Below are 72,089 nucleotides of genomic sequence, written 5' to 3'. Positions count from 1 at the left end.
AATTTGGCTAATCTGTTTTTTAACAAAGAATAAAACCAAATTACCAGCATCAAAAATGAAAAGGGTAAACTCACCACCTACAAGGAGAAAATTAAAGTAATAATTTGGGACTATTTTGCTCAATTGTAAGCAAGTAAATCTAACAATATAAGTGAAATGGACAAATATTTTTTAAAAATAAAAATTGTTCTGATTAACAGAAGAGGGAATTAAATTTCCATCTCAGAAAAAGAAACTGAACAAGCCATCAATGAACTGCCTAAGAAAAAACGTCCAGAGCCAGATAAATTTACAAGTGAACTCTATCAAACATTTAAAGAAATTATTTCCAATTTTATGTAAACTATTTGAAAAAATAGATGAAGAGTTCTGCCAAATTACTTTAGTGACACCAACATGGTGCTGATACTTAAACCATGAAGAGCCAAAACAAAGAAAATTATAGATTAATCTCCCTCATGAATATTGACACTAAAATTGTAGCATAGAGATTATTTCTAGGTTAATACACCATAATCAGGAATGGTTCAATATTAGGAAAACAATCAGCATAATTGACCATATCAAGAACAAAATTAAAAATAATCATTTAATTATCTCTACAGATACTGAAAAAGCCCTTGACAAAATATAGCACCCATTCCTACAAAAACCACACTGCAAGAACCACACTAGAGAACATAGTAATAATTGGAGTTTTCCCTAAAATGATAAGCAGTATGTATCTAAAACTATCAGCAAGTGTTATAATGTAATGGAGATAAACTAGCAAAATTTCCAATGAGATCAGGGATGAAACAACGATGCCCATTATCATCCCTACTATTCAATACTGTACTAGAAATGTTAACTTTAGCAAAAAGAAAAGTAAATTGAAGGAATTAGAATAGATAAAGAAGAAACAAAACTTTGACTCTTTGCAGATTATATGATGGCATCCTTAAAGAATCCTAGAAAATCAACTAAAAACTACTTGAAACAATTAGCAAATTTAGTAAAGTAGCAGGATGCAAAATAAACACATAAATCATCAGGATTACTGTATATATCCATCAAAGGCTAACAGCAATGGATAGATTTGGAAGAAATTCCACTTGACTCAACTGTAGGCAATATAAAATACTTACAAATCTATTTTTCATGACAAACCCACAAACAATATGAACACAATTACAAAACATTTTTCACATAAATAAAGTCAAATCTAAACAATTGGAAAAAATGTCAGTTGTTCATGGTTAGGCCAAGCTAATATAATAAAAATGACAATTCTATCCAAATTAAATTACTTATTCAGTTCCATATCAATCAAACTACCAAAAACTCTTTTACAGAGTTAAAAAATAGAAACAAAATTCATCTGGAGCAAGGTCAAGAATCTCAAGGGAAATAATGAAAAAGAAATACAAAAGAAGGTGGCCTAGCAGTATAAAATCTAAAACTGTATTGTAAAGCATGACTTCAAAATTAAAATACTGATATTGATGTATCATATGTACTATGTTTGGTGGGGGGGGGCTTAGGTTTTTGTGCAAGGCAAATGGAGTTAAGTGGGTTGCCCAAGGCCATACAGCTAAGTAATTATTAAGTGTCTGAGACTGGATTTGAACCCAAGTACTCCTGACTCCAGGGCCAGTGCTTTATCCACTGCACCACCTAGCCACCCCTATCATATGTACTATGAAAGATTGAATTGAGGTTATTGGAAATAGCCAATAAAGACCCTCTAGTAGGGTAGTTATAGAAAGAGAAGGAATAGCTCAGTTTGGCCCTTCTATTTATAAATTGATGTGAAAGTTTGGCCCACCATGTCCCTTGAATAACAAGTCTAGAAATTACCAAGTGCAGACTTACCCTTGGTGAGAGAATACAGTCTCCTAAATTAAGCTGAAATCCAGTCTCTCTCTGAATCAAAGAACTCACTGATGCTAGGCCATTGTTTGATATATTCTCATCTGCAGAACTCCTCTCAGTTCTGTTGGCTTTCATGATTTCCATTGGTCTTTGTATGTGCCAGAAGTGTCAGGATGGATCATCTTCTGTTCTCTTCAGATGTGAACTTGACTTCAAATTATATCTATCCATGCCACCTGAGAGCCATGTCTATCTATTTATATAACCCACAGATAGTTAGAGAGTATATACTGTACAAAGCATATCTGTATACATCTTTTCAATACTCCCAACTGCATGGTAAGCACTTTGAAAACAAATTGTTATGTTTTGTCTCTTTATCCCCAGAAACTAACAGAATTCCTGGTCCTTAGTAGATACTTCACAACATTCTTCCTGACTGATGAACTGTCATTTGACTAAAGACTAAAGTGAAGTGAAGACAAGGAAAGTAACTGGTCTATTGTCATCCACACATATTTTCTGGGATCAAGCATGCTCTCTTAACTATATTGTGATGCACATTTCCAGGAATATAGTGCTATGGATCCCAAATAATTGAGAATTAGTGATCTCATCTGTCTGTCACTGAGGATCCCTGTCAAAAGATAATGTTGTAAAGAAAGGAAAGAAGACCTGATACCCTAAAGAGATTTAGACTTCCAGTGTCAGTTTCTACTGCTGGTTATGATTGACCTGGCATCATTATCTCTGCATGTCTGCAGGAAAGATTATGACAGAGGCAAGTCCATAAGTATATAAAAAACATATTCAGTAATCCATATATATAATATATGTGTGTGTGCTTGTGTTTGTGTTTATATACCTATATTTTTATACCTGACATAAATATATATATATATATGCAAGTATGTAAGTAGGTATGAATATACATTATTCTGTATACAAATGTGTGTACAATCCTTATATGGTCATATGTTTATTACATTTTGTATTTTATATATTATAAATGAGTAAATGTACTTACATATTTATATGTTTATCCATGTTATATATATATATATATATATATGTCTTCATAAATGCATGTGTGTTTTTCCCTATTGAAACATTAAAATACAGGGCTCCTGCAATCCAAGCCTTCCTCCAATACTCTCCTGTAGTCTAGGGAAATCTGAGGGTTTCTGGACTTTCTTGGACAGTTAAACCAATAGGAGAATACACAATTTCAATTCCAGAAGTTTTGTGAGAATTAGAAAGAGAGTTAATGAACCATATGGCCCAAAGGGGATATTTCTTCCTTAAATTGTAGGAAACATGATAGATAAGTATGCAAAGATAATGGGAAAGACCAGCGGATTAGGGATAATGGGCCACAACAATCTAACAGTAATTACTCTAATGTACTTGAGGACAGACTGGTGTTTAGAAAGAATCAAAGTCTTTACTGGAGAATGACATTTATGAAGCTTTATCTGGATTTGAAAACTTTGTGGAGTTCACATCCTGAGGTCACTGTTCAGCAAATCCCCACCCTTGATGTCTGAAAGCAAATAGAAAATATTTTTTGCTAGACTTATGTGACTGGGAGAAAAGGGAGGGGACTATAAGGGTAAGAGAGGAACTGTCCTGATCCTGCTTCTATACCTCCCTGCTTACCGCAGTGTGACACCTGAAGAATTTTATTTAGATACCTGGACATTAATACTCTCTTTGCTTATTGCTTTGGTTGGGCTGGTGGGGAACAGCCTTGTCGTATGACTCCTGGGCTTCTGCATCAAGAGAAACCCCTTCTCTGTCTATATATTCAACCTGGCCAGAAAAAAGATTCATGAAGAGGACAGGTATAGGCATCCACAGCAGGACCAGGCACAGAAGTCCAGGAACCTCGAGAGTAAAAAGGGCACTTCTCAATCTGGGACCTTTTCTTATCATTCTTGGGTCATCCATGGATCTACTGAAGATTTCTCTGTGAGTTTAAATCTTTCTTTGTACATTTGCATTGAACCCCTCAGTCTGAATAACAGATAACTGGTCCGTCTGGGGAATGGGGGCCCCAGAATTTTCTGTTTCTGTGTCTCTTTTATTTTCCCTTGGAGGCAAAGAGTAGCCCCCAAACTTCAGATACTTAATATCATCCCAGAAGGAAGGGAGAGTTTTGGGATGAGTGCTTCAGAATCCCTTACAGGATAAGGGTGTGAAAGTTTTTGTTCCCAATCCTCTAGGCCCAGGCTCTGACTCAGGTGAGTGGACCCCATAGCTGCTTGACTTTTCTCATATTTTCAGCCTACATAATAATGCTGCCCCTTTCAGAGACATTTGTCTCTAAAGCACATCATGTGTCAACAAAAAGGAGCTGAAGTCACAGCAATCAACAATCCAGACACCTGCAGTTAATCCTGTTCTTGCTGGTCAGTTCCCTGGTTTGGCAGGTTTCCCAGGTTTTGGCCTGCTCTCTCTCTCTCTCTCTCTCTCTCTCTCTCTCTCTCTCTCTCTCTCTCAGTAAAGTATCAACTACTTTAGGGCAGGAACAATTTCATTGTCTTTGGAGGACCAGCACCAAACCCAGTGCTGAAACCCGGAATCTCAAAACAAAAAGTATTTAGCAATGTTCGTTGCAATTTGTCACGAAAAGCAATGAAGAGATAATGGCAGTTCCTTCCCTTTGCTCCACATGTAGGTGACTATAGATGTGGAACACTGTGTAGTAGATTGTTGGAATAAGGTCATAGGATGGTTAGTTGCACTAAAATTGTTCTTCTCTTTTTGTTTCAAAAAAAATTGACTTGTAAGTATGTAAGTGGTGGGAGAATGGTATATAGAACCAAAAATATGGAGAAGGAAAAGCTACTGGTAAAGATTTTAAATTATAAATATATGGAAAGATGAATTTATGAATTAATAAAAGGGTAAATAAACAAATAAACGCATGTATAGAGACATTAGATGAATACACAAATGTCTTATGCATGGGATTAAATGTTTCAATCTATCCTTAGCTCTTTCCACAAAGGTTGCTGAAGGAAGCCAATTGCCTATATACTTAAGGAAGAGCAGAAGAGAGAGGACACTAAAGGATGAGTTGAGGTGTGGTCAGAGAGAAGAGATGTGTGTAACCCCGATCTTCTCCAAAAGCTTCATTTCTTTCTCACTGTCATATCATGAAAAGAAAAAGGGGGAAAGGGAAAATTGAAACAAAGACATATTTATTACAGAGATAAACATACATATGTAATCCTAGAAGGTTGGCCTCATCTTAAAATTGGGGAACCTAAGGGAGACTATGTTAAGAGACTTGTCCAGGGTCACATAGTTAATGTGACTAATGAAAAGTCCAAGAAGCATAATCTCTGGGTGATTAATAACCAATTCATTACCAATGGCTAGTCCATAATAGATTGAAGTCTATGGCCCTCCTGGAAGCCAAAGATGCTCCTTGGTGAGTATGGAATGTTTAAAAAGTCTTTGGCTAATGGAATGGGTCTGGGGGGCTGGAAATCTACTATGGTTGGTTAGAAATCAATAAGGGGTGGCAAAGGAGGTGGTCTGAAAGTCTGAAACTCCACTGCCTGAAGGGGTAATGAGGTTCAGCTACTTCCATCTATCTGGACAAAGGTGTACAACTCTACACAGTCCATGAATAAGGAACAATAGTGGGGTAAAAATTTCACTGGAATAAGATCCTCTTTTTAAAGTTTTGTTGTTGCAATGAGTCCCACCCATGATTAAAAATATATTCCAGGAAGATTTGGGGAATCTCATCTATCGGGAATGTTCTTCAGAGATTGACATAATAACCTCAGGGAACTGGTTTCTGAATGAGGAAATGAGGGAAATCTGCCATCTAAATTGAATAATTGGTTCTTATATGGGTGAAATAATCATATCTCTTGCTAATAACTGTTGAAACTAGATTTAAGCCATTTCTTACTAAAGGTCCATATCTCTGCAGACTGTGACTTCCCCTAGCTGCACCTTAGAGAGAGGGAGGGGGGAAAAGAGATAGTTCTAACTCTTGGAAGTAGAAATGGGAATTAATCTCTGGGAAAATTCCCTGATACCCTTCTATATCTTCATATCTCCAGGGCATCTGAGAGGAGCAGGGCTTCCTGAGGCTGAGATCACCACCATGACTATGTGCCCCACACCAAAGCAGCAGGACTATGGTCATGACAATGCAAGAGAGAAAAGTGCAAATGAGAGTGTAGTCCTTGTAACACCTGAAGAATTTTATTTAGATACCTGGACATTAATCCTCTCTCTGCTCATTACTTTGGTTGGGCTGGTGGGGAACAGCCTCATCCTGTGGCTCTTGGGCTTCCACATCAAGAGAAACCCCTTCTCTGTCTATGTCTTCAACCTGGCCGGGGCTGATGCCCTCCTCTTCTGTTGTTCCTTTCTGATCATCATAAATAATTTCATTAGCCTTTCTTTAATGTGTATGGTTGTTATCTGCCTCAGATACTTGTTCTATATAGTGGGCTTGAGCCTCCTGGCCGCAATTAGCACCGAGTGCTGTCTATCTGTGCTCTTCCCCATCTGGTACTGATGTAACCGGCCCAAGCATCTGTCTACAGCTCTGTGCATTGTCCTCTGGGCTCTGGCTGGCCTGTTCAAGGTAACATATTTTGTCTTTTGTTTTCATGTGAATAGTCCCCATTTCTGTACTGACTTCTCCATCATTGAATTAGTGTGGTTCATCCTCCTCACTTGTGTCTTATGCATGTCCAGCCTGATCCTCCTGCTGAGGGTCCAATGCAGCTCTCAATGCCAGAAACCCCCCAGGCTCTACCTTCTGGTCCTGCTCAATGTCCTCATCTTCCTGCTCTGTGGTGTGCCCATGGGGATCATGGATTTTATAATGCTCTATCACAAAGTTCCCATACCTTTTTGGCTTCTTTCACTCCTGTCCTGTATCAATAGCAGCATGAACCCCCTCATTTACTTCTTCCTGGGAAGACAAAAGCATAAAAGAGGGAAGGAGACCATCAGCGTGGTGCTCCAGAGGGCCCTGGGAGATGACCAGGAGTTGGGAGATGGGATGATGCACACTCCCTACACCTTCAGCTGGAGATTTCACTCTGAGTTAAGAACAAGATGCTTAGATTTGGAAATCCTTAAAATGAGTCCATATCCCAGGTCCAGCTGCAGTCCCCTTTCTAACTCCCTGGGAGAAATTTCTCATTCCATCCCTTCTGGTGGTGCCTAGGATTTAAACTCTAAGTGGCAAAAAGATTTTTAATAGGCATCTCCTATATCCAGTCCCATGAGTGATACAAAGGAAAGAGTTCCAGGGCCAGGAATGGAAATAATTGAGGCCTGAGATACTTATCTGCTGTGTGACCAATGCCTCAATTTCCTTATTTGTAAAATGAGTTAGCAAAAGAAATGGCAAGCTACACCCCTATCTTTGTCAAGAAAAGTCCAGAAGAGAGTCACAAAGTCATGTGTCTGGACAAGATCACACCAGGCACTGTAAATAAAAGTACTTTAAGTCCATTACACATATCTCATTTAATCTTCACAATATACCTAGAAATAAATGTTGTCATTTTACATTTGAAGAAACTAAGGCAGGAAGAGATTCACTGATTTGCCCACAGTTCCAAAGAAAATGCTTATTTAAGAATGGATTAGAACTCACCCCATGTTCCTGATTCCAAGCCCAGTCCACTGTTTACTTTGAAGCCCCCTCCCTTCTGGGGGCTTCTTTACCTGTGGAGTGAGGTTCAGAGTCTCATGTGTTACCAGTCCAGAAGACGTCTACTCCAACAAATAGCCACTGTCCCTGTTCTGAAGCATCTAGAATGAGGAAATGCATCCTCTAAGACCTCATGTCTCCCTGACCTCTCCTTGCCAAGCTCTTTCAAAGTCAGAGGTCCTCAGAATTCCATGGATCATGCTCCCCACCTTGTCCTTTCTCAAGCTGGATCCACAAAGTTCCCTCAGGTCTCATGTCCCCTCCCCATGCCCTGAAGAGAGGAGATTTCAGTTCAGCTATGCCCCCCATTCAGCTAGTGTTCCCCATTCCCTTTCTCCCTCCCACTCCCATCTTAAGATTAAGCCAAATTATTCTCTCCCTCAAAAGGTCAAGGCTAAGGTCAGCATTCTCTCTTGCTTTTAGTCCATTTGTCCAGATTTCAATCTCTCCGAGTTTCTGTGATTCTATGTGTTTCTCACTCTCTCCATTCCATTCTCTCATTCTGCGTGACCTGGTTCCTGATGAGGGTAGGGATTGTTGGGCACACCCGATGAGATCAAAGCTGGTAAAAGGAACTTGTTATCTTACACACACATGCATATAAAACACAGATGTCAAACAAAATTAATACGCCACACGTATATCAGGTACATACATACACACACACACCCATTCCTTCACAATCTTCTGTAGAATATCCCAGTCATTCAGTCTCCATTTGATTCCTCTAGTGACAATGACCTCACACTTTCCTCAATGGTTTGAGATCCTATATTTTACTTGACACTTTCACAGAATGCTGCAATCATCCAATTTTCTTTTTACTCTTATTATTCATATAATTGATTATATTAATAGTTTTCCTTATGTGAAACCATCTCTGCAGGCCTAGTGTATAATTCCTATTGGTTATAATGTATAATGTTTGAAACTTATCATTGTAATGTGTTAGCTAATATTTGGGATTTTTGTATCCATATTCACTAATGAAATTGGCCTATAATATTCTTTTTCTATTTTAATCTTCCTGGTTTAGGGATCAGCATCTTATTTGTTCATCAAAGGAGTCTGGTAGAAACCCATCTTTGCCTATTATTCAAAACAATTTATTTAATATTGGAATTAGTTGATCTTTAAATATTTCTTAGAATTTGTTACTTCATCTACTTCTTGGGGGGGGGTTGTGGGGTTTTTTAGGTATGGCCAGTTTAATTCTTTTTTCTAAAACAAGTCAATACTGTATTTACTCTTCTGCTAATCTGGACAATTTATAGTTCTGTAAATATTCTTCCATTTCATTTCAATTATTAAATTTATATCTTATAATTAGACAAAAATCCATATAATTGATTTAATTTCAGCTTCTTTACTGGTAGAATCACACTTCATTTTTAATAATAGTGATATGGTCTTCTTTATTTTTCTAAATGAAAGTAATCAATTTTTATCTATTTTATTGGATTTTTCCTTAAAAACCAATTCCAAGTTTTATTTATTAATTCTATAGACTTTTTAAAAAAATTATTTTAATATCATCCTTAATTATTAGAATTTCCAATTTAATATCCAACAGAGAATATTTAGTTTGTTCCTTTTCTAGTTTTTTAATTGCATACCAATTCAATGGACTGCACTATCTCTATTTTAATGATGTATGTATTTAGAGAGATAAATTTTCCTATGATTCTTGCTTTTTCTGTATCCCATACATTTTGGTATGTTGTCTCATTATTGTCATTTTCTTTAATGAAATGTTTCTATGATATGTTCTTTGAACCATTCATTCTTTAAGATTAGTTTTTATGTTGTTATGATTCCTTGCTAAATATATTTCTTATTGCATTGTGATCTTAAAAGGATACTTTTAATGTGTCTTTGTTTAACTATAAAAGTTTTATATTCTAATATATAGTCAGTCTTTGTAAAGACTGTGTTCAAAACTGCTGAGAAAAAAGATGTATTTCTTTCTATTTCCACTCAGTTCTCTGGAAATATCATTCATTTCTGGCTGATATAAAATTCTTTATTTTATTCTATTTTTTAATTTTCCCCTCATCTCCATATAAAAACAAGTTTCAACATTTACTTCCAAAACCTTGAGTTCCAAATTTCCTTCCTTCCTCTCACCCACTCCTCCTCATTGAGAAAGCAAGTTATTTGGTGTAGGTTAAAATATATACATACATATATATATATATATATATATATATATGTATATATATATATACATATATATATATGTATATATATATATAACTGCGAAAAACATTATCATAGTCATATTGTAAAAATTAATATACCACCTCGTACACAAAAAAGAGGAACCTCAAGAAAGTAAAGACAAAGAAAAAAAAAAGAAGTATGCTTTAGTCTGTATTCAGACATCACCAAGTTTCTCTTTGGGATGGATAGTGTCCTTTATTTTTTTATTTTTTTTTTAGGTTTTTGCAAGGCAAATGGGGTTAAGTGGCTTGCCCAAGGCCACACAGCTAGGTCATTATTAATTGTCTGAGACCGGATTTGAACCCAGGTACTCCTGACTCCAGGGCCGGTGCTTTATCCACTATGCCACCTAGCCACCCCTGGATAGTTCTCTTCAGTCACAGCAGTATTGAGAAAAGGTAGGTAATTCAAAACTGATCATCCTGCAATATTGCTGTTACTTTGTATAATGTACATTTCCTATTGCATCTACTCAAGAATGTTTTTTTTACTGAGAGTATCCTGTTCATCATTTTTCATTATGGAACAGTATTTCATCTCAATCACATACCATAATTTGTTCAGCCATTCCCCAACTGCTGAGCATCACCTCAATCTCCATTTCCCCACCACCTGAAGAGAACTGCTACAAATATCCCTACACATATAGATTCCTTTCTTCCCATATTTCATCTTTTCTGGAATGCAGACCTAACAGTGGCACCACTAGACCAAAGGATAGGCATGGTTTTATAGCCCTTTGGGCTTAGTTTCAAATTGCTTAACAGAATTGTTGAATCATTTCACAACTTCTCCAACAATGCATCAGTGTTTCAACTTCCCTACATCCCTTCCACCATTTGCTATTTTCTCTTTCTGTCCTAGTAGGTATTAGGTAGTACCTGAGAATTGCTCCAACCTGAATTTCTCCTGTCAAGAGTGACGTAGGCAGGCACGTAACCTCAAATAGTGTACTCTGGACTAGGAGGTAATATTAAGTTCCCTATCGTCTCTAAACAAAACCAATTCCATCACATCTCTTAACATAACCATTAGACAACAAATTTTTTGTGCTGGTCACAAATGCAAAGGCCAGGGAATCCTTTTTTATCAAGGCATTTCCCATGGACCCAGGAAAGTCAGTACTATTACAGATTACCAGTATAGGACAAAATAAAGACCAAAGGATGTAGTTTAAAAGGGGAGGAGAGACCAACAGCTGGAAAAATTAGGAAAGATCTCTTGAAGATGGGGGCTTGTGAGATGAGCTTTAAAGAAAAGTTAGGAGTTCTAAGAAAATGAGTTGAAGGCAAAAGAGCTTTTGAGAAACAGAGAATCCTAAGGAAAAGACCACACCATGGATTGGAGTATGTCACATGGGGAAATCGTCCAAGGGCAAGTTTGACTAAAGGTTCAATTGGGTGAGGTTTATGTGAAATAAGTCTGTAGAGCACAATAGGTGTCATATTCAAAAGAACTCAGAAGGTTCAGAAAGAATGGTTTGTGCTTCATCCTAGAGGAAGTGAGGAATCACTGACATTCTTTGTTGAGTGAGTAATCCAGTTTCACTGAGACTTTATGAATATCAACTTGAGAGTTGTGTGGAAAATGTAATGGAGTGAGAGAGACTAGACACATGAGGAGGTTATGGGAAGAGTAGGAGAGAGTTGTGCAGGAGTCAGATGTCTGAGACAGCAAGGAAGCAAATCAGTAAGACTGGACAACTGGTGGGAAAGGTAAATAGAAGAGAGTGAATATTGAAGGATGAGCCCATCCTGTAAACCTGGATGGTAAGGACTCTGGTAGGGTCTCTAACAGAAAAAAAGGGAGAGAAGGATGATGGAATTAGGTTAAATGATGATGATGATGATGATGACATAATCACAATAATAACAACAACCACATCAATGATGATGGTTGTGATGAATGATGATAAAAGCAATAATAATAATAGCTACCTTTAGATAATGATTACGATGTGCCACACTATGCTGAGAACTTCGTAAATATAATCTTATACAATCCTCAAAAGAGCCCTTGGAGCTTGGTTCTACTGGGTTGATCAGTCATTTCATTCATGGTCAGCATTTCATGACCCCACAGTAGCTTTTCTTGGCTAAGATACTAGAGTGTTTGACCATCTCCTTCTCCAATTCATTTATAGAGTGAAGTGACTTACCCAGAATCACACAGCTAGTAAGTGTCAGGTCCTCCTGACTCCAGGCCCAGCAAACTGCACACTATGACGCCACCTGCCTATGTTGAATTCCTAGAAGTCCTGTTTCACCTAGGTTCAGTCTGAAATGTTTAAAGGAAATTCAAGTGATGCTGTACAAAAAGAGCAAAAAAGAGAGATCAGGGCCCTAAATAGAGACCATATTTTTCCTAGTAGTTTGACTCAGAAAAAGAGTTTACTTTCCAATCTCTTTCTGGAGGATGAATGGCATTTCCATATTAGAGGGATATATAATTTGCTTTATTCTCACCCAGGATCTCCTCTATAATTCCAAAAAGAAGCATGATAAAGCATCAAAAGGACTATTTTTTTTAATTCTACTATTCTACTACTAAAACTACTATTTTTCCTTTCCCTATGGATTGAAGTCTAATCTTTGGGAGAAGTATTGGGTAAGACAGTTCTCTCCCAGGAATTTGTCAATATTTTCTGAGGGTACATTAACTTCTCTGAGCCTTAAAAACCTTACTAGAAGGGGGCAGCTAGGTGGCAGAGTGGATAGAGTACCAAACCTGCAGTGAGGAGGACCTGAGTTCAAATCCAGCCTCAGACACATAATAATTGCCTAGCTGCATGACCTTGGGCAAGTCACTTAACCCTACTGCCTTAAATTTTAAAAAAAAGTTTAAAATTTGTTTTTAAATTTAAAATAAACCTTACTAGAAATACCCAGTCCTTCATTCTCCTATACTACTGGTACCCTCACTCTATATTACTTCTCTCTTTCATGGGAAAACTTACCCTAAGAACACAAAGTCACAGGATCAAGTTAGGCAGGCTCTTTCTTTTTCCTGAATTTTTGATGAATCATGTCTGCAAACTCCTTCCCCCCGCCCAAATGAAAGTGGGCATTGCAGCAACCAAGTAATCTTGTACACAGTTCAAGGCAAGAAAATAGGACTATTAAGTATTATCTTCATGTTTGGGATTCATCCTGGGGTTCAGAAGCTGAGTGTGAGTGTGTGAATGTGACATACTTAAGCATGGGCCAAGTTAGAATCTGGATCTATGGTTCTACTGATGCCACAAGTAGCATAGCCAAAGATGAATGAAGTGTAAGGATGTCTCTGACAAAACAGCAAAATGGGGAATAGAGATTCAAAGAAGCTAGGAAAGCCAGGGGAGGAGTAGGAAACCCCTAGAGATATTTATGTATCTCTGTATAGTCCATTGGGGAAGATGTCTAATAGTTCTAGCTACACTAGAAAGAAGGATAAAAAAAATTCAGAAGATAGATGTAAGGAGTAGAAAAAAGATGTGAATTACAGAGAGAATCACAAAAAAAGTATTTGATTGGAAATTGGAAGAAAAGAATAAGGAACAAAAAGCTGAGTGGTCTGAATATGTTAGATAAAAAAAGTTGAAAACAAAATGAAACTGGTGACAGAGAGAGAGAGAGAGAGAGAGAGAATGGAAAAGAAGTTTGAGAGGAGAGATGCAGAAACAGAAACAGGGAAGAGGCAAGATCCAGTGTTACCAATGTGAAAAATATGATCACTTAAAGCAGGAATGTCCTAAGATAAGGGAAGAAGAAAAGGAGATCCAAGAGGATTTTGGGGTGGATACTGAAGACATCAGGTATTCTTTGAATTTTAACCAAAGAGGATAATGAGCAAACCCTGTGGTGAAATCTCCTCTGGACAGTCCCTGAGGGAAGATTTTGAGGGTACAATACAGGAAGTAATGTGAATAGGATTTTTGTAAAGAAATACTATGGGGGGTGGAGCCAAGATGGCGACAAGAAGAGATCGAGTCTTAGGCGCTCTCTGATAAAATGTGAAACTAAGGACTCTAACTAAACTTTCAAGAGACAGAATCCACAGAGGGATCCAGTGAGGCAGTTCTCCTACTCAAGGTAACCTGGAAAAGAGCAGAAAGGCTCTGCTCCCCAGGGTTGGAGGGGCGGCCCACCAGAGGGGTGGCCCGCCAGAGGGAAAGAACTTCAGCCTCCAGGAGGGAGCCCCAGGGCACTGGGGGTCTCAACTCACAGCAGCAGGGGAGTCTCCTGAGTTGCACCCTGAGGAGCACCAGGCACAAAGTGGGGGAACAGCAGGGAACTTCTGCCAGAGCGAGCATGTGGAGCCCAGCCCTCAGGGCACACAGCTAGCAGCTTGGTAATTCCCCAGCCCAGATCCAGGAAACAGAAGCAGGCGGAGCCAGTAAGCAGGAGCCCCCAGGGCATGAGCCCATTGAGCTGAGGGAGGGGAGTGAAGAGAGACTGCAGAGCTCTGTCCTCTGCCCCTGGAACAGGACTCTGGGGATCTGACCACATTCAGATCCTGATCGCAGTCTAGGCCCCCCCAATAGAACAGCAGGGCCCCCCCACCTCAGCCCCATGGCAGAGGGGGGCGCTTATGGTCATTCACAGACCAGGAGGGAGGACAGAGCCTCACACACTGAGACCCTTGTAGGAGTGTCTAAAAAGCTCATGAAGTACCCCAAAACCAGGCTCAGGCTGGGAAAATGAGCAAGCAGAGAAATAAGAGGAAGACCATTGAGAAATATTTTGCTCATGAGCCCAAGAAGGATCAAAATACTCAGTCTGAAGATGAGGAAGCACAAGCTCCTGCATCTAAAGACTCCAAGCAAAACAGAAATTGGGTTCAGGCTATGACAGAGCTCAAAAAAGACTTTGAAAATCAAATGAAGGAGTTGGAAGAAAAACTGGGAAAAGAAAGGAGAGAGATGCAAGGAAAAACATGAAAATGAAGTCAGCAGCTTAGTCAAGGAAATCCAAAAAAAGGCTGAAGAAAATAGCATGCTAAAAACCAGCTTAGGTCAAATGGATAAAATAGTTCAAAAAGTTATTGAGGAGAAGAATGCCTTAAAAAGCAAAATTGGCCAGATGGGAAAAGAGATAAGAAAACTCTGAGGAGAATAAATCCTTCAGACAAAGAATAGAATTCAGGGAGATTGATGAATTTACCAGAAATCAGGAATCAATACTTCAAAACCAAAAAAATGAAAAATTAGAAGAAAATGTGAAATATCTCATTGAAAAAACAACTGATATGGAAAACAGACTTAGGAAAGATAATTTGAAAATTATTGGAATACCTGAAAGTCATGATCAGGAAAAGAGCCTTGACATCATTTTCAAAGAATTACTACAGGAAAATTGCCCTGATATTCTAGAAGCAGAGGGCAAAATAGAAACGGAGAGAATCCACCAATCCCCCCGAGAAAGAGATCCAAAAAAACCAACCCCCAGCAATATTATAGCCAAGTTCCAGAACTCCCAAGTCAAAGAGAAAATATTACAAGCAGCCAGAAGGACACAGTTCAAATATCATGGAGCTGCAGTCAGGATCACACAGGACTTAGCAGCAGCTACATTGGAAACTTGTAGGGCTTGGAATATAATATACCAGAAGGCAAAAGAGCTTAGAATGCAGCCAAGAGTGAACTACCCAGCAAGGCTGAATGCCCTCTTTCAGGGAAAAAGATGGTCTTTCAATGAACCAGGGGAATTTCAAATGTTCCTTTTGGAATGGCCAGAGCTGAACAGAAGGTTTGATCTTCAGATACAGAACTCAGGTGAAGCATGGAGATTGGAGGAGAGGGGGGGAAATATGAGGGACTTAATGATGATGAACTACATGTATTCCTGCATAGAAAAATGACACTGATAATACTAATATGAACCTCCTCAGTTAATAGAGCAGGTAGAGGGAGTTTTTATAGTTGAAGTACAGGAGAAAGCTGAATTCGAAGATAAAATATGGTGTAAAAATGGAGTCAATAGAAAAAAAGGGAAATGTAATGGGAGAAAGAAAAAGGAGAGGGGGAATAGGCCAAGATATTTCATATAATAAGATTTTTTTTATTATTACAATGAGCTATTGCAATGATATGGAAGGGGAGAGGCAAGGGGGGAATGAGGGAACCTTTGCTCTCATCAGAGATGGCTAGGAGAGGAAACAGCATATATACTCAATGGGGTATAGGCATCTGGAGTAAGAAGGAGGGGGAGCAGGGGGAAGGGGTGGGGATGTGAATAAAGGAGGAGAGGATGGACCATGGGGGCAGAGTGGTCAGATATAACACATTTTCTTTTTTACTTCTTGCAAGGGGCTGGGATTGGATGGCTTGTCCAGGACTATGGGGCCAGGTGGATTCTGGGCCTAAGGGGTGGTATGGGGGCTCAGGGCCTCTTGATCCCAGGACCAGGGATCTATCTGCTGAGCCACTCAGCTACCTTACAGCAGAGTCAGAGTGAAAGGAGAGAGAAAATATAGTACATGGTAGTGGAGAAATAAGAAAGGAGGGAGTTGCGATCAGCAATGGCAACATTGGAAAAATATGGAAGTAACTTTTGTGATGGACTTACCATAAAGAATGCGATCCAGCCATGACAGAGTTGTCGGAACAAAGACTGAAGCACATTTTTTTATTATTATTATTTGGGGGAGGGTGCAGGGCAAATGGGGCTGTGTGTCCTGCCTGGGGCCACATAGCAGGGTGATCTTTGGGTGTCTGAGGCCAGATTTGGACCCGAGTGCTCCTGACTCAAGGGCCAATGCTCTGTCTGCCACCCAGCCACCCCTACTATTATTACTATTTTATTTTATTTTGGGTCTTTTTTTTTCTTCTTTTAGGTTTTTTGCAGGGCAGTGGGGATCGGTTGGCTTGCATGTCACATGGCTGGGTGATTGTTGGGTCTATGGGGCTGGATGTGGGCTCGGATACTCGTGGCTCCAGGGCTGGTGCTTCGTCCATTGTGCCACCTGACCATACCTACAATTATTACTATTATTTTTTTTAATTTTAATTTTTTTCTCTCCCCTTTACTTTATCGCCCAAGCAAGTCTATATTCATGGGGGGAGGGGTATTTTGTTTACTCTTAAACAAGAATATTTTATTAGTGTAAAAAAAAAACATTTGTACAAAATGAGAATTAAAAAATAAAATTAAAAAAATTAGAGAGCTGAACTTAAAAAAAAAGAAATACTATCAGAATTTGACTAAAAGTGTGAATAGATTTATATGTGTATGTGTGTTGGGAGCTGCCACTGCCGCTGCTGTAGCTTCCATTGCCCATTCCTTTCCCCCCTTATTGCTATGGCAGATAGCTGCCTGGGGAGATATCTCTGTAGAGTCAGAGAGGAAGGGGAGAAGAGGAACAGTTCTCAAGTTTGCCTTTCTTGCCCAATGCAGGCTCCCACCCACAAACATACCTCTGGGACTGGAACTTCCTGTGCTTCTTTCTGTAGAGCAAATTAGGTTTAAATCCTTCTTTGCAAATTTGCAGATTATGCAGTCTGACTCCTGTCTGTCCCATGAAGAGATTTAATAGCACAATTTAATTTTGAAATTAAAATTTCAGGACGACTAAGTTATCTCTAGCCATCCTCATTGAGGAGGGTGATAAGCAAATCAATTTGGTTAGCTGGGTTAAGGAAGAACATGATGACAGACACTAATGCCCTAGGGAACTTTTTAGGAGAACAAGGATTAAGAGTATACAAAAGTAAACTACAGTATCCTGAAAAAGAAGTAAAGTACCCATGCCATCTAATGAATGAAGGGAAGAGGAGAGTCACTCCTGAAAGCCAAAGGAATTGTTGACCTTCCTCTTCTACAGAATAAGAGAGCTCAAGAAGTTTCAGACCTGATGGAATATTAGAGGTGACTGTGGATTGATTCATATGTCCAGAGGACTAAGAAATTGCAACTCCAATTATTGGGAAAGGCATCAGCTACTCTCCAATGGAGCCCAGAGGAGAGGACATCTATTAAAGAATTGAAACAGGTACTGATTCAAGCTCCACTAGCAGTTCTTCCCTCATAGACAACCCATTTCATCTGTTTGTAAAAATAGATAAGGGATTGCATTGAGTGTCCTAGCTTAGATGGGATGGAGTGGGCAATGAAAGTCAGTGACCTCATTATCCAAATTACTAGACCCAGTCTTGGGAAGCTGGCCAAGGTGGATTAAGCTAATGAAAGAGAGTAGGAAACTAACTTTGGAGTCACATGGGTAGTAAGTATTCCATATCAAATGAGAACTATTTTTAAACCAAAGACCTGGAAGGTGGCAATGAAAAAAAATTCTAATGGGAAAAGGTGATTTAATACTCATAACAGATTCTTGTTCAAATCCTATCACCTTCCAGTGAAAAAGGAGGAACTGAGAATGAGTACTAAGAACATAAATGTCTGGATATTATTTAATAGCAAACAAAGATGTATCCCAATATGATATCCTCCTTCTTGAGGGTCACTTCATTTTCATTTTTTTTAATTTTAGAAAAGTTTTATTTATTTTGAGTTTTACAATTTTCCCCCCAATTTTGCTTCCCTCCCCAACCTCCCACAGAAGGCAGTTTGTTAGTCTTTATGTTATTCCTATAGTATGCATTGCTCTAAGTTGAATGTGATGAGAGAGAAATCATATCCTTAAGGAAGAAACATATAGTATAAGATATAGCAGAATTACCTAATAAGACAACATTTTAAAAAAATTAAAGGTGATAGTCTTTGTTCTTTGTTCAAACTCCACAATTCTTTCTCAGGATACAGATGGCATTCTCCATTGCAGATATCTCAAAATTGTGCCTGATTGTGGGGCACTTCATTTTCACTGATGGATCTTCAAGGGTAATGGAAGGCAAAGACATAACTAGTATGTGATCACTGATGGGAATAATAATAAATTGAAGGGAGTCTGACAGATTGCCAAACATCTTGCCAGCTCAGACTTGTGAGCTATTTGCTCTGAATCAGACTTTGAAGTTGCTTAATGGATAGGAGGAAATCATTTATGTTGATTCTAAATATGCCTGGGGGGGTTGAGTAGTCTGTTTGGAAAACTTTGGTATGAAGGAAAACTAATTAAAAGAAGAGGAAAGGAACTGACTCATGGTAAAAGAAGAGTTGACAAATTTATTATTACCAAATGACATTGCAATGGTCCATGTGAATGGACACCAAAAGGGAATTCATTTGGAGCTAATGGAAATAGATTAGCTCATGAACTGGCTAAAGACACTGCTTTAGCTCCTCAGAGAATCAAAATGCATACGTCCCTAAAATTGAAGTAATTCCAACATTCACTGAACAAGAGAAGTGAAATCCAATAACATTAGGAGCTATAAAAGCAGAAAAGGGACAATGGATATTACTAGATGGGGGGGCAGTGGAATTTTTAATTAGGGAAATAAAGAACTATATACTGAAGTTGATGACTTCTTTATTTAATCTTAGAAAAAAGAGTTATTGGCTTAGATGCCACCCTTGGAATTTGCATTACACCATCTCAACCCAGGATACTTCAACCTGATCAAGCCATGGAAAGAATTTCAACTGCAACCTCAATGGGAAGGATCTTATCAAGTGCTCCTGATTCCAGAAACTACATTTTGGATAGTGGAAAATTGTTGGACTCACAAATTAGATTAGAGCAAACAATTCCAGCAGGAGACTGGAAAGTGACCCCTACCACTAACCCCCCCTGAAACTAACTTTGAAAGACAATAATTGGATGTAACTAAAAGGTTAGAATTGAAAACTTCTGAATTTGAAATGATTGTGTTAACTGTGATTTTCCTCTACAGACTGTATGAAAGAACATGATTGAAACCTCATTTTTAATTCTCTTACCGCTTATATTGATTATAATAAATTGTCTTTTTATGGAATGGTGCTGTGGAAGGCCAAAATCAATATTTACCAGTAAAATGAAAAATCCAATAAGTTTGTGGGGAGGGAGGCTATTAAAGCGGTATTTAGCTCTACCAGGAAAAGATGATAGAGAAGAAGGTGATAGAGGACTTAATGACATGGAATTATGGATAAATGTCACCAAAACAAATAGTTCACAATGGTCAAATGTGATATCTATCAAGTTGCAGAATATGGAGACTTGTATGATAAAAGACAATTGTGCACAGTTAGTGGGAGAGCTGGTTATAGAGGTTGCCCCTGCCCAGAGTGGAGTAATGTATGATAGACCACCCAATTTGATAGATGGACATATAAGCCTACTAAAAGTCATGAATAAAGAGTAAATAAAAAGATCAAAATTATTAAGGGAAATGTTGGAGAAATGTTAATGGGAAAAGTTATCATGTAACACCTTATTTTTGACAGTCATAGAGGTTGATTGGGACATCCACCTGACATCTGAAATGGGAGTAACTATAGCAGGCAAGGCCCCCTTGGAAAGTTTAGAATTATTGTCTGAGATTATAAGGTAAGAAAAGAACCTGATCCTAATAAGGGTCCTGATGCTACTATACTACCTTTAATGGAAGAAAAAGAAGAAGGAAAATCCACCAATGATCACAAATTAGTGAAAGTAGTAGGAACTAAAGATTTGAAACAAACCGTGGAAATGGTAATAGGATATGGAGATACAAATGCCTGGGATAAATGGCTAAAATTGAATTAAAAGCAATTAATTGTTATGCTTTTTGCTAAACACAGACATATATGTAACATAATATAGACATTCATACTTTTTATGTACTTACATATATTTTTCTTTATGCCAGACTACCTACCTTAGGGTCCATAAATTGTTTTTGGATGTTCTGTCAATGAGGGAGGGCAATTAACTTTGTTTTTCTGAACCTCTAATAGAAGTTTTGTATTTTCTCTTAAGAATAATTTCTTAGAAATTGAAGGAAATACAAAAATTCTATATAGACATATATGCTTTTGTATGTTTTATAAGAGTATGTGATTCTCTTGTATATATGCATATGAGTGTATATGCTACACACACACACACACACACACACACACACACACACACACATATATATATACATATATATATATATATGTCTCTATAAGTGTATATATGTTTTCCCCCATTAAAACCTTAAAATCCAGAGCTCCCACTATTTCAAGTCTTACCTCTATCCCCACCCTGGAAATCTGAAGCTCTCAGATCTCCATGGACAGCTGAGCCAATAAGAGAATACCTAATTTCATATTCAGAAAAAGTCAGTGAGAGCTAGAAAGGAAGCTAATGAACCAGGTGGCCCAAAGGGATATTTCTTCCTTAATTTGAAGGAAATATGATGGATAAGTATTCAAAGGTAATGAGAAAGACCAGCAGATTGGGGATAATGTACCACACCAATCTAACAGTAATTCTTTTAATGCACTTGTGTACAGGCTAGTGTTCAGAAAGAATGTAAGTCTTTACTAGAGAAATATGATTTGTGAAACTTTATCTAGACTTCAAAAGCTTTGGAGGAGTTCATCCCCACCCTTTGGTGCCAAAAAGCAAATAGAAAATTTTTTTTCTAGGTCTTCATGATTGGAAGAAGAGAGAGGGAAGGAAATATAAGGGTAAGAGAGGAAGTATACTGATTCTGCTCCTATCCCAATCTCAGGCCCCAGTGTATGGCAAGGAGATTACTGTGGAGAAAAGGTGCAAGGCACCCACAGCAGGATCAGGAACCTGGAGAGGAAAAAAGGGAAATTCTCAATCTAGGGCCTTTCCTAGTAATTATCAGACATCCTTGGATCTACTGAAGATTTCTCTGTGAGTTAATTCTTTCTTTTTACATTTACTTTGATCTCATTCTGAACAGCTGGATATCTGGGTAGTCTGGGAAATGCAGAGCTGCGGAAGGCTTTGCTGCTCTGTTCAAATGTTATCTTTTTCCCTTAGAGCCAGAAGCAGCCCCCAGTCTTCAGACACTTTTTACTATGGCCCCAGCAGGGAGGGAGAGTGTTAGTTGGAGAGCTTCAGAAGCCCCTACTGAAACAGTGAAAGGTCTTGTTCCCAATCCTCCAGATCCATGCTCTGACTCAGGGTAGGTGGATCCAATAGCTTCTTAATTTTCTCATATTCTCATCCTACATTAATGGTCCCACCTCATTTAGAGACAATTGTCCCTAAAGCACATCATTTGTTAATAAAGAGGAGCTGAAGCCTCAGCAATTATCAGTCCAGAAGCCTGGGGTTAGTCCTGTTCTGTGCTAGTCAGCTGCTTAGTTGGCAGGAAGTGAGCTCCTGGTGTGCTGCTTCCTCCTGCTCTCTCTCTCTCTCTCTCTCTCTCTCTCTCTCTCTCTCTCTCTCTCTCTCTCTCTCTGTAGAATATCAGCTACCTCAGGACGAACAATGTCACTGATTTTGTATTACCAGCACCAGGTCTGGCACCAAAAATGATTCTGAGTCCCAAATCTCAAAGCAGTAAGTGTGGAGCAAATGTTGATTACAGTTCAGCAGAGAAAAACAATGAAGAGAAATTGCCTTTCCCTCCCTCATTTCCAGAGATGAATTACAATGGACATGAAATATGTCTAATAGGCTGTTGGGTTTAGTTCATATAAAGGGTTAGTGGTGCTAAAATGGTTTTCTCTTTTCTTTGATTTAAAGCATTAAATCTTTGTGGGATACAGTAAGTGGAACAACATTTACATAAAAGGAAAAGTTTTGGGAGAAACTTTAAAACATAAATAAATGGATGGATAAATTCATGAATTAATAAAAGGGCAAAGGGACAAATAAATTCATATATACAGATATGTAGGAAATGAATGGACAAGTATCAGAGACATTGAATTAAGTGGTTCAGCCCATGCTAAGCCTATTCAGATAAGCTGGAGAAACCAAACCTCCAAAAATTCAAGGAAGATACAGAAGAGGGAGGAAAATGAAGGGTGAGTTGGGGTGTGGTCAGAGAAGAAAGGAAAGATATGTGTATCCCCAATCTTCTCAAGAAGCCTCATTTCTATACCTTACTGTCACATAATAACAAAAGAAAGGGGGAAAGTAGAAAATGAAAACAGCTTTTTAAAGGACTTATTATGTGACAGGAACAAGGGTAAACATTTTGCAGATATCTCATTTGATGCTCTGTAAAACCCTGTGGGATTGATGATACTCTTAATATCTCATAGTTGAGGAAGCTGAGGGAGATGGATGTTAAGTGACTTGTCTAAGGTCACACAGCTAATGTAACATATAAAGTCCAAAAGACATAATTTCTGGGTGATTAATAATCACCCAAAATTAGTAATGGCTAGCAAATAATAGAAGTCATTGAATGTTTAACAGTCTTTGGGAAAGGGAGTGTGTCTGAGAGTGTAAATATATTCATTGATTAACAGTCAGTGAAGGGGTAGACATGGAGGTGAACTGAAAGTCTTCAGCCCCACCTCCTGAGAGTGTGATGAGGTTCAGTTGCTTCTACCTATCTGGAAAAAGGCATCCATCTCTACCCAATCAATGAATAGGGAACAATGGTGGGGCAAGAATCTCATCAAAATAAAATCCTTCTTGTTAAATCTCCTAGTTGTGTTAGGTCCTATCCATGATGGGAAAAAATATGTATCAGGAGGATTTGAGCAATTTCTTCTATTAACATCAAACTGACTAAATAATCTCCAGAGGACTGGTTTCTGAATGAGGAAATAGGAAGAGGAAACCCTTAATCCAAATACAATAAGTGGTTATTAATATGAGGGAAACAATCCTTTTTCTCACTAGTAAGTAACTGAGATTAGATTTAAACTCATTTCTTGGGCTAAGTCCATCCTTCTGTGCACTGTGGCACCCCTAGCAGCACCTTAGAGAGAGTGGGAAGAGGAGACTATCTCTTGGAGGTGGAGAAGGGAGTAAATTTCTGGGAAAATCCCTGGTGTACTTGTATGCTTCATGTCTCCAGGATTTCTGAGAGGAGCAGGGCTTCCTGGGTCTCGGACCACCCATCATGGCTGTGTCCCGAACAGTTGAAGAGCAAGAATGTACTCCTGTTAATGAACTGAAGATAAGTGAAAATGAGAAATTAAGTTCTGGGAATGGAACACCTGGAAATTTTGACTTAAATGGCTGGATACAGATCCCCTCTCTGGTCATCTCCGTGGTTGGACTGGTGGGGAATGGCCTGGTACTGTGGCTCCTAATCCGCATCAAGAGGAATCCCTTCTCCGTCTACATCCTCAACTTGGCCGCAGCCGACGCCCTCTTCCTTTGTAGCACCTTTGCAATCATTATAAATAAGTTCGTTAAATATTTTTCTTTTCCTCCAGTGGACGACGCAGTGGAGTGTTTCAGATACACGGTCTACATTATGGGCATGAGCCTCCTAGCTGCGATCAGCACCGAGCGCTGTCTATCTGTGCTTTTCCCCATTTGGTACCGATGTAACCGGCCTAAGCACCTGTCTACCGCGGTCTGCGCGGTCCTCTGGATTGTGGTTGTCGTGCTCGAGGTACTATATTTTGTCTTTTGTCCTGAATGGGATAATGTCTATGCCTGTGTTGAATTCTTCACCATTGAGTTCGTATGGTTCAGTCTCTTCACCCCCATGCTCGGTGTGTCCAGCCTGGCCCTCCTGCTGAAGGTCCAGTGCAGCTCCAGGCGTAGGCAGCCACCCAGGCTCTACCTGCTGGTGCTGCTCAACGTCCTTGTCTTCCTGCTCTGTGGCCTGCCTCTAGGAATCATGGATTTTCTACTTATCTACTACAGCATTGACATACCCGATTGGCTCCCTTGGCTCCTGGCCTGCGTGAACAGCAGCGTGAACCCCTTCATTTACTTCTTCCTGGGTAGACAAAGGCATAGAAGAAGGAGGGAATCCCTCAGGAAGGTGCTCCAGAGGGCCCTGGGGGTTCGCCGAGAGTTGGAAGCTGGGACAAGAGTCACCTCCCAAACCATAACTCCAGACACTTCATTCTGTGACTAACAAGATGTTCAGCAGGGGAGCCCATGAAATGTGCTCCTCTCCTGGTCCAGCTGTCACCCGATTCCCACCTTCTGAGGAGGTAAACAAGGATTCTCCTTTCCTTCCATTATGTTAAGTCCCTCTAGACTTAGAGTTTGAGCACTAAGTGATGAACAAACATTTTTCACTTGCCTCCTGTATTCAGGCAGCTGGGCAGGGCAGAGGATAGAAGACTTTAGTTCAAATCTAACCTGAGAATCTTACAAGCTATGTGAACTTGTGCAAGACACTTAAACTCTAAAGAAATGGAAAATCACTCCCTTATCTTTGCCAAGAAGCCCCAGAGGGTCACAGAGTCTCATGATTGAACAAAAAGACAATATAGACACTTAACTTTAAGTACTTTCCTGTAATTGAGAAAACTTGAGAAAACTGAGGCAGGCAAAGGTTCAATAAGAGACTGGATTGAAAGTCACATTGTTCCCAACTCCAGACTCAATGATCTGTGCACTTCGGAGTCCCCTTACTTTACATGGGGAGTGAGGTCCAGGGCCTCATGTGTCACCAGTCTAGAGGAGGTCTACTGCAACAAATGACCACTGTCCCTGTCATGAAAAGTTCAGAAAGAGAAAATACATCCTCTGAGATCACATGTCTCCCTGTCCTCTCCTTGTCAATCTCTGTAAATGTAGGCAGAGTCAAGATTCAGAATTCTCAAGGTTCCTTGGGTCATGCTCCCCCACCTCATCTCATTATTTTAGGCTGGATCCACAAGGTTATCTCAGGCTATCTACTGCCCTGAGCAGGGGAGATTCTAAATCAGCCATGTCCTCCTTATTCATGCCAGTACTCCCTTACTTTCCACCCTCCCACTCACATCATAGAGTTGATTCAAATATTTTTCTCCCTCTAAAGGTCAAGGTTGGCCTAGCATCCTCTCATTTCCTGTCTGTCCAGGTCTCAGTGTCTCTGAGTCTCTGGATTCTTATGTTTCTGTGCCTCTCTCTATTCCAGTCTTTTTTACACTTCATGAGCCAGTTCCAGATGAAGGCAGGAATTGTAGATGGTGTCATATAGTGATGTAGAGAATTATGAATGTAGTTTTAATCATGTTAAAATCTTGTTAATTTTGGAAGGCTATTTGCCCCTGAGATGTAAACTGACATTGATTGTTGATTGTATCCTGTCACCCCTTGACCCTGTTGTTTTGTGTCTTGTCCCCCCATTTTCCCCTTCACCTAACCATGGTGATGGGATGGAAGGGGCCAGCATGACTCTAGTATGATCACAAATGGCATGCTGAACTTGGAGGTCATGATCCTTGGTGTGACCTGTCATTGGAAGATACCTAGCCCAAGGTGTAAGGCCACTCCTCTTGCCCAACCTACCACAGAAAGGTATTTAACAGGAAGCACAGAGTCTTCAGCTCTCTTTTTTTCCTCTTCTTCTTTGACTCTAGCAGGATGGGTTTTTCTCAAGTTCTTTCTTAGGTCACATGGAGCACCATGGGCCTCCCCAGCCTACATGGTCAGACTAAACCAAGCCTCATGGATGCCTGCCCTTTTCTCTCTCCCTTTGTCTCTCTCCTTCTCTCTCCCTCCCTCTCTCTCTCTCCCCCCCCTTTCTCCCTCTCTCTCTCCCCCTCTCTCTCCCTTTCTCTCTCTCTCTCTCTCTCTCTCTCTCTCTCTCTCTCTCACACACACACACACACACACACACACACAAACATCACAACATAAACACACACTCAACTCTCACAACCTCTTACAGAATATCCCTTCAGCCTACATTTGATTCTCCCAGTGACAATGACCTTACTCTTTTCTCAGCAATTTCAAGTCCCATATTTTACCTGGTCCCTGCACAGAATGTTGTAATCATATGATTTTTTTCATACTTATTATTGCATCATGGTTTGAAAAGCATGCATTTATTATTTCTGCTTTTTGGCATTTGATTATTCAAGTTTTTATGCCCTTAGTGCATTGTCTATTTTGGTATAGGTACCATGTACTGTAGAGAAAAATTTATAATCTTTTCTATCACCATTCAGTATTCTCCAGAGTTCTATCATATTTAAGGTTTCTAAGAGTTTTTTTTTATCTTCTTAACTTCCTTCTTTATTTTGTGGCTATATTCATCTAATTCTGAGAGGAGGCTGAGGTCCCCCACTATTATAGTTTGCTGTGTATGTCTCCTTATAATTCATTCAGTTACTCCTCTAAGAATTTTAATACCTTACCTCTTATTTGGTATGTATGTATATATATGCATATATATGTTTAATAATGATATAAATTCATTTGCCTATAGATGTAGCTTCCTTTCTTATCCCTTTTAATAACATCTATTTTTATTTTTACTTATTCTGAGATTGCTACCCCTGATTTTTTTTTACTCCTGCTAAAACATAATATCCATTGCTCCAGCCTTTTACCTTGTGTGTATCTCTGCTTCAAATGTGTTTCTTGTAAACAACATATTGAAGGATTCTGGTTTTTAATCCATTCTACTACCTACTTCCATTTTATGGGAGAGTTCATTCCATTCACATTTCAGTTAAGACGAGTCTTTCTGTATTCCCCTCCATGCTATCTCTTTCCATTTAATTTTTTCCATTTTCTCTTATTCCTTTTCATCAATGTTTTGTTCCCTTTCTCCTTTAATTTTTCTTTCAAATTTCAAATGTAACCTTCTTCTTCCCTTTTATAAATCCATTCTTCCCCCTTTTCCGCGTCTCCCTATCCCCTGAAGGGATGGACAGATTTTTAAACCCACTTAGAAAGGCATGTTATTCCCGCTCTGGGTAAAGTTATTAGGAGCAGGTTCGGCCCCGGCGCGCGGGGCGGCGGCGGCGGCCCCGGCTGGTCCGACGGTCGGTTCGGGCCGCTCGAGGCAGCGGCGGCGACAGCGTCGGGCCCGGCGGAGCTCGGGCGATGGCAGCGCCCAGGTCAGAGGCGGCGGCGGCGGCGGCGGGAGGGCCGGCCCCCCGGGGCCGCGGCCGGGCCAGGCCGGGCCGGGGCCAGGCCGGGCCGAGGCCAGGCTGGGCCGGGACCGCTGGCGGTGGGGCCTGGCGGGCGCGAACTGCGCGCCCCTGCTGCCGCCGCCGCCGCTGCTGTGCGCTCCCCCGAGCGCGGCCCAGAAGAAGAAGGAGAACCTTCTGGCCGAAAAGGTGGAGCCGCTGATGGACTGGAGCGAGAGGCGCTGGGTGACGCGGGTGAATGGGGCCACGCTCCGGAGGTTTGTGAAGGCGCCGCCTCGGAACCGCTCCGTCGTGGTGATGTTCGCAGCGCTACAGCCGCAGAGGCGCCAACGAAGGGCACCAGGTGCTGGCCAGCGCCTGGCGCTACGCCTCTGTCTTCTCCAACCAGCTCCTCTTCGGCCTGGTGGACCAGGATGAGGGGGCCGATGCTTTCCAGCGGCTCCACGTGGACTCAGCACCGACCTTCATGCATTTCCCCCCAAAGGGCAAAGCCAAGCGTGCTGACACTTCTGACCTGCAGAGAAGTGGGTTTGCTGCAGAACAACTTGCCAAGTGGATCGCCGGCCGGCCCGATGTGCCTACCCGTGTTTTCCGGCCCCCCAACTGCTCGGGCACCATTGCCCTGGCCCTGCTCAGCTCTCTTGTCGGAGGCCCACTCTGCCTGAGGAGAAACAAGACAGGCTGGGCCATGGCTTCTCTGTGTGTGGTCTTTGCTATGACATCGGGACGAATGTGGAATCACACCCGTGGACCTCCATATGCACATAAGAACCCTCAGGATGGACACGTGAGTTACATCCGTGGGAGCAGCCAGGCTCAGTTTGTAGCTGAATCGCACATCATTCTCCTGCTGAATGCCGCCATCACCATGGGGATGGTGCTCCTCAATGAAGCTGCCACCTCCAAAGGGGATGTGGGCAAGAGAAGAATCATCTGCCTGGTGGGCCTGGGCCTGGTGGTGTTCTTCTTCAGTTTCCTGCGGTCCATCTTCCGCTCTAAGTACCACGGATACCCCAACAGCTTTTTAATTAAATGAAATCCTGCAGGATTTGCCCAAGATGAATGTTTACCATGAAGAAAAACTGAACCTGATCCCGATACCAACATTTTGTTCTTTAGAATTTTGGGTGGCTCTGCCAGTAACTGTGCAATGTTAGACTCATCTTGTGTGTGATTAATTGTGCATCTTGCTAGTGATAATACTCCTCCATTTCATTTTTGGAAAGATGTGAAGGAGGTATACTCCACCTCTACAAAGGACACATCAGACAGTTGTTTGAGGCTCTTATTTATTTTCTGTACGTGGTACAGGAGTGGAATGAAATGAACAGTGTTATGGAATTGTTCAGGAATTAGTTAAAGAAACCCAAGTGTATTTGGTGTAAATGTTCTTGCCATTGTCACAGACACAAATTATATGCATGAAATCTATGTCTTACATGTATGAATTAGCTCTCTGATTGTGATAAAGGAAATGAGCCTCAAAAAAAAGGAGTAGGATTCAATCAGTGTTCATACCACCCCTAATTTTCCTCACCTATAATAGATCTTGGCAGCTCTTCACCTGGTGTTATTAAACCACTGATACCTAGCCTTCTCTGAGTATAGTCCTTTTTATGTCTTTATTGTTTTAACCATCTCTTGTACCTACAACCCCTTTGTCAAAATATATTCCTATTTTCTGTTCTGATGGAAGTACCTTTCTCAAGGGTTGATTGATTGATTGAAAGAAACCTATTGCCTTATAGTCAATAAATGCACTCCCCTCTTCTGTCTCACTACAAATGCACTTCTCAAAATTCATAAATCACATCAAATTATAATTGATTTATACCTTCCCCTCCAAGGAAGAACAATCCTCATGAGTCAATAGCAACTGGGGGGAAAAATGTTGAAGCAACTTTTCTGATGAAATTATGATAAAGAATGTGATTCATCCCAGAGACAGAACTTATTGTATCTGAACACAAACTGAAGTACACTTTTTTCCCTTTTTCTCTCACTTTAATTTTCTTGAGGTTCCTCTATCTTTGTGGGGGGGAGGGTGATTATGTTGACTTTTACAATAAGATTATTGTAGTAATGTGAATATAAATAATTTTTTTAAAATTCTCTCTCCTCGATCTATTTTCCACATTGTTTGCTTTTCCTAAAAGGAACTTTATGTTTTCTTCAATTTTTTCAGCCATTTGGTTTTGTTATATGAAATCTTCAAGTCTCATTGATACATTAGTTTCTATTTGTCCAATTCTAATTTTTATTTTCCTTAGTTAGCTTTTGTGTTTCCTTTTAGAGTAGGTTAATTGTACTTTTCAATGTGCTGTTTTTCTTTTCCAGTTGGTTATATTTCCTTTTTTGTCAAGTTACATCCCCTTTCCAATTGTCAATTTTATTTCTGGATGTTACATTCTTTTTCCAGTTGGTTATTTTTACTTTTAAAGGAGTTGATTTCTTTGGTCAATTTTTCATAATTTCCCTTCACGGCTCTCATTTCTTTTTTTCCATTTTTTCTTCTTCCTCTCTTCTTTGATTTGTAAAATCTTTTTAAGTTCAACCACAAGATTTTGGATTTAAGTCCAATTCATATACTCCTTTGAACATTTTTGTCATCTCTATCTGCATAGTAGCTTTGTATAGTTAGTACTCTTTTGTTTTTCTGTTTATTTTGATTATTGAATTCTAGTCCTGGGATATAGGGCTTTTTGTCCTAGGGCTAGGGTCTAATCCCTGGCTCAGTGCTTGCCAAAATATTGCCTATGCAGCCCAGGTGTTACCTATGCAAAGGTTTGTTTCCTCCTTTATGTCCAGGTACTGTCTATGCAGTGGTCTGTTCCCAATCCAGTCTGTTGCCCTATTGCTCCCAAGGGAACTTTGTCTGGGATTGGGACCCTGCCTACTGGTCTGCTATCTAGCTGCCAGTATTTTATTACTTTCCTGCTCTCCCATCTAAATAGTCTTTACATTTCCTTTTGCTCCAAGAGATAGATCTTCACTAAATATCCTGCATGATGTCTACAATTTAAAATTTGCTTCAATGTTCATTTTTATGAGATCTGTAACTTTAATGTCTGTGTAGAGGCTTCATTTAACATTGTGAAGGGGAAAGTGCCAGAGAATGCTAGCTTCATGCTGTCCCAGAAGTCCCCTGAATTTTTCTTAAAATCAATTCTAAATTTTTTAATGGATTTTTTCCAATCTATTTTGATCTCATTTCTAATTTTTAGGATTTCCAATTTAGGGTCTAATTGAGAATTTTTAGTTTATTTATTTGAGGTTTTTTATTAGTCTGCAATTTTTCTATTTATTGATATAAATATTAGAGATATAAATTTCTCTGTGATTCTTACTTTTCTGCATCCCATATATTTTGGTATGTTGTCTCATTGGCATTTCATTTAATGAAATTATTGTTAATGATTTGTGCTTTTAGTCACTCATTCTTTAATATTAGGTTAATTTCCACTTAGCTTTTAATCTGTGTTGCTGTGGATCATTATTAAATATAATTTTCATTGCAATGTGTTCTGAAAAGAATACTTTTAATATTTATGCTTCTCTACTTTTAACTATAGACATTTTGTATCCTAATATGTGGTCAGTCTTTATAAAAACTGTGACAAAAATTACTGAGGAAAAAAAAAAGGTACAATTCTATTTCCATTCAATTCTCTTGAAATATCATCATATGTAGTTTAAATAAAATTTTATTCAGTTCCTAGACTTCTTTCTTATTTATTTTCACTTAGATTTACCAAGTTCTGAGAGGGGAATATTAAATTCTATCACTATTACAATATTACTATTATCTCTACCTGCAATACATTCAGCTTTTTTTTAAAATTCAGATGCTTTTGTCTTTAGTGCATCTAAATTCAGTATTGCTATTGCTTCATTGTTTCTTTTATCAAAGCTTGGTGACCCTGTTTATCTTCTTGAATTAAAGCTATTTTAGCTTAGCTTTGTCTGTGATTATGATTGCTACAGCTGACATTTTTGCATCAGATGAAGCATAACAAATTCTACACCAAGCCTCCATTTTAATTCTGTGTATCTCCCTTTTGAAATGTGTCTCTTAGCAACAGCATTTTTTTAGATTCTTATTTTTAATTCCTTCTGGTCTCTGTATTCCACCTTAACTTATCCAGCAAAGTTAAATATAATCTTAATTTTTAAAATGGATATTTAATGAAGTAAAAGACTTTCAGGTATTTGTAAGAAAAAGATGAGAACCAAATGGAAAACTAAATATAGAAGAACCAGAATAAATATCGGGAAAATGTTACAGACTAATTATAATGGACTTATTAAGTTTAAACAGTTTAATTCTTAGCTATGGAAATGTCATCAATATTCTTAGGATGGTCATCATTGTTAGGGTAGTTTAAATAAAGGTTGTGGTTGAGCTGAGTGTGATAGTGTGATTCTAAAACACAAAATGGAAGAGGAAAAATTAAAAAGGAGTAACTATTTAATCCAAATGGGGCATGAAAGGAAGAACTGATACAGAGGAAACAGGTCAATGAGAGGTCTGGTAGTGCTGGAACCCTACTCTAATTGTATTTGGCTAAAAGAAAGGAAAAAATATAATATGTATATATGTATATATGTATATATGTATATATGTGTGTGTTTAAAATATATATTTAGTAAAAAAGTATTTTCAATGTCTTCTAAACTTACAAAGAAATAAAAGGATGGGAGGATAAGGAAGGGGCATTTAGAAGGCTGAGAAGTTTAAGATTTAGGACAGTGGGTGAGATGCTAATAGGTAGGCAGAAAAAGGAATAGGAGAATAAAAGGAGAGTATAAGTTAATGGAAAGGATAAAAGAAAGGCAGAGAAGAAGAAGGATGGATAAAATTGAATGGGGAAGGTTCATAAATAGTAATTATAGTTCTGAATATGAAATAATCTATTTTCATTTCAATGATGTGTAAACTGGAGAAGAGTTGGCTGTAAGTGGTTACATATGGGACAAGTTCATTCAGCATGACTTTGGCTATACTGAGAGTTAAACAACAAAGTTCTCAAGTCATCTGCATTTCCTGTGTGTACTTTTATAGTTCCAATGGCCCCTTATAGAAAGGGGAGAACAGGAGCATCAAATATATTTAGTCATCTGGACTAAAAATGGGAATGTTTGACCTAGGGAGAGGATCCCAAGGAGCAACCTGTAGGGGGATACTCACTCATTAAAGAGGGATTAGGTCATTGATAAGGTCATTTTTGTATAAACAAGGTTTCTGAAGAGCAATTTGGTATAAACTGATATTCATTTTTAGCATAAATAGTAACTAAAAAGAAGGTTTGGAAAGAACTGCATAGTTTGAAAAATGGACCAGTTCCTTAGATCATGGAAACATTCTCCCAATGTAGAATCCTGACATCAACAAAAAAGGCAATTTCATCATCATGCCAGAAGTCACTATACTCACTCATATGATCCCTGTCCATTCTCAGAAGGGGATAGATGAAGGTCTTCAGTTTACTAAGCACATCTAGAAGCAGGTGCTCCAAGCCTCTAAATGAGATGTCATGAGAATGGATAGATCTCCTTTTATGGCTAGAATATTTTCTCCATTATAACCATGAGAAACTCAGAGACAGCTGCATTAACTACTCAGGGGCACACATTTAGTAAAAGGCAGAATTTGAATCTAGATTTTCCTGACTCCAAGTGCAGGAATCTATTCATTGTCCCAGAATCCCTCTCATAATACAAGTGAACTAATGAATTGGGATTGAGAAATGTGTAGACAGAACAGATTTGCACTCAAAGGAAGGAATTGTTCCTGAATATAAGAAAAGACTGAGTGAGGTTTCTACTCAAGGTCAAAGGGAGTTTGTATAATTTGGATTTAGGTATTTTAATTGTCACTCAGTCTCCACATTGTCCACACAAACTTTACTATATGCCTCCTAAATGAGTCAAAGTTTATACTCCTTTTCTGACTGATAGTTACCTTTCCTGATGAAGAATTCCTTGCTCCCAACCAAGTCCATGCCTTGGATTTTGGATGTCAGGAAATATGGAAATTGCTGCATACACTGGTTACGTTTCCTAGAAGGTTGTTGTTTGACCACCTAATCAGGACAAGAAAGGATAAGTCGAAAAGGTGACCAGGACGACTGATACAAAGCTGTCTGACTGAGTGTACTTACCATATAGGAATAACAAAAATGAAGCACATCCCCCTTATGGGAAATCTGAAGAAAGAGTGCACTCAGTGTCACAAAACAGAATGGAATCCAGAATCTAAGATAAAAATTGTTTTGTCTTTTTTACATATCTATGAAGTATCATGGACTCCCTATACAGCCAATGAGAGAATGACTACATCATTTCATAGTGTCTTTGTCCTTCAGCATTGAAATCACTCCGTGAAAGGAAGGAGCCAAATAGTTCATCATCTTTGAATTAACAAAAGGGTTTTTTATTTAATTTATTTATTTTGAATTTTACAATTCCATCCCCCCCCACCCCCCAGTGAAGGCAATCTGTTAGTCTTGACATTGTTTCCATGTATGTATTGATCTAGGTTGAATGTGATGACAGAGAAATCATATCCTTAAGGAAAAATTAAAATAAAAGAGATAGCAAAATTACATAATAAGATACCTTTTTTAAAAAATAAAGGTAGCCGTCTTTGGTATTTGTTTAACCTCCACAATTCTTTTCCTGGGTACAGATGGTATTCTCCATCACAGACAGCCCAAAATTGTCCCAGATTGTTGCACTGATGGAATGAGCGAGTCCATTAAAGCTGATCATCACCCCCATGTTGCTGTTAGTGTGTACAGTGTTCTTCTGGTTCTGCTCATCTCGCTCAGCATCAGTTCATGCAAATCCCTCCAGGCTTCCCTGAATTCCCATCCCTCCTGCTTTCTAATAGAACAATAGTGTTCCATCACATACATATACCACAGTTTGTTCAGCCATTCCCCAATTGATAGACATTACTCAATTTCCAATTCTCTGCCACCACAAACAGGACTGCTGGGAATATTTTTGTACAAGTGATGTTTTTACTCTTTTTTTCATGATCTCTTCAGGGTATAGACCTAGTAATGGTATTGCTTTCAAAGGGTATGCACATTTTTATTGCCTTTGGAGCATAATTCCAAATTTCTTTCCAGAAAGGTTGGATGAGTTCACAGCTTCACCAATAATGAATTAGTGTCCTAGATTTCCCACATCCCTTCCAACACTGATCATCGTTCTTTCTGGTCATATTGGCCAGTCTGAAAGGTGTGAAGTGGTACCTCAGAAATGCTTTAATTTGCATTTCTCTAAGAAGTAGTGAATTAGAGCAATTTTTCATATGACTATGGATCACTTTGATCTCCTCATCTGTAAATTGCCTTTGCATATCCTTTGACCATTTGTCAATTAGGGAATGGCTTGTTTTTTTTATAAATTTGACTCAGTTCTCTGTATATTTTAGAAATGAGTCCTTTGTTAGAAATACTAGTTGCAGGGTGGCTAGGTGGCGCAGTGGATAGAGCACTGACCTTGGAGTCAGGAGTATCTGAGTTCAAATCTGGCCTCAGACACTTAATAATTGCCTAACTGTGTGGCCTTGGGCAAGCCACTTAACCCCATTGCCTTGCAAAAACTAAGAAAAAAAATAAATAATACTAGTTAAAAAATTGTTTCCAAATTTACATTTCTTTTGATCTTGTTACAGTGGTTTTGTCTGTGCAAAAGCTTTTTAATTTAATGTAATTGAAATTGTCTAGTTTGTTTTTAATGATGTTCTGCATCTCTTCCTTGGTCATAAACTGCTCCCCTTTCCATATATCTGACAGGTAAACTATTCTTTGATCTTCTAATTTGTTTATAATATTGTTTTTTATGTCTAAACCCTGTATCCATTTGGATCTTATCTTGGTATAGGGTGTGAGGTGTTGGTCTAATCTAAGTCTCTGCCATACTGACTTCCAATTTTCCCATTGGTTGATCTTGTTTTAATCTCTCCTCCATTCAGTTGCCATTGGGAGCTTCCTAAAGTGCAGGTAACTTCATGTCTCATCCTCCTCTTAGCCCTCACTCAGTAAACTCCGATGACTCCCTATTACATGTAAAAATCTGCCACTTGCCTTCTAAAGTTCTTCCCAAGTTGACCTCCTCCTACCCACTGCTGTGGCCACCTTATTCTTCTTGAGATAAAAGATTCCATCTCCCACAGACTTAGTCACTATGTCCCCCCTTGTCAGGAATTCTCTCTACTACCCTCTGCCTCCTGGCTTCCTCTGCTTCCTTAAATCCTTCTTTCCTCAAGATGACTCTTCTGGATGCCCTCACTGCCAGGGCTTTCCCTTTGACATTGCTTCCTTTTGACACTAAGTATGTTTATATGTGTTTTTCTTTAGGAGTTGCTAAAGAGGGGGAATGAGATCTGATGAATTTTAAAACGACTTTTATAAAAACTTTAAATCATTTTTTATTAAATATTCTGTTTAGAAAAAAAATAAAGAAAAAGAGAAACCCTGCTTTTTTTCCTTCTATGATATAAATCAGTAGGTAAAACAGTGCAAAAAAAGAGAAAGAAAAGAGGTACAGTCTAAGTCTGGAATCAGGAATTGTGAGTTCAGATCTGGACACTGATGCTTGCTTACTTGCTAAATGACCCTGGGCAACTCACATGACTTCTGTTTGCCTCTGTTTCCTCATCTGTTAAATGGGAATGATAAAACCTTTTGGAGTTATCATAACTTGTAAGTATACAAAATCTACAAATATGTAAAGAAGCTTAAGATAGTGTCTGACACATAGTAGGTACTACATAAATATTAGTAATTGTTATCATTAATTGCCTATTCTAATGATTATCACTATAGTAACAATATGACAAAGATGAAAATATTTTCTTAGTTGTTTCACTTCTTGGGCAAGTGGCCAATCAACCTAGAAAAGATTACCATATAGTACTATAGAAATACTGATAGAGGCAAAACTTCAAATTCACTATTACTGAAACTACAATGACACGTCACAAAAATTTTACTCCATGATCACATTGGATTTATACCAAGAATTCAAGTTTGTTTCAATATTAGAAAATGTATCAGCATAATGGATCATGTTAATAACAGGAACATAAAAATCATATGATTATACAAAAGATAGAGAAAAGGGCTTTGAACAAGACATAACACTGATTACTCAAAAGTCCTCACATATACTAGAAAATTTTGAGAGAAAACAACCTTTTCTTGATTTGATAGCTATGTCTATTTAAGCCCTAAGTCACATTTCCAAATCGTAGAAATAAGATTAAAGGTAAAAGAAGGATGGCTTTTATCAACATTACTGCTACTTTAGCTGAAGCTGCTGCTGCTGCTACTACTACTACTACCACTGCTATACAATATAATATAAAGATATTACAAATCTTCAAAATAACCTTGAAAAGTGGGTTAGTTAGTTATATTAGTTGAGGAAACAGGGTCAGACAGAGACTAAATTCAGGACCACACAGCTAGCAAGAATCACACAGCATTGACCTTAGGTCTTCTAGATATAAGGTCCAGGGCTTGATCCTAACCAAAATTTAGGTTTATCAGTGCTTTATCAATTCAGTGAGAAAAAGAAATTGAGCAAATAAGTGAAGTGGATACAAAATAATTGTATTTTTCTGTTGCTGTTTTCACAGATAACACTAGAGATTCAAGGAAAAATTAATTGAAAATAAAATACAAAAAGTTTAAAGGATAAAAAAATTCACATAAATCATAAGCATCTCTATATACTGTCACTTATTCTTAAAACAGTTGAAATTCATAGAAAAAGAATTCCAATATAAATTTAGTATCAAATTGTGAAATATTGAGATTTTACTTCCCAGGATATAAAGAGGAACTATATGAATATAACTAATATGCATTCTTTACATGAATAAAATCAAATGACACTCAGAAGTATGAACTGATCATGTACAGACTGAACCAATAAATATATATATATATATTTATATTTATATGTATATAAAATATATGTATTTATATGTATAAATATATATAGAAACTCCCTAAGTTAAGTTACTTATTAGGTGATACATCAGTGACATAATGAATGATTACTTTATAGGACTGTTAAAATATTTTGGAGGCAACCACATGGCTAAAACACTGTTTATCTAGTGTCTAGCTGGTGAATAGAACACTGGTCTAGGACTCAGGAAGCCAACAGTTCAGATCTAGCCTCAAACTGTGTGAACTTGGGCAAGTCACTTACCCTCTATTGGCCACTGGAAAAGGAAATGGCAAACCTCTCCATTATCTTTTCCAAGAAAACCCCATAGACAGAGATCCTCAGGCTCATGAAGAGTCAGCTGTGATTGAAATGGCTGAACGACAATAGCAAAACAATGAAATATTAGCTAAATTCATGTGCAGGTACAAAATATTAATAATCCCAAAAGGAGAATGACCAGAAAAATTCAATACCTAGCCTGTAAGAGCTAAAACTATATTCTGAAGCAACAAATATACAACTACTTTTATATAGATTAAGAATGCTTAAGAAATAAGGGAGATCAGTAACACGATCAGGAGAAGGAAACAAGTACAGTAGCCTCTGTTCAATAATACTCAAAGAAAACTCATGCTCAACCTGCCATGGAGTCTGACAGAAATCAGCTAGAGACCAGCATACCAGAGTATTACACCAGAGAACAAATGGATACAAAGATGAAGCAATCTACGGATATCTAATGGAATTCTGAGCAAAGAGTTATTTAGATGTGCTCCCCTTTTAACTTGTGAAAATAGTAGTAACATCATTCTTCACAGAAATCAAAGAAGGAAATGGCAATTTTTGTGGTGGCAAAAATCTGGAATCTAAAGTGTACCTATTAATTGAGGAATGCTTAAAAGTTATTTTAGCTTAGTGGCACAGTGGATACAATAATGGGACCTTTCTGTAGTCAGGAATGCTCATCTTACTGAATTCAAAACTGACTTCAAACTCTTCCTATGTGACTCTGAGAAAGTCAATTCACCCTATTTACCTCAGTTTCCTCAGTGACAAAATGAACATAACAAGGAAAGTGGCAAGTCACTCTTGTGTTTTTGCCAATAAAACACCAAGTTGAGACATGAACTGTCAGACACAAGTAAAACAAATAAACAATAGCTAAAATGTTAAACCCATTCTATTTCTATCTTATGGGGCAGCTAGGTAGCACAATGGATAGAGAACCAGTCCTGGAGTCAGGAAGACTTCACTTCAAATCCAGTTACCATAGGCAAGTGACCTTAATCCATTTGCCTTCATTTCCTCATTGTAAAATGAGCTGGAAAAGGAACTGACATAGCAAAAAAGTCTTTGTCAAGAAAATCCTAAATGGAGTCATTAAGGGTTGGGCATAACTGACAAATGACTAAATGACAACATAAAAATTATGCTATACAAACATAATATAATTATACTGGGATGTAAGAAATGACAGAGACTGTTGAAAGGAAAAAGTGAAGACTTAGATGAGCTGATATAGAATGAAGGGAGTAAAAACAAGAAAAAGGAGAGGGGGAAGCATCAATGATATTCCAAAGAGAAGAATTTGAAAAGTCCTAAGTCTCATCAAAATGATGATTGATAACAGTGATTCCACAGAACTCTAGATAAAATATGAAAGAGAACCCCAATCTCACTGGGAGATATTATCCAAGAGGAAGTTGTTCCAAACCTCCAGGGTGGTCATCTGAATATAGGAACATAGTCTATGTTTTAGTCCTTCTCAAAGACTTTTCTCCCTCTAATCCTGGAAATCTTGGAGCCACATGTGTCCTCTGGAAATTCAAAGGAAAAAGTCGATTCCCTAAACTCCTGCCACTTCCAACCTTCCTGTGGTCACAGGGTATCAAGTAATCATACTCTTCCTCAATAAGCAAATTTTTATGCAAATTTCAAAGACTGAACCATGGATAACATGGAGAGAGAACTCTGAGGAGAGAAAAAGCAAATTTAAAAGGCAATTCAGCAAATGTAATTCACAGTCAGCCATCAATTGAGTTGCATTGTCTGAACAATGATCTATGCCCATACTCTGCCAACTATGTAAGGACTAGAGTTACCTTCATTTTCTCCAGGCATTTCTGCAGCCTAACTCAGTCTCTACAATGACATAGAATGCAATTGTTTTTTTCTTTCCAAGGATATTGCTCTAGTGAAGGTATAGACTTTTTCTTCCTTCTGCATACTTTGATCTTCATCCATTTATCTATTTTCTCCTGCTCATTAAAACCCATTTTCTTGATTTTTAATGAGCTTCTTAGGAGAGCTATGTATTACCTAAGAGACAGAAGTGATGACAAAATATTACATGGAGACTTTGATTACATGGAATATAAAGGAAACACCTGGAACCTAGTAGGCACTTCATAAAATGCTTATAGACTGAATGCAGAGAAACATGAGAAAACTTAGACTGATAAAACTATAATCTGGTCTCTTATGAAAATATGTGATTAAAGCCAAAAAATGAAAAAAGTGGGGAGGAAAATAAGAAAGAAAATAAATGTTATAATTTTTAATTGGGCAAGGACTTCATGGCTTCTCAGGTCCCATTCAGCTCTAAATCTATGTACCTACAATGTACTAAGGAAAGAATTTTTTATGTCTTCCCTAGCTCATTTTCTAAGCTGGAATTCAGGAAAACTTATGGGTGCCTTGGTGATGCCAATACTATGGAAGAGTTGTTTGGCAAAATGTTGTTTAGAAATAGAGAAAATTAGCCTGCGTTGGGCATAGGGTAGATCACAAGGCTTCAGAGGAAGATGAGATGAGCAAAATCAGCAGAGATGGTGAGATAAAGAGCCTGAGGGGACATTGTTTAACAATCTCAATTGGCTGATTATGATGTACAGGAAATCACAGGATTGTCTAGGATTTTGATAGAATTTGTTCTGTTTCCAATATTATTAGAGTGTCCTAAAGGCAAACTCACAGTTAGAGGACAGAAGACCACCTCCAGATCTAACACCCCAGGGAGGTCAACTCTGGTGAGTTAAGCTCCAGTCTAAGTCTTTATATATTGCTTTTAGGAATACAGTATTCAAAGCTATCCACTCCATCTTGGTAGTAACTACTAAATCATCTTTGATCCTCACTGTGGTTCTATAGACATTTCAATTCTTTCTGACTGCTTGGAGCATTTTTTTCTCTTTTATCTGGTAATGTTGCTGCAAGACTTAATTAGATTGTTTATTTCAAGAGCTGATCAGTGAATTTTTATTATTTATACATTACCTTCTTGTTCTAAGAAATAGGAGCAGTTTTTCTTTAATAATATTTGAGATATTGTGTCTAGGCAGTTTGTATTTGGTTAGGGATTTTACTTAGTCCAGTGGCTTTAAAAATTTTTTTCTCTCCAATATGGTACCTGGGTCAGCTGCTTTTCTTATAATATACAATATAATTTCTTTGATTCTGTCTTATTTGTTTACTTTTTATTTTTCATGTTATCTCAAAGAATCATTGACATTAATTTGATCCAGCAGAATATTTGTTATTTGGTCAAACTTCTGTACCTCTCATGCCAGGCTAATCATTCTTTTCCAACTGTTCTTTCATAGATTTACTTTTTCATTTTTTCCCATTGCTTTTGTCTTTAGTGTTTAACAGTCAATAATATTTTCATTATTAAAAACTTTATTCCAAGATTTCTAGCTGAAATTAGCCCCAACCTTCATTTTATTTTTCCAGAAGCATTGTTCATAATTACTTTGGAATCATCCTCTTCTGCATTTGTGCCTTGAGATATCCAGACCACAAAATAGCTCTTTTTACTGGGACTGAATTTTTATTCAATCATTCTTTCAGGTGATTTCTTGACTTTGGACGTCATGTTAGTGGTGGACTATGTCCGCTTCTGAGAAAGTTCTGGGCTAGTCTAGTTGCTACTTTCTGGGGCTGTTGAGTGTGGGACCAGGCAGGAACAACTCAGACTCCAGGACTGCTGTCTTCTAGGTCTGAGCTCTTCAAGTTACTGGTCTGGGTTTGAATCACAACAGTGTGCTCATCTTGGTGGCACAGTAGAAAGAGTGTGAGACCTGGAGTCAGGAAAATGAATTCTAAATCTGATCACACAGGTTTTTTTCAATTAAAAAACCCTGAAGACTACAGAAATAGACCAAAATAATGTGGTAAATCACAAAGATGGAATTGTATCCTATAAAAGAAGAGTTATTCATCTTTGCATGTAGGATTAAACTCTTGTACCTCTAAGTCCTGAGTAAGGGCTTGCTTGAAGACAGAGAAGGCTCTCATTGGCACTTAATAGATTCTTAGAGTTGAAAACTCTTCTTCTTCTCTCAAGTCATCTATAAAGTAATTACCTCCAGGAAGAAAACTTGGGCAAAATCTCTGCCTAGACACGATATTCGCTGACTTTTTTAAAAATTGTATTTATAATTTTGGAATATAAGAAGAATTTTCACATTATAGTATAATAAAAGGTGGTTGGACATGAAAATGCAAATCTATATATAATTTTTATTCCTTTCAAATATACAATGAAATAAACATAATATTTTAAACACAAGGGGTTTGTTTCGTAAAATTCTTCTAAACATTTCTCTATTCATCACTTCTTTCTCTGCATGTAGATAATGTCTGCCTTCATATATCCTTCATAGTTAAGGTCGCAGTTAAAATGCACAATCATATTCCATCACAATGATATACCACCCCTCCTTCAGCACTTCCCAAATTGATGGGCATTCTTGTCATTTCCAGTTCTTTGCCATTACACAGATAATTGCTGTAAACATTTTAAAACAGAGATTCTTTTTCTTTTGCGCTAAACATTGTTGGAAAGAGACCAAGTAGAGTAATTGTTGAGTGAAATGATCATTCAAAATCCAGATGGATCAAGAATGTGGCATTTTGTTAAAGCAAGTGGGCTTCGTCTTTGTCCTGGGGAAGAAGGGAGGCGCAGCCATGCCTTTGGCTCAATATTGCTTCGAGTAGGATAATTTTTAGATCCACTTATTCAAGTATCTATCAGAACAGATTATTTTTGCAGCTAGTATTTCTGACAAAGGACTCATTTCTAAAATATATAGAGAACTGAGTCAAATTTAAAAAAAACAAACCCCAATTAAATTTTAAAAAAAATTCCTTAAAATTAAAAAATTAAAAAAAATTTCTTCTTCTGACATGGCAGTTTTCATCTTTATCTGCAAAGTAGTTTTCTATAGTAAGTACTCTTTTAGCTTTTTGCCCTCATCTTTATTGTTTGAGCTGTACTCCTGGGGTATAAAGAGTTTAGATTCAAGCTTTTTACGGTGGGCTAGGAACTGAACAATGGCTTGTACTTAACCAAGGTGTTACCTATGTAGTCTAGGCCATGCCTTTGCAAAGAGATATTTTCTCCTTTGAATCCAGATTCTGACCATGCAGTGGTTTCTTCTCAACCCAGTCTTGTCTTTTGCCCTGGTGTTCCCAGAGTTCAGCCTTTGTTTGGTACTGGGGCCCTTCCTGCAGGCTCTATGCTAATGTCAAGTCCAAACCTGGACTGCACTGTAGCTAAAAGTCTCCTACTAGCTTTCCCACTCGCCCACCTCGCTGGGCTTTACTTCCCCTTTTCTCCAAAGAGATAGACCTTCACTGAAGATCTTCCACAATATCTATTGTTGAAAATTTCTTTGGATCTTCTCATTTTCTTAATGGCATCTGTAGTTTTAATGTCAGTGCAGAGGCTTCATTTACTGTTAGTAGGGAAAAGCTCTCAGAGCATGTTAACTCCACATTGACATCTTGGCTCCACCTCCCTATAACTCTTGAGAATTGTGTGTGTGTGTGTGTGTGTGTGTGTGTGTGTGTGTGTGTGTGTGTGTGTGTGTGTGTAAATATATGGAGAGAGAGAGAGAGAGAGAGAGAGAGAGAGAGAGAGAGAGAGAGACTTAGGAATGTAGTTAGGCTGAAGGTATGAACATTCATGGGATATCCATGACTTTAGTGGAATGATTTTTTTAAAAATATTTCCTTAAAATGGGGCTTCTAAAGAGATGAGAGGAAGGGACAGATAGAATAGGGTAAATTATATCACATGAAGAGGGGCTAAGGGCCTATTGCAATTGAGGGGAAGAAGAGAGGAGGTGAGAACCAATTGAAACTTACTTTCCTCAGATTTGTCTCAAAGAGGAATTAACTGACATACTCAGTTGAGTTTAGAAATTTATCTTGCCTTACAAGTACTAGGAGGGGAAGGGGAGAGGGAAGGAGGGACTGATAAAAGGAAAGAGAATGAAGAAGGGGAAAAGAGAAAGAGGAAATAAAGTGAGGGGGACATATAGGAGGGGGTAAACACATTGAGGGAAGTGGTATTCAGAAGCAAAATACTGCTGAGGATGGATAAGGGGAAAGAAGGGGAAAATACAAATGGAGGGGAGATAACACAGAGGGCAATAAAGAGTCAGAAATTATAACTTTGAATTGGAATGGGATGAACTCTCCCATAAAACATAAATAGATAGCAAAATGAATTAAAAACAAGAATCCCTCACTATGCTGCTTCCAGGAAATACATTTGAAACAGAGAGATAAATATAGAGTATAGAGAAAAGATTGGGGCAGAATATTTTATAAATCAGCTGAAGTGAAAAAAGGCAGAAGTAGCAATCCTTATCTCAGACAAAGAAGCTACAAAAATAGATCTCATTAAAAGAGATGAGGAAGAAAATTATATGCTCCTAAAAGGAATGATTGACAATGAGGTAATTTCAATACTAGACATGTATGCACCAAGCGGTGTAGCAACCAGATTTTTAGAGAAGATGTTAAATGAGTAATAGGGAGACAAAGGCAGCAAACTCTACTGGTTGGGGACCTCAATCTCTCTCTCTCTCTCTCTCTCTCTCTCTCTCTCTCTCTCTCTCTCTCTCTCTCTCTCTCTCATGATTAGATAAATCTAACCATAAAATAAACAAGAAGGAAATTAAGTAGGTATATCAAATATTAGAAAACTTATATATGATAGAACTCTGGAGAAAACTGAATGGGAATAGAAAGAATATGCTTTTTTCTGTGGTACATGGCACCAACACAAAAACTGACCATGTGTTAGGGATAAAAATCTCATTGTCAAATGCAGAAAGGCAGAAATATTGAATTTATCCTTTTCAAAGCATGATGCCACAAAAATCACACAGTGAGAGAGACCTAAAACTAATTGGAAACTAAAGAACCAAGTGGATCAAACAACAAATTATGGAAATGATTAAAGACAATGCAATAGCAAGACAACATAAAAATTTTACTGGATATGGCCAAAGTAGTTTTTAGGGGATATATTATATCTCTAAATGCTTACATGAATAAATTAGAGAAATAGGAGATCAATGGACTGAACATGCAACCTTAAAAGCTAGAGAAAGACCAAGTTAAAAATTCCCAATTACATACCAAATTAGAAATTTTGAAAATTAGAGGCGAAATTAATAAAAGCAAAAGCAAAAAATCTATAAATAAAAAACTGGGTTGGTTTTATGTAAAAACAATAAAATAGGTAAACCTTTGGTTAATTTGATTTTTAAAAAAGGAAAGAAGAAAAGCAAATTACTATTACCAAAAATGAAAAAGGTGAATTCAACACTAATGAGAAGGAGATTAAAGTAATAATTTGCCCAACTAAATGCCAATAAATTTAATAATCTAGTTAAAATGAATGAATATCTGCAAAAATATGAATTTGTTTATAGGTTAAAAGAAGAGAAAGTTACATACTTAAATAACCCTGTCTTAGAAAAAAAAATTCAAGAAATTACCAATGAATTCCTTAAGAAAAAAATGTCCAGGGTCAGATGGATTCACAAGTGAATTCTTCCAAATATTCAAGGAATGATTCATTCCAATTCTATATAAATTATTTGGGGAAAAAGGAAGAGTCAAAATAAAGAAACAAATTATAGACTAATTATCCTAATAAATATGGAAACAAAAATTTTAAAAATAATATTAGCAAATCAATTGCAGCAAATTATCACTAGGATAAATAACACAGTATGATCAAGCAAAATGTTTATCACCCAGAGAAGGATATATGGAGTTTAAATGAAGGCCAGAACTTATTATCTTCAATTTTGTAAAGTCGTCTTATTTATTATCTCAATTTGTTATCTCTAATATTTTCTTTCTTCCATTTGGATCTGATTCTTCTCTCACAACATGTTCGGTCTTGAGCTATGTTTAGTATGGTTACAAATGTAGACCTTATATTGGATTGCTTTCTGTCAGGAGGAGAGGGGAAGGAAGGGAGTGAGGAAGAATAATTGTAAAATTCAAAACTGAATGGGTTAGGGGCAGCTAGGTAGCATAGTGGATAAAGCACAGGCCATGGAGTCAGGAGTACCTGGGTTCAAATCAGGTCTCAGACTCTTAATAATTACCTAGCTGTGTGGCTTTGGACAAGCCACTTAACCCCATTTGCCTTGCAAAAACCTAAACAAAAAAAACTGAATGGGATAAAGTTTGCGATTTTTTTCAATAAAATATTATAGATTAGAAAGAGTTGAGCTGTGTGTGTGTTATATCTCTTCTGCCCCTCCTCCCCTGACAAGCAACTTAATGTTACCTTGACCAAAATGTAAAGAGTAAACTGATCCTGTCTTATCTGGATTGAAGTCCAGATGTTTCTACATTTTCTACATTCCTTGTCCTGGACAGGGAGAACCTGTCTCTGAATTATATGCTTTTTCTTTAGAGTAATTTATGCATCTAGATTGTGAAGACCACATTCCTCATTAATGAGGATGGGTCAGTGGGGGGGGTGGAGATCGCCTTAGGATAAATAGATTGTGGATTTCTTGTTCCGTGCCTCTTTCTCTCAGAGCGGGGTCCGATTCTCAAGAATTGAATAAAACTTTTCTCTTCATACCTTGAGAAATCTCCAAATTTTATTTAAGTGAGTAGACTCATCCCACAGAAAACCTTGCCAAAAAAAATGACTGGTAAAAATTATCTTTGTATGTAGTTGGAAAAATAAATAAAATGTTCATATAAAATTAAAAAAATAATTGAAGGAAAAGCAGAAATTCTATTAGTGATTCTGAAAAATAAAATTAATTGCCTTTCCTCAAAGTTTATAGAACATCCAAACACTATTTATAGATCCTAGGGTAGGGTAGGCCATAAAGAGAAATACATGCATGTATATAAATAGGTATGAATTTGTATATTATGATATGTACTTATATGTGTATATTCCTATATCTTCATATATCTTTATTATGAACTTTTTCAATGGGCGTGTTTATATGTATATTTATATGTATTCATAGATGTTATATGTTTTTCCCTATTAAAATCTTAAAATCCATAACTTCCACCAGTCCAAACCTAACCTGTATACCAACCTGTGGTCTAGGGAAATTTGAGGCTCTTAGATCCCCTTGGAAAGCTGAGTCAAAGGAGAATAGTAAATTTCACTCTCAGAAAAGTTTAAAATGAGCTAAAAAAAAGATGGGACTAATACACCAAGAGTCCCAAGAAGTTTATTTCTTCCTTAATCTGCAGGAAACATGACTGATAAATATGTAGGGATAGTGGGGATAATAATGGATTGGAGACAATGGACAACACCAGTCTAACAGTACTTCCTCTGATGTGCTTGAATATAGATTGGCATTTAGAAAGAATTAGACTTTACTAAAGAAACACTATTTATGAAACATCAACTGGACTTGAGGCCAGTGATTGAGACATCCCCATCCTTGGTGCCTAAGAACAATAGAAAATCTTTTTGCTAGGCTTAGGTGATTTAGAAAAGAGGGAAGGCAATTTAAGGGTTATGGAGGAACTGCCATGATCCTGCTCCTATTGCAATCCTCATAAACCAGTGTCTGAACTAGAGATTTCTGAAGAAAACAAGTACAGGCTTCCACAACAGAACCGGGCACAGGAGTCATCAGGAACCTGGAGAGGAAAAATGGAAGTTCCCAATCTGGGGGCTTTCCTAGTAATTTTTGGACATAATGGACATAATGAAGATTTCTCTGAGTTTAATCCTTTCTTTATACATTTATGCTGACAACTTTAATCTGAACAACTGGAAAATGGGTCAGTCTTGGAAATGGGGAGCAGCTGAAGAATATGCTGAGGTTTTCTGATGTTTTCTTTTTCCCTTGGAGACAAGGGCAACCCCCAATCTCCAGACACTTTTTAATGTGTCCTCAGCAGGGAGAATTTTGGTTAGAGAGATTCAGAAGCCCATGCTGAATGAGTGAGGTTCTTCTTCCCAATCCTCTAGGTCCAGGCTCTGGCTAGCATATGTGGACCACTCCTACTCTATTTGATTTTCTCCTATGCTCGGCCTTCATTAGCAGATCAACCCTTTCAGAGACATTTGTCCCTAAAGTCCATGATTTGGCAATACAAAGAAGTTGAAGCTAAAACAATCAACAATCCAGACACCTGCCATTAGGAGTGATTTGTGCTGGTCAGTTATCTGGTTTATCAGGAGGTAAGAACCTGGTGCTTCTTCCTCCTCCCCTCTGCCCTCCCTTTGTAGAACATCAACTACTTCAGGGAAGGGACAGTTGCATTGTCTTTCTTTTCTCAGCAGAAGGTCCAGTGGTGGAAATTGTTCTGACCTCAGAATCTCAAAACAGTAAGTGTGGAACAGATGTTTATAGCAAGTTGACACAGAAAAACAATCAAGAGATCAATGCATTTCTTTCCCTCTTTTCCAGTGGTGAGTTATGATGGATGTGGAAATCAGTGTAGTAGAATGTTGTAGTTAGTTCATATAAAACACATGAACTTAATTCATAGTTCATTGTACTTAAGTATTTTTCTCTTCTTTCTTTGATTCAAAAAAATAATTCTATGTGAGGGGTAGTATATAGGAAAAAAGCTTACATGAAAGGAAAGTTATTGGTAGAACTTTGTGAACTCATCCAACCTTTCTGGAGAGCAATTTGGAATTATGGCCAAAAGGCAACAAAAAATGTGCATCCCCTTTGATCCAGCAATACCACTACTGGGGCTATACCCTGAAGAGATGATGAAAAAGGGGAAAAACATCACTTGTACAAAAATATTCATAGCAGTCCTGTTTATGGTGGCAAAGAATTGGAAATTGAGTGAATGTCCATTAATTGGGTATTGGCTTAAAAAACTGTGATATATATATATATATATATATATATATATATATATATATATATATGTGATGGAACACTATTGTTCTATCAGAAACCAAGAGGGATGGGAATTTGGGGAAGCCTAGAGGGATTTGCATGAACTGATGTGAGATGAGCAGAACCAGAAGAACACTGTACACCCTAACAGCCTTAATGGACTTACTCATACCAACAGGGCAACAATCAGGCACAATTTGGGGATATCTGCGATGGAGAATGCCATCTGTATCCTGATAAAGAATTGTGGGGTTTGAACAAAGACCAAAGACTATTGTCTTTAATTTTTTTTTAAAAAAATGTTCTTATTATGTAATTCTGCTAGATCTCATACTTTGTTTCTTACTTATGTATATGATTTCTCTCTCATCACACTCAATTTGGATCAATGGAAACAATGTAAAGTCTGACAAACTGCCTTCTGTGGGGGTGGAGGGAGGGAAGCAAGGGGGAAACGTTGTAAAATTCAAAATAAATAAAATATTTCTTTAAAAATATATGAACAAATAGGTGGATGGATTTATGACATAATTACAGAGTAAAGGAACAAATAATTGCATGCAAATATAGAGGAAATGAATGAGCAAGTGTCTCAAGCATTGAATTAAGAGGATCAGTCCATCCTAAACCCTGTCCACAGAGGTTTGTAGAAGTCAAGCTTCCATATACTCAAGGAAGATCCAGAAGAGAGAGGAAAATGAAGGTAAATTGGATGAAATGAAAAGTTGTGGTCAGAGAAGAAAGAAAAGACAAGTGTAGCCCCAATCTTCACAAAAAATCCTCCTTTCTATAGCTCACTTACCATGATGCATTCATGACAAGAGTGACAGGCATTGTATTAGTCATTCCTCATCTTAAAATTGAGGAACTTGAGGGAAGATTAATATTAAGTGACTTGTACAGGGTTTCACTGTTGAGTTTCCCTGTCCACCAGGGGATAGATTCAGCTCAGAAGAGAAAAGGAAACATGTATACCCTCAAGTGGGGAATGTTAGCAGGACATCTGACAGAGCCAGTTTATTGAAAATATCAAACAGTTCTTATAGAAAAAAACCACAAAATTAGCATACAGGATGAAAACAATGATGTAACTTTGTTATGGGCAGGAATTAATCCAGTAGGGTCAAGAAGTTCAGAAACAGGGCTTATTGAATAATGAGGCCATGAATGGCACAGTTGTGTTATCAAATCAGAGTTCCGTGGAAGCTTGCATCTCAAGGGTCACCAGAGCTCAGGTTATTTTGGCCATAACTGGCCTCTTGATCCAGAACTCACTTGACCAGCCTCTACATTCCACAGAAAATATACCTAATGAAAAATTCAAGAGACATAACTTCTGGGTGAATAATACTTTATTACCTAGGACTTACAAATAATAAAAGGCATTAAAAGGCATTGTCTTTGAACAAAGGAGTGTGCCTGAGGTGGAACTCTATTCTGATCCATTAACAAGCAGTAAGAGGTTGGACACAAGTGAACTGAAAGCCTTCCACTTCACTTGCTGATAATGTGATAAAGTTTAGCTGCTTCCAGATGTCCAACAAAGGCATCTATCTCTACCCAGTCGATGACCAGGGAACGATGGAGGTATAAGAATTTCATTGAAATAAGATTCTCTTAGGGAAGTCCTCTAGTTTCATGGAGCCTCCACCCATGTTGGAAAAATGTGTTACCAGGAAGATTTGGGCAAGTTCATCTATCAGTGATGTCCTTTAGTAGCTGACTGAATAACCTATAGACTACTGGTTTCTGAATGGGGAAATAGGAAGAGAAAAACCTTAATCTGAATTGAATAATTGGTTCTTTAATATGAGTGAAATAATTCTTTCTCTCACCACCACCCCCCACAATACTCACTAGCCCAAGACTAGATTCAAATCATTTCTTACTCTAAGCCCATCCCTCTGGGATACTGTGGGGTCAGCTAATTGTACCTAGAGAGAGGGAAGAGGAAGAGAAGGTTCTAACTTTTAAAGTAAAGATGGGAATAAACCTTAGGACAAGTCCATGAGACCCTTTCCTGTATTCATTTCCCCAGGGCTTCTGAGAAGAGTGGAGTTTCCTCAGACTGGGAGCCCCTACCATGACTGCGTCCCCCACACCCGAGCAGCTGGAATATATTCAAGACAATGCAACAGAGCCAAGTCCAGATGGGACTGAAAAGTTAACTTTAGATGACTGGATGAGATTCCCCAGTCTGCTCGTCTCCCTGGTGGGGCTGGTGGGGAACAGCCTGGTCCTGTGGCTCCTGGGCTTCCGCATCCCAAGGAATCCCTTCTCAGTCTACATCCTCAACCTGGCCGCGGCCGACGCCCTCTTCCTTGGTAACACCTTCGGGAGCATCATAAGTGACTACGTTAGCTATTCTGAGTTTCTGTCCTTGGTCCTGACCTACCTCACATACACATTCTACACCGCGGGCCTGAGCCTCCTGGCCGCGATCAGCACCGAGCGCTGTCTAGCCGTGCTCTTCCCCATCTGGTGCCGCTGTCACCGGCCCAAGCACGCGTCTGCCTCGGTCTGCGCTGCCATCTGGGCTGTGGTCGCTCTACTCTGGGGAACAGATGTTTTCTTTTGTTATTATGTGATTAATGACGGTTTCTGCAAGAAAGTCGTCACCATCGAGCTCGGCTGGCTCACCCTCGTCACCCCTGTGTTGTGCTTGTCCAGCCTGGCCCTCCTGCTGAGGGTCCAGTGCGGCTCCCGGCGCCGGCAGCCCCCCAGGCTCTACCTGCTGGTGCTGCTCATCGTGCTAGTCTTCCTGCTCTGTGGCGTGCCCATGGGGGTCCTAGATTTTCTATACATCTACCACAACTTCCCCGTGCCTTTCTATCTCCCCAGGTTACTGGCCTGTGTGAACAGCAGCGCCAACCCCTTCATTTACTTCTTCCTGGGCAGACAAAAACACAAAAGAAGGAGGGAGAGCCTCAGGGTGATCCTTCAGAGGGCCTTGGGGGACAAACAGGACTCGGGGGCATGGAGAGAGGGACGGCCCCCCCACACACACCATGACTCTGAGATGACAACCTGAGGCTTAAAACAGCCCAGGTAAAGACCCCCCTCTCTCCACCCTGCAGGGAAATTAGGATTCTCCCTTCCATTCCTTTTGCTGGTGCCTAGTTTTTGAATCCTGTGTGTGGAATAAGTATTTATCAAGCGCTCACTTGATGACAGGCAGCTGGGCAGTACTGAGAAAAGAGTTTCAGGGGCTGGAATAGGATGCTGAGTTCAAATCTAGGCTGAGATACTCATGAATTGTATGCCAGTCACTTAACTATATAAACTCAATTTCCTTCTCTTGAAAGGGAGTTAGAAAAAGAAATGCATGCCATGCCTTTACCTTTGCCAAGAAAAAACCCCAGATGGTGCCACAAAGAGTCCAATGAGTGAAAATCAAAACTATACCAGGCCCTTTACTTTTAGTGTTGTACAGATCTTTCATTTAATCTTCATGATACACCTGAGAGGTAAATATTCTCATGATATCCATTTTACATTTGAGGAATCCGAGGTAGACAGAAGTTCAGTGATTTGTCCAGGATCCAAAACCAAATGCATTTCTGGGACTGGATTTGAAACCAGATGTTCCTGACTCCAGGCCAAATGCTCTGTGCACTTCAGAGCCTCCTCATTTGCGAGAAGTTCCTTTACTTAGAAAGTGAAGTGCAGAACTTCATGTGTCACCAGTCCAGAGAAGGTCTTGTTCCCACAAAAGGTGACTGTCCCTAACTTGAAGAGTCCCAAGAAGATGAAATACATCCTATAAATCCTCTTTTCTTCCTGTCCTCTCCTTGTCAATCTCTGTGAATTAGGAGACAAAAGCTTCAAGATTGCATGGGCCTTGCTCCTCCATCTTGTCTTCTTCTCTCTCAGGTTAAAGAAAGTTCCCTCAGGTTTGCTGCCCCCCCCTCCCATGAACAGAAGAGATTCCAACTCAGCTCTGTCCAACTGTCCCCCCCACCCCATTCTCTACCAAGTGTTCCTTTCCCTTCTGCCTCCAGCTCCCAACAGAGCAGAGTCAAACACTTTTCTCTTTCTAAAGGTCAAAGCTGAGTGCCACAGCTTCCCTTGTTTTCCATTTCTTTGTCTCACTTTCTCTGAGTTTCTGGGTTTCTGTGACTCTCTCTATTCTACTCACTCTTTCTCTCTGCAGACAGGGTACAGCCAAGAGGCCAAAACTGGGGAAAGGGGCAGGTCATCTCTCTCTTTCTCTCTCTTTCTCTCTCTCTCTCTCTCTCTCTCTCTCTCTCTCTCACACACACACACACACACACACACACACACACACACACACACACACACAGAGACTGTCCTATTGAATATTCCAATCGTTCAGCCTCCATTTGATTCTACCAGTAACAATGACCTTATTTTTTCTTCAGTGCTTTCAGATCCCATATTTTGTCTGTTCCATGCACAGAATATTCTAATCATGTAATTATGCATTCATTGCATAAATTCCTTTTGAATTTAATGCATAGTGTTTGAAATATATTGGTGTAATGTGATAGCTGGTATTTAATTTAGGATTTTTGCATCCATATTCATTAATGAAATTGGTCAATATTATTTTTTCTGTTTTTAATCTTTCTAGTTTAGGCATCAGTATCATATTTGTTAATGAAAGGAGTTTGGTAAATCTCTTCTTTGCCTGTCATTCCAAATAATTGACTTAATTAGATGATCTTTAAATGTTTATCATAATTCATTGGTAAATCCATCTAGTTCTGATTTTTTTTGTTAGGTTATAGTCTTTTTCTAAAACAAGTATATTTAGCTCTTTTTTCCTCTTCTATCAATCTGAGAAATTTATAGTTTTGTTAATATTCTTTCATTTCATTTAAATTATAAAATCTATAAGCAGATAATTGGATAAAATACAACCATATAATTGATTTAATTCAAACTTCATTACTGATAGATTACCCCCTTTCATTTTCAAGAATAGTAATTTGATTTTCTTTTTTTCTAAATCAAACTAACCAATTATCTATCTATTTAATTGGACTTTTCTTAAAATCAACTTCAAATTTTTTATGTTAATTCAATGGATTTTTCCATTTATTTTATATCATCTTTAATTTTTAATATTTTCAATTTAGTGTTTAATGAGAAATTTGAGTTTGTCCCTTTCCAAGCTTTTTTAATTGCATACCCAACTCATTTGGCTGCATTTTCTCTCTTTTAATGATGCAAGTATTTAGAAATACAAATTTTCCTAGGATTATTGTTTTTCTTTATCATAGATATTCTGATATGCTGTCTCATCATTGGTATTTGCTTTAATGGAATTATTGTTTCTATGATTTGTTCTTTTAACCACCAATTCTTTAAGATGAGGTTGTATAATTTCCAATTAATTTTTAATCTGTGTTGCTATGGTACATTATTAAGTATAATTTTTATTGCATTGTGATCTAAAAGGATGCTTTTTATCTTTGTTTTGCTCTCTACTTCTAACTAAAGAAGTTTTATAAACTGCTTAATATATAGTCAGTGTTTTAAAGACTGCTATAAGAATTGCTGAGAAAAAGGGTGTATGTTTATTTTCATTCAATTCTCTTAAATATTCATATCTAGCTTATCTAAAATTCTATTCATTTCCTTGACTATATTCTTATTTATTTTTGTTTAGATTTCATCAAGTTCTGAGAGGTAAAGGTTAAATTTCACCACTATTATTTACCTCCACCTTCATTACATTGATCATTTTTTAAAAATTTTTGATATTTTATCTTTGGTAGATGTAAGTTAAGTATTGATATGCCTTCATGGTTGATAGTTTCTATTATTAAAGTATGGCTATCCTGTTTAATCATCTTCTTTTAAGTCTATTTTGACCTTAACTTTGTCTGAGATCATGATTACTACACCTGAGTTTTTTCCAACCAGTAGAGCATTAAAAAAAATCCTTCACCAAGCTCCATTTAAATTCTGTGTGTATAACCTGTTTGAAATGTGTTTCTTAGGGCAGTTAAGTGATGCAGTGGGTAGAGCACCAGCCCTGGAGTCAGGAGGACCTGAAGTGTGCTTCTTATCGATAATGTATTGTTGGATCTTGGTTTTTAATTTATTTTGCTCTGTTTTCCACCTTAACTTAATCAACAAAGTTGTATAAAATCCTTAATGTAAAAAAATGGACATTTAATGAACTAAAAGATTTTCAGATATTTGTGAGAAAAAGACAAGAACTAAATGGAAAATTCAATAGAGAAGAATCACAATAAATATAAAGAAACATTCAAGACTAATTACAAGGAAACTATTAAGTTTAATTCTTAGCTATGGAAATATAACCAGTAATCTTAGGATTGTCATTATTGTTGAGGCATTTTGAATATAGGTTGTGGTAAGTCACTTAACTCCATTGCCTTGGAGAAAGAAAGAAGGGGGAGGGGTGATAAGATTAAGATTTAGGAGGGTGGAAAGAAAATAAAGTAAGAGGGATAGAGTAAAAAAGAGAGGCAGAGAAGTATAGGAATGAGTAAAAATAGAATAGAGGGAAATTCACAAATAGTAATTATAACTCTGAATGTGAAATGATTTTTCATGTCAATAATGAGTATTTGGAGGATTATTGACTGTAAGCTTTAAATGTGGAATGAGAACTTTCAGCAAGGCTATAATGGTGCTGAGAGATAATAAAGTTCTGAAATCATCAGCATTTCCTGTATTTGGTTTTGTGATTCCAATGGACCCCTTTCAGATGGAGAGCACAAGAACAACAATTTATTTAGTAATCTCAATTGAAAAGGGAAATGTATTTTGTTCAAACCCCACAATTCTTTCTCTAGATACAGATGGCATTCTCCACCACAGATATCCAAAATTGTGCCTGATTTTTACCCTGTTGGTATGAGCAAATCCATTAAGGTTCATCCATCACCCCCATGTTGCTGTTAGTCTGTACAAGTTCTTCTGGTTCTGCTCATCTTGCTGGGATAATTTTTTTAAAAAAGTTATGCAATTCTGCTATATCTCATACTATAGGTTTCTTCCTTAAGGATAAGATTTCTCTCTCATCACATTCAACTTAGATCAGTGCATACTATGGGAATGATGTAAAGACTAAACTGTCTTCTGTGGGGGGGGGAAGCAAGATTGGGAGGGAAATTGTAAAACTCAAAGCAAATAAAACCTTTCTAAAATAAAAAAAAGAAAAGGGAAATGTTAGAGCCAAAGATCTGTCAGCAGAAGGATGCACATTGACCAGAAGGTTTTCTTGCACAAATAGGTTTTCTGAAGAACAACTAGGTAAAAGTTGCTAAACATTTTTAACATAGAATGATAATTGTAACTAACAAGAAGGTTTGCAAATAATATTGCATAGCTCGAAAATGGGTTGATTCCCTAGAGCATGCATAGTGTGCTATGTCTTACAACAATACAGAGAGCCCTGACACCAAGCAAAAAGAGCATTTCATCATCTTACCAAAAGCCAAGAAGACCCACTCATATAATTCCCATCCATTCTCTGAGTGGGACAGATAAAGGTCTTCCTTATGGCCTTACCAGGGGATTTCATCTCTTCAAAGATCCTCTCAGGCTCTGGGTGGCTTCAGGTGCCTGTTTGGGCACCAAATGTAGTACTTCTCTGACCAGCAGAAAGGCCACATGACTCAGGAGAAAAATGAAATGAATATACACTGGTGGAGTTGCTAGCAGGGCAACTAGCAGTGCCATTTAATGAGAGTATCAAGCAGTCTTTTATAGCAAAAAACCACAATATCAGCATCTGAGAAAGACAAGTTTCAGCAATTTCAGCAGTGCACCTGTGTACAGGATTTTGCTCTACATCTTGGGATCTTTTTAGGAAGAATGTCTCAGCGTATGGTTAGATGCTGACAATGTAAAAGTTCAGTGGAAAGTTTATTCAAGAGATATGGGAGCACAGCATGAGGAATTCTGCCATTTGGCTGCACTCCTCTTAACCTTCAACAGGTAAAAGGCTGGAGCAGAATGGCAAGGTTAGTAATCCTTGTCTCAGAAAAAGAAATTGCAAAAATGGATCTCATTAAAAGAGATGAGGAAGAAAACCATATGCTCCTAAAAGGAACTATAGACAATGAAGTAATTTTAATATTAGACATTCATGAACCAAGCAGTTGAGCACCCAGATTTTTAGAAGAGATGTTAAATGAGTTATAGGGAGACAAAGACAGCAAAACTCTACTGGTGGCAGAACTCAACCTCCCTCTCTCAGAATTAGATAAATCTAACCATAAAATTAAAAGAAGGAAATTAAGGAGGTGAGTAGAATGTTGAAAAATTTAGGTATGATAGGAGAAAATTGAACAGGAATAGAAAGGAATATATGTTTTTTCTGTGATACATGGCACCAACATAAAAATTGACCATGGATTAGGGCATTACAAACCTCATAATCAAATGCAGGAAGGCAGAAATATTGAATGCATTCTTTTCAGACCATGACGCAACAAAAATCACATAGTGAGAAAGAGAGAGAGAGAGAGAGAGAGAGACACCTAAAACTAATTGAAAACTAAATAACCTAATATTGAAGAATGTATGGATCAACCAAAAAATCATGGAAAGAATTAATGATTCCAACCAAGGCAATGGCAATAACAAGACAACATTTCAAAATTTATTGAATATAGCCAAAGCCATTTTAAGATATATATCATATCTCTAAATGTTTACATGAATAAAATAAAGAGGAGAGCAATGGAATGAACATAAAACTTAAAAAGCTAAAGAAAGAACAAATTAAAAAGCCCCAATTAAATACCAAACTAGAAATTTTGAAAACTAAAGGTGAAATTAATAAAGTCAAAAGCAAGAAAACTATAAATATAACCAAGTTTGTTTTCTGAAAAAACAATAAAATAAGTAAACCTTTGGTTAATTTGATTTTAAAAAAAAGAAAGAAGAAAAACAGATAAGTAATATCAAATATGAAAAAGGTATGAATTCACCACTAATGAGAAGGAAATTAAAGTAATAATTTGGAACTATTTTTCCCAGCTGAATGCCAATATGAAATGGATGAATATTTACAAAAATATAAATTGGTTTACAGGTTGAAAGAAGAGAAAGTTACAAACTTAAATAACCATGTCTTAGAAAAAGAAATTCCAGAAACCATCAATGAATTCCCTAAGAAAAAATCTCCAGGACAAAACGGATTCACCAGTGAATTCTTCCAATTATTCAAGGAACAATTCATTTCAATTCTATATAAAATATTTGGAAAAAGGTGAAAAAAGTCTGCCAAATTCCTTCTATGTTACCAATATGATGCTGATACTTAAACCAGGAAGAGTCAAAAGAGAGAAACAAATGATAGGCCAATGACTCCAATAAACATGGAAGCAAACATTTTAAATAATATATGAGCAAATTGATGGAGAAATTATTTTCTTTCTTCCTTTTGGATCTGATTCTTCTCTCACAACATGTTCAATTGTGATCCTTATTTATCACAGCTACAAATGTAGGGCTTATATTGCATTGCTTTCTGTCAGGGGGAGAGGGAAGGGAAGGGAAGGGGAGAGGAAGAACAATTGCAAAATTCAAAAACCTTAAAAATGATAGGATAAAAACTATCTTTGTATGTACTTGGAAAAATAAATAAAATTTTCATATGAAATAAAAAAATAATTTAGGGGAAAGCACAAATTCTATTGGAGCTTCTGAAAAATAAAGTAAATTGCCCTCTCTCAAACTTTACAGAATATTCAAACACTATTTATGAATCCTAGAGTAGGGGGTCTGCCACAAAGAGAAATATATGCATGTATGTAAGTAGTTACGACTATGTATTTCACGTTATGTAAATATATTTGTGCATTCTTATATGTTCATATATCTTTATTATAAACTTTATCAATAGGTATGTATTTATATATATATATATACACATGCATTCATAAATGTATATATGTTTTTCCCTACTAAAATCTTAAAATCCTTAACTCCCACCAGACCAAACCTAACCATTATCCACTTGAGATCTAGGGAAATTTGAGATTCTTGGATCTCCTTGGACAGATGAGCCAAAGGAGAATAATAAATTTCACTTTCAGAAAAGTTCAATATAAGATTTTAAAAAAGGAGGGAAATCAATAAAACAGGAGGCCCAAGGAGGATATTTCTTCCTTAATTTGCAGGAAACAGGACTGACAAAAATGCGAGGATAATGGGACAAAAGAATTACCCAAGGATAATTGGGGATAATGGACAACACCAATCTAATAGTAATTCTCCTGATGCATTTGTCTATAAGTTGGTATTTAGAAAGAATTAGTCTTTACTAAAGAAACACAGTTTATGAAACTTTAACTGGACTTGAGGCCAGTGTTTGGGAAATCCCTACCCTTGGTGCCTAAGAGCAAAGAGAAAATCTTTTTTGCTAGGCTTAGGTGATTTGGAGAAGAGGGAAGGGAATATAAGGGTAAGAGAGGAACTGTCATGATCCTTCCATTCCAAACTTGATGAACCAGTGTCTGACCAGGAAATTCCCGAAAAGGACAGGTACAGGCATGCACAAGATGACCAGGCACAGGAGTCTTCAGGAACCTGGAGAGGGAAAATGGAAGGTCCTAATCTGGGATCTTTCCTAATAATTCTTGGTCATCCTGGGATGTACTGAAGATTTCTATGAGTTTAATCCTTTCTTTATATATTTACATTGATCTCTTTAATCTGAACAACTGGAAAATGTGTCAGTCTATGAAATGGGGGGCAGCTTGAAGGATATGCTGGTGTTTTCTGATGTTTTCTTTTTCCCTTGGAGGCAAGAGCAACCCTCAATCTCCAGATACTTTTTTTAAGGTTTTTGCAAGGCAATGGGGTTAAGTGGTTTGCCCAAGGCCACACGGCTAGGTAATTATGAAGTGTCTGAGGCCGGATGTGAACCCAGGTACTCCTGACTCCGGGGCCAGTACTCTATCCACTGCACCACCTAGCCACCCCTCCAGATACTTTTTAATGTGTCCCCAGCAGGGAGAGAGAGTTTTGGTTAGAGAGCTTCAGAAGCATTAAATTAAGAGTCAATCTGGGGCGGTTAGGTGGCATAGTGGATAAATCACAGGCCCCGGAGTCAGGAGTACCTGAGTTCAAATCCAGCCTGAGACAGTTCATAATTACCTAGCCGTATGGCCTTGGGCAAGCCACTTAACCCCATTTGCCTTGCAAAAAAAAAACTAAAAAAAATATTAAGAGTCCATCCTGAACCTTGTCCACAGAGGTTTCTATTAGTCAAACTTCCATATACTCAAGGAAGATCCAGAAGAGAGAGGAAAATGAAGGTAAATTCTATGAAATGAAAAGCTGTGGTCAGAGAAGAAAGAAAAGACAAGTGTAGGCCCAATCTTCTCAAAAAGCCTCCTTTCTATAACTCACTTTTCACGATGTATTCACGACAAGAGCAACAGGCATAGTGTTAGACATTCCTCATCTTAAAATTGAGGAACCTGAAGGACATGAATGTTAAGTGACTTATGCAGGGTCACACAGAAAATATACCTAATGAAAAATCCAAGGGACAATTTTTGGGTGAAAAATAATTTATTGCTTATGACTTAGAAATAATAAAATGCATTAAATGGTGAAAAAGGTTTTGGACAAAGGAGTGTACCTAAAGGTGCTCCATTAACAATCAATGAGGGGTAGCTAGGTGGCACAGTGGATAGGGCACCAGCACAGGAGTCAGGAGGACCTGAGTTCACATCCAGCTTCAGACACTTAATAATTACCTAACTGTGTGGCCTTGGGCAAATCACTTAACCCCCTTGTCTTGCAAAAAAAAAATTAAACTAAAAAAAAAGCAATCAATGAGAGGATGGACACAAGTGAACTGCAAGTCTTCCATTCCACTTGCTGACAGTGTGATAAAGTTCAGCTGTTTCCTGTTGTCTGACAAAGGCCTCTACTCAGTCATTTAACAGGGAGCAATGTTGGGTGCAAGAATTTCATCAAAATGAGATCCTCTTAGGGAAGTCTTGTGGTTGCATGGGACCCCGGCCCATGATGGAAAAAAAATATGTTGCCAGAAAGATTTGGGCAATCCCATGCATTAGTGATGTCCTTCAGAGGCTGACTGAATAACCTACAGAAAATAGGTTTCTGAAAGACGAAATAGGAAGGGAAACCCTTCATCTGAATTAAGTAATTAGTTCATAATCATTTCCCTCACCACCCCCCACAATACTCACTAACCTGAGACTAGATGCATATAGTTTCTTAGTGTAAGCTCATCCTTCTGGGTACAGTGGGGTCAACTAACTGCTCCCTAGAGAGAGGGAGGGGGAAGAGGAGGCTCTAATTCTTAAAAATAAAGATGGGAGTAAACCTTAGGACAAGTCCTTGATGTCCTTTCTTGTCTTCTTGCGCCCAGGGCTTCTGAGAGGGGCAGGGCTTCCTCAGCCTGGGATCACCCACCATGGCTGCATCCCCCACACCTGAGCAGTTGGAATATATTCATGGAAACACAACAGAGAGAAGTGCAGATGGGATTAGAAAGCTCATTTTAGAAGAATGGATGCTGATCCTCACTGGGCTCATCTCCCTAGTTGGGCTGGTGGGGAACAGCCTGGTCCTGTGGCTCCTGGGCTTCTGCATGAAGAGGAACCCCTTCTCTGTCTACGTCCTCAACTTGGCCATGGCCGACGCCCTCTATCTTTGTGGCATCCTCGTGAGCATCACATCTCTTTTCACTGAGGCTTTTGATGCTTTTATAATGTCCCTGACACTGTTTTTCCTCAAATACACACTCTACACTGTGGGCCTGAGCCTCCTGGCCGCAATCAGCACCGAGCGTTGTCTATCTGTGCTCTTCCCCATCTGGTACCGATGTCACCAGCCCAAGCACATGTCGACTGTGGTGTGCACTATCCTCTGGGCTCTGACCTTTCTGCTTTGGGGAACACTTTTTGTCATTTGTTTAAACGTATTCAATGATTTCTGCTACCCCCTCATCTTAGTCACATTCGCCTGGTTCCTCTTCTTCATCCCGGTGATGTGTGTGTCCAGCCTGGCCCTCCTGCTGAGGGTCCAGTGCACCTCCCAGCGCCAGCAGCCCCCCAGGCTCTACCTGCTGGTGCTGCTCAATGTTCTCGTCTTCCTGCTCTGTGGTGTGCCCATGGGGATACTGGATTTTCTACAGATCCACATCAACATTCCCATTCCTTTTGGGGTTTCTTTGCTCCTGGCTTGTATGAACAGCAGTGCCAATCCCTTCATTTATTTCTTCCTAGGCAGACAAAAGCATAAAAGAAGGAGGGAGAGCCTCAAGATGATCCTTCAGAGGGCTTTGGAGGACAAATGGGACTTGGGGACTGGTGCTCAGGTGAGGGAGCCCCTGAAATGAGCCCCCTACCTTCAGCCCAGGTACAGACCCCTTCCCACCACTATGGAGGGAAAGTAGGATTCTCCCTTCCATTCCTTTTGTTGATGTCTACCTTTTGAACCCTAAGTGTTGAACAAGCATTCATCAAGTACCTCCTCTATGACAGTCAGCTGGGCAGTGCAGAGGATAGAGTTTTAGGGGGTGGAATGGGATGATGAGTTCAAATCTAGTCTGGGATATTTACCTGCTCTGTGAATTTATGCCAGTCATTTAACTATATCACCTCAGTTTGCTCATCTGTAAAGTGAGTTAGAAAAAGAAATGCATACCATGCCCTTATCTTTGCCAAAATAACCCAGACTGGAGTCACAAAAAGTCAAATGACTGAACAAGACTATACCAAGCCCTTTACTTTTAATACAGTACAAAGATCTCATTTAGTCTTCACGATACACCTGAGAGGTAGATATTCTGAGGTAGGCAGAGGTTCAGTGATTTGTCCAGGATCCAAAACCAAATGCATTTCTGAGACTGGATGTGAAACCAGATGTTCCTGACTCCAGGCCAAATGCTCTATGCACTTCAGAATCTCCTCATTTGTGAGAAGTTCCTTTACCTTGAAAGTGAGGTGCAGAACCTCATGTGCCACCAGTCCAGAGATCTTGTTCCTACAATAGGTGACTGTCCCTAACTTGAAGAGTCCAGGAAGATGAAATACATCCTATAAGTCCTCTTTTCTCCCTGTCCTCTCCTTGTCAATCTCTAGAAATGAAGGCAGAGAATTTGGAGACAGAAGCTTCAAGATTGCATGGGCCATGCTCCCCATCTGTCTTCTCTCTCAGGTTAGACACCCAAGGTTCCCTCAGGCCTTCTGCCCCTACCCCTACCCTACCCTGAACAGAAGAAATTCCAGCTCAGCCCTGTCCTACCCTCTTCATTCTCTGCCAGTGCTCCTTTCTCATCTGCCTCCTGTTCCCATAAGAGCTGAACCAAGTACTTTTCTCCTGAGTTCAGCATCCTCTCTTGTTTTCCATCTGTTTGTCTCACTTTCTCTGAGTCTCTGGATTTTTGTGACTCTCTCTATTCTACTCTCTCTTTCTCTCTGCAGACAGGCCTAATGAGACTAAAGTGGGGGGGGGGAGGGCAAGTCATCTCTCTCTCTCTCTCTCTCTCTCTCTCTCTCTCTCTCTCTCCCCCTCTTTCACAAACACACACACACACACACACACACACACACACACACACACACACACACACAAATCTCCTATGGAATACCCAATCATTCAGCCTCCATATGATTCCTCCAGTGACAATGACCTTACTTTTTCCTCATTACCTTCCAGATCCCATATTTTATCTGGTCCCTGCACAGAATGCTGTCATCATGTAATTATGCATTCATTGCACAAATTTCTATTGATCATAATGTATGTTTGAAATATATTGCTATAATGTGGTAGCTAGTATTTAATTTAGGATTTTTGCATCCATATTCATTAATGAAATTGGTCTATATTATTCTTTTTCTGTTTTTAATCTTTCTGGTTTAGGCACCAGTATCATATTTGTTAATGAAAGGAGTTTGTTAAGATCCCTTCTTTGACTATAATTCCAAATAATTTACTTAATACTGGAATTAGATGATCTTCAAATATTTATCATAATTCACTTGTGAATCCATCTAGTTCTGATGCTTTTTTGGTTAGGCATGGTGTTTTTCTAAAAGAGATCCATTTAGATATTTTATTTCTTCTTCTACCAATCTGGGCAATTTAGTTTTGTTATCATTTTCCAAGTTGTTTTATTGCATACCCAATTCACTTGTCTGTGCTTTCTCTCTTTTAATGATGTAAGTATTTAGAGATACAAATTTTCCTGGGATTATTGCTTTATCTTTATCCCATATATTTAGATATGCTGTCTCATTATTGATCTTTGCCTTAATGAAATTATTTCTGTGATTTGTTCTTTTAGCCACCCATTCTTTAAGATGGGGTTGTATAATTTCCAATTAATTTTTAATATGTGTTGCTATGGTACATTATTAAATATAATTTTTATTGCATTGTGATATAAATGGATGTTTTTATCTTTTTTTGCTCTCTGATTCTAACTACAAATGTTTTATGACCTATTTAATATATAATCAATCTATGTAGACTGCCATAAAAAACTGCCGAGGAAAAAAAAAAGATGTATTTTTACTTTCATTCAATTCTCTTGAAATATTCCTATCTAGCTTATCTAAAATTCTATTCATTTCTTTGACTACATTCTTGTTTATTTTTGTTTAGATTTATCAAGTTCTGAGCAGGATTTAGCTTCACCTATATTGTATTTATCGTTTTTTAAATTCTGATATTTTTATCTTTGGTAGATGTAAGTTAAGTATTGATGTTTCTTCACTATTGATGGTTTCTGTTATTAAAGTATGGCTATCCTGTTTAATCATCTTTAATTAAATTTATTTTAACCTTAACTTTGTCTGAGTTTGTGATCACTACATCTAAGTTTTAACAACAGGGGAAGTATAAAAAAATCCTTCACCAAACCTCCACTTTAATTCTCTGTGTATAACCTATTTGAAATGTCTTTCTTAGGGCAGTTAAATGGTGCAGTGGGTAGAGCACCAGCCCTGGAGTCAGGAGGACCTGAAATGTGCTTCTTATCAACAATATTATTGGATTCTGATTTTTAATTCATTTTGCCCTCTGTTTTCCACCTAAATTTAATCAACAAAGTTGAGCAATATCCTCAATGTAAAAAATGGACATTTAATGAATTGAAAGATTTTCAGATATTTATGAGAAAAAAACAAGTACCAAATGGAAAATTCAATACAGAAGATTCACAATAAATAAAAAGAAAGGATTCAAGACTAATTATAAGGAAACTATTAAGTTTAATTCTTAGCTATGAAAATATCATCAGTAATCTTAGGACTGTCATTATTGTTGCGGTATTTTGAATAAAGGTTGTAGTTGAGTTGTGTGTGATTAGGTGATTCTAAAAAACAAAATTGAGGAGAAAAGTAAAAAGAAACAATTATCTCATGAATATGGGACATGAAAGGGAAAACTGATACAGGTTGGGGTAAGGATGGGAGTGCCAGAACCTAACTTTCACTGCATTTGGGTTAAAGAGAGAAGGAACAACACAGGCATCTGAAAGGATATTTTAAAAAGTCTTATAAAGAAATAAAAGAATGGAGGAGGGGAGTAGCTAGGTGGCCCAGTGGATAGAGCACTGTCCCTGGAGTCCGCAGGACCTGAATTCAAATCCAGCCTCAGCCACATAATACTGACCTAGAGGCATGACCTTAGGCAAGTCACTTAACTCCATTGCCTTGAAAGAAAAAGAATGGGGAGGGGGATAATATTAAGATTTAGGAGGATGGAAAGAGGATAAAGTAATAGGGAAAGAATAAAAAAGAGAGACAGAGAAGGACAAGAATGAGTAAAAATAGGATAGAGGGAAATTCACAAATAGTAATTATAACTCTGAATGTGAAATAACTTTTCAAGTCAATGATGTGTAAGCTGGAGGAGTATTGAATGTAAAATTTAAATGTGGAATGGGTACTTTCAGCATGACTTTGGTGGTGTTGAGAGATAATCAATAAAGTTCTTAAACTATCGACAGTTTTGTGGTTCCAATTGGCCCCTTGCAGACAGGAAGCACAGGAACAACAAATTTATCTGGACTGAAAAGGAAAATGTTTGATTGAAAGAACTGTCAGCAGAAGGATGCACATTGACCAGAGAGGGCGGTCATTGCTCCAGGTTTTCTTGCACAAACAGGTTTTCTGAAGAACAACTTGGTAAAGGTTGCTAAATATTTTTAACATGGAATAATCATTGTAACTAACAAGAAGGTTTGCAAATGACATTGCATAGCTTGAAATGGGTTGATTCCCTAGAGCACGCATAGTGTGCTGTGTCTTACACCCATACAGAGCCCTGACACCAACCAAATAGCACGTTTCATCATCATACCAGAAGCCAAGAAGACCCACTCATATAATCCCTGTCCATTCTCTGAGCAGGACAGATAAAGGTCTCCAGTCCATTGAGCCCATCTAGAAACAGTCTCACCAAACTTCTCAAGAGATGTCATAAAGTTGAAAAGGTCTCTCATTATACCTAGAGTATAGGCATTTCTATTTTCTCCATTTTAAACATGAGGAAACTCAGAGAGGCTCAAAGAAGCTGCATTAACTGCTTAGGGTTATCTAGGAGGAGGCAGAATTTGAATTGAGGTTTTCTTGACTCCATGTTTAGAAATCTATTCATTTTCCCAGAATCCCTGTCATAATCCAAGGGAACAATACATTGGGATCCAGGTATGTATAGACAGAACAGGTTTGCATTCAAATGATGGGATTGTTCCTGGACCTAAGAAAAGAGTGAGTGAGGTATCTGCTAAAGGACAAAGGCAGTTGGTATGATTTCTGTTTAGGCATTTCTATTTTTTCTTTGGGGGGGGTTCAAGACAATGGGGTTAAGTGACTTGCCCAAGGTCACACAGCAAGGTAATTAATTATCAAGTGTCTGAGGCTGGATTTTCACTCAGTTCCTCCTGACTCTAGGGCCAGTGCTTTATCTACTACACCACCTAGCTGCCCCTCTGTTTAGGCATTTTTAATTGTCACTTAGTTTCCACATTATCCACACAACCTTTGCTTTATGTCTGCTAGTAAAATGAGTCAAAGCTTATACCACTTTTCTGGCAAACAGTTGCTTTTGCATCTGAAAAAGATCCCCTTTCTTCCAGCTATGTTCAGTCCTTAGACTTTTTTTTGAGGTTATCCCATTCCCAGAACACAGTTCCTAGAAGGTTGTTGTTTGGTCAGCTAAGAACAAGAAAAGAGGCAGAAAAGTTTGCTAAGGTAGCTGGTTCAAAGGTGTCTGTTCCACTTTCCACATGGGAAGAACAATAGTGTAGGAGCAAAAAAAAAGCAATCCCCTCATCAGGGGAAATCTGGAGAGAGATTTTTTACGAAGGAGATTTGAATTCAAAGTCTAAGTTAGAAGGAGTTTCCTCTTTTTACATGTCTAGGGAGTATCAAGGCTTCTCTATATAGCCATGGAGAATGATTTCAACATTTCACAAGCATCCTTATCCTTCAGCACTGGGTCACTCTGTGAATGGAAGGAACCAAAGAGTTCATCATCTCAGAATTACCAGAGTTTTAAGCCAGCCCATAAGGAGTAAGGTGGGCAGGGAGAACCAATATGAATATGTTCCATGGAATGATTAAGACAGGAGGGTCATGAAAGCAATCCCTTTCTTGAACTACTCTCAGTTGCTTCCTCCCTCCCATAAAAGACAACATCCCCCTGCAATCCTGGTAGCCAGTATATTCTCTGTGTGGAACTAGAAGTATCCCATGAGGCTGAAGTCAAATGAATTTCCTTGGGGAATGTAGTCTTATGGTCTCATGTATGGTTGGCCCAAAGAAGTCAAACAACAAATATGTGTTCTACCTTTCCTGAGGAAGGGAGGAGGAGGAAGGTCACCCTCTCAAGCTCTTTGTCATTGCTGTTCTCTATGGGTTAATGTTGCCTCCAAGCTCCCTCCCATTCCCTCTTTTTCGGAAGAGTTGCCTGGTCTCATCAGCATCTGATCCTCTCCTTGCCTCCCAACATCATCTCCATGCTCCTCCAGCGCAGAAAATGATTCTTTGCCTCTCACCAGCAGTGATGAAATTTGATGTCTTCTCTCACTTTCTTCCTACACTCGGAATGATGGAGTCCTAGATCTGATCATTATACTACTTTATTCAGATGACATGTGACAAGCTACCTTAATGCAGCCAAAAAAGGAACTAATCACCTTTCTTTCTCATGTCTTACATATATGAACCTCTCTCTCTCTCTCTCTCTCTCTCTCTCTCTCTCTCTCTCTCTCTCTCTCTCTCGTCTCTTTTGTTCTTTCTGTCCCTCTTTCTCTCTCTATCTCTGTCTCTTTGTCTTTCTATGTATCTGTCTGTTGATCTCATTGTATATCTCTGTATGTCTCTGTGTCTCTCTGTCTCTCACTGTCTCTATTTCTCTCTTCCTTTATGTTTCTCTCTTTTTATCTCTCTCTGTTCTCTCTTTATGTCTCTCTCTCTGTGTCTGTCTCTGTCTCTCTGCTGCTCAGTCTGTCTGTCTTTTTGTCTCAGTCTCTCTCACACACCCAAATTATACATATATGTGTGTGTATGTGTGTATGCACATGTTTACATATATTAATTCTTTTAAATACTATTTCCCTTATCACATTAAATAATTTCCATTTAGTGTCCACCCTAGTGAATAGTCCAAAGATAATGACAGGGAGGGAGGAAGAGAACATGGAAATGATCATTTATTACAAAACTACTATTTTCTCCCCGACTGAATTAAACACTTTATCAATTTTGTCCCATTTGATCATCATAACAATCCTAGGAAGTAGATGATACTTTATTCTCCATTTTACAATTGAGGAAGTTGAGATAGATATTAATTGACTTGTTCAAGGTCCACCAGGAAGGGTCTGAGGCTGAATTTGAGCCCATACAGATCTTCCTGAGCCCAGGCCCAACAATGTCCCCACAGTATCATGTAGCAGTCACACCAGAACAATCTGATCAGTTTAGTGACAATATCTCTGTCTTGGTCCACTTGTCCATAAAAAAAGGCTAAAATAAATCTTTGTCCACCATAAATATATATCATTTATCATTTGTGAATGGGAAGGGAAGGAGAAGGTCTCACCCAATACAATAAATTGTTACAATTATGAGACAAGAAAACACTCTTGGGAATTGTTGTTCCTAAGGCTGAAATTCCCAAGGCAATAAGTGAAGGCAATAAACCAAGAAAAAATGAAGCATACAATATCAAGTCTGAATTGGGAATGTCCAGACTTAAAACATTGGGGTCACCTTGGATTCTTCATTCTCATATACTCCATGAATTCAAACTATTTCCAAACTATTTCCAAGACTTGGTTCTACTTCCATGACAACACTAATTTACATCTCCCCTCTCCCCTCAAATAGTGATAATCATAGGTCAGGTCCTCAGTACTCAAATATGTTTTTCTACAAGACAAATCTGCTCAAATCACTTTCTAATTTCAATGAATCCCAATGGTTCCCTGTCATCACCAGGATCCAATATGAACATTCCCATTGGGGATTAATGGTCATTCCTAACTGAGCCAGCACATTTTCCCCAGGTTTATCAATCACCTTCCTGTCTACACTCATAGTATCACAGATAGAATCACTTGTTCTTGGTTCTCCTCATGTCTAGCATTCTCTTTCATCTGTGCCTTGTTGATAACTGTCCCCAATGCCTGGAATTCACTCCCTTCCCAGCTCCATCCCTCAGAATTCCTCATGTTCTTTAAGACCCAACTCAAGTAAACCTTGATTCATGAGTCATCCTCCACTTCCAACTGCCTTTCATCCCAATATTGTCTTTTACTGAGTTTCAATTTGAGATCCCATTAAGTGGTAACCCAGAAGATAGGCCTCCGTTATGAGTACACTATAGGGAAATGGAGACTTAGCCTTCAGTTGATGAGAAAATACTGATCCTGATGTTTCAGGAGAGATTGATATGAGAGTATTGAAAACTGGTCAATAAATACCCTCCAGGAGGGTGATTATAGACAGAAATTTAATGGTACCTTCAGACCCTTCTAGCCCATCATGTCCCTTGAATTCCAAAGCCCTAGAGACTGCTAAGAGTAGACTTCCTTTTGCTCAGAGAATTCCATCTCCTGATCTGAGCTGAGACCCAATCTCTCTCTCTAAATCAAAGATCTCATTTATTCTAGTCATTCTTTGGTATGTTCTCATCTGTAGAACTTCTGTGAGTTCTCTTGGCTTTTGCTTAGACAAATGACTTACCACCTATTCACTATTTCTCTTGGTTTCTGTATGAGCAAGTAAAAACAAGAAGCAATGCAGGACCGCCTTCCCCATGACCCTCCCCAGGCTTGAGGGTCTCTCAACACTGTCCAATAAAGGGTTCTGCTCAAAAAAACAAGAAGCAATATATAAGGAATGGAATTCTGAAAAAAAGGTATTAAACTGTGCTTCCTTTTCAACCACGTGAAAATAGTACTAACCTCATATTTCAAAGAGATCAAAGAAAGAAAAACAGATGTGTAGGTACAAAAATAATTTTAGGGGTATTTTGCAAGGCAATGGGGTAAGTGACATGCCCAAGGTCACACAACTAGGTCATTATAAGAATCTGGGACTGAATTTAAATTCAAGTCCTCCTGACTCCAGGGCTGGTGCTTTATCCTCTCTGCCACCTAGCTGCCCCAGTACAAAACATATGGATGGCAATTTTTGTGGTGATAAAGATCTGAAATCTAAGGTATGCCTATTAATTGGGAAATGGGTGAGAAATTTTTATTTTAGCTAAGTGGCACAGTAGATTCATTAATGCAGTCTGTAGTCAGGAGAGCTCATCTTCCTGAATTCAAACCTCACCTCATACTCTTCCTAGCTCTGTGACTCTGAGAAAGTCATTTCACCCTATTTACCTCAGTTCCCTCATTAACCAAATGAACTAAAGAAGGAAATGGCAAACCATTCCTATATTTTTGCCAATAAAAGCTCAAGATGGGTCATGAAAGGTCAGACAGCTAAAACAAACGAATAGCAATTAAAATGTTAACCCCATCATGTTCCTATCTTATATGGTAGATAGGTAGCATAGTATATAGAGGACCAGGCCTAGAGTCAGGAAGACTTGAGTTCAAGTCTAGCTTTACAGGCATATTGCTTTCTTAGCCTCCTCAATATTAAAATGAGCTGGCAAAAGAAATGGCAAAGCAAAAAGCCCTTGTCAAGAAAATCCTAAATGAAGTCATGAAGGGTTGGGCACAACTGACAAATGACTGAATGACAATAGAGAAATTTGTGGTATTCTATGTGCTCCAGGCTAAGGGCTATGAAGGGTTAACAGAGAAATAGCTATGTGCCTTAACAAGCAAGATGTACTTCAGAGCTTGGATAAGGGAGTAGCTACATGTCTGAGCTAAGAAGATGTACTCCAAGGTTCAGATAAGAAAGCACATTCTGAGAAAATACCTTCTGCACTGTTCTCAAAGCATTCTGCACTCTGGTTCTCAAAACATTGTTTGGTTCTCAAAACATTCACCTAAGACAAACACAAGGAAACGCATGTGAAAAAGTGCTTGCTAAAATGCTTATGTAAGTGGTTACGTAAATGAAAAGTATAAAAGTATGTATCCTGTGACCAATAAATGAACCAGCTTATGCATCACATTGGTGCATGTCTGCATTCCTCTCCTAGCGGACTCAACAGAAATTGTGGTATACAAACATAATTAAATTATACTGAAATATAAGAAATGACAGTGAGACTGTTGAAAGGATGAAGGGTGGGGTGGCTAGGTAGAGCAGGGGATAAAGCCTTGGAGTCAGGAGTACCTGGATTCAAATCCGGTCTCAAATACTTAATAATTACCTAGCTGTGTGGCCTTGGGCAAGCCACTTAACCCCATTTGCCTTGCAAAAACAAAAAAAAAGGATGAAGTGAAAAATCCCATGAGCTGATATAGAGTGAAGTGAGAAAAACCAAGGAAAAAAGAGGGGGAAAAAGCAATAATAATGTTGCAAAGAGAAGCATTTTCAAAAGTCTTAAGTCTCATCAAAATGATGACTGATCACAATAGAGCACCCCAGATAAAATGTGAAAGGGAGCCCCAAACTCACTGGGAGATATTGTCCAAAAGAAAATTCTTCAAAATCTTAAATGTGGTAATCTTCAAATAGGAACATAATCTGTGTTTTAGTTCCTCCTAAAGACTTTTACCCTCTCACCCTGGAAAGCTTAGAACCATGTATGTTCTCTGGAAGTTCAAGGAATTCAATTCCCCAGACTCTAGCCAATTCCATCCTTCATGTGGTCATAGAGTATCAAGTAATCACACCTGGCCTCCATGAGGAGTCTCTCAACTGTCAAGGACTGAACCCTGGGCAGTAACCTAGGAGAGAAAAATAAATTTAA

The 72,089-nt window shown here is 38.3% G+C and overlaps 5 protein-coding genes across 5 annotated transcripts; all 5 read left to right on the top strand.

Annotated features, from left to right (window-relative positions):
- Positions 1–5,983: 5,983 nt before the first annotated feature.
- On the top strand, positions 5,984–7,063 carry LOC141519374 (mas-related G-protein coupled receptor member X1-like). Its single transcript, XM_074231633.1, is given in 1 exon segment — positions 5,984–7,063. A coding segment is annotated over 1 exon segment (1,080 nt).
- A 16,606-nt stretch (positions 7,064–23,669) lies between these two features.
- Positions 23,670–24,644, top strand: LOC141519373 (mas-related G-protein coupled receptor member A-like). Its single transcript, XM_074231632.1, has one exon. It carries the CDS (start codon positions 23,670–23,672, stop codon positions 24,642–24,644), a length of 975 nt encoding a protein of 324 aa, XP_074087733.1.
- Positions 24,645–27,559: 2,915 nt separating this feature from the next.
- LOC141516592 (dolichyl-diphosphooligosaccharide--protein glycosyltransferase subunit TUSC3-like) lies at positions 27,560–28,823 on the top strand. Its single transcript, XM_074227611.1, is given in 3 exon segments — positions 27,560–27,617; positions 27,650–27,929; positions 27,931–28,823. Coding segments are annotated over 3 exon segments (1,050 nt in total). The 3' UTR covers positions 28,643–28,823.
- An 11,720-nt stretch (positions 28,824–40,543) lies between these two features.
- On the top strand, positions 40,544–53,326 carry LOC141516591 (mas-related G-protein coupled receptor member X1-like). Its single transcript, XM_074227609.1, has 2 exons — positions 40,544–40,610; positions 50,788–53,326. The coding sequence occupies exon 2, from the start codon at positions 50,833–50,835 to the stop codon at positions 51,778–51,780; it is 948 nt and encodes a 315-aa protein (XP_074083710.1). The 5' UTR covers positions 40,544–40,610; positions 50,788–50,832; the 3' UTR covers positions 51,781–53,326.
- A 7,829-nt stretch (positions 53,327–61,155) lies between these two features.
- On the top strand, positions 61,156–62,085 carry LOC141519372 (mas-related G-protein coupled receptor member X1-like). Its single transcript, XM_074231631.1, has one exon. It carries the CDS (start codon positions 61,156–61,158, stop codon positions 62,080–62,082), a length of 927 nt encoding a protein of 308 aa, XP_074087732.1. The 3' UTR covers positions 62,083–62,085.
- The last annotated feature ends 10,004 nt before the right edge of the window (positions 62,086–72,089 follow it).

The sequence above is a fragment of the Macrotis lagotis genome, chromosome 3 (genome assembly GCF_037893015.1).
Source record: "Macrotis lagotis isolate mMagLag1 chromosome 3, bilby.v1.9.chrom.fasta, whole genome shotgun sequence".
NCBI lineage: Eukaryota > Metazoa > Chordata > Mammalia > Peramelemorphia > Peramelidae > Macrotis > Macrotis lagotis.
Note: the sequence above shows the minus strand (reverse complement) of the source record. Positions and strands in the feature narration are given on the sequence as shown.

Excerpts from the sequence above, each read along its gene's own strand:
- LOC141519373 (XM_074231632.1), top strand. The coding sequence starts at position 23,670 with ATGGCTGTGTCCCGAACAGTTGAAGAGCAAGAATGTACTCCTGTTAAT.
- LOC141516591 (XM_074227609.1), top strand. The coding sequence starts at position 50,833 with ATGACTGCGTCCCCCACACCCGAGCAGCTGGAATATATTCAAGACAAT.
- LOC141519372 (XM_074231631.1), top strand. The coding sequence starts at position 61,156 with ATGGCTGCATCCCCCACACCTGAGCAGTTGGAATATATTCATGGAAAC.